General features: G+C 38.6%; 1 protein-coding gene and 1 non-coding gene across 3 annotated transcripts; both read right to left on the bottom strand.

Moving 5' to 3' along the window:
• Positions 1–22,288: 22,288 nt before the first annotated feature.
• On the bottom strand, positions 22,289–51,895 carry LOC148029420 (uncharacterized). 2 transcript variants are annotated; one of them, XM_087688238.1, is made up of 7 exons: positions 51,720–51,895; positions 51,530–51,597; positions 34,038–34,103; positions 32,056–32,185; positions 24,540–24,657; positions 23,115–24,384; positions 22,289–22,885 (listed from the first exon to the last, which is right to left on the bottom strand). In XM_087688238.1, the coding sequence occupies exons 2-7, from the start codon at positions 51,594–51,596 to the stop codon at positions 22,659–22,661; spliced, it is 1,878 nt and encodes a 625-aa protein (XP_087544364.1). In that variant the 5' UTR covers position 51,597; positions 51,720–51,895; the 3' UTR covers positions 22,289–22,658. The 2 variants fall into 2 exon arrangements, with proteins under 2 accessions (XP_087544364.1, XP_087544365.1); XM_087688239.1 differs by having other exon boundaries at positions 51,530–51,645; positions 51,720–51,872.
• LOC148029421 (U6 spliceosomal RNA) lies at positions 43,327–43,434 on the bottom strand. The gene has a single exon (XR_015692531.1). It is a non-coding gene; the product is annotated as a U6 spliceosomal RNA (small nuclear RNA).
• Positions 51,896–72,089: the final 20,194 nt, after the last annotated feature.

The raw sequence follows: 72,089 nt of genomic DNA, 5'->3' as shown, positions 1-72,089 counted from the left end.
TTGATTTTGGAGGTAGAAAGTGCTGAGAACTCATCATAGATTCCAAGCAAATGAGCCATAGATTGGTGATTAGCTTCAACAATAGAAGCGTTGTCATATGCAAAAAATTGAATTACATCTTGAGAGCCATCAGGGAGGGGAAGGCCTCTAATAGTATCTTTTTGTATCGCATTGTCCACCTTTCAAAGAAGTGGGTCAATGATCAGTGCAAACAGCAAAGGGGCTAATAGATCAAAGGCAGGGGTAAAGACTCCATTAATGTTAATAACTACTGAAGCATTCTTGAACAATGAAGCCACCATACTACAAAAGATTAGTCCAAACTTCATGGCTTCCAAGACACTCAATACAAAAGTCCAGCTCACTCTATCATAGGCTTTGTCCCAATCCCTGTTGATTAGGACAAAGTCAGTTTGTATACTCAACGCATAGTCCATAGAAAATATCAGGTTCAGCACAGCATCATGGATTTTTCTCCCAGAAACAAAACCATAGAAAATATCAGGTTCAGCTGTTGATTGCAGGCTTTTCTGGAAGATGCCACAACAATAGGCTCTTGAGGAAGTGATGAAGACTGGAAAGATGACCTCCCTGTATCTCAGCTGAATGAGGTGTAGGTCTAAGGTTTCCAACTGGAGGCCTCTAAAGCATTAGCTATGAGGGTTAAGCACCTATTTTCCAAGACCATATATGTTTTTATACCTTTCTTGAGAGTGAGAGTTCCTAATCCAAAATAGTATAATTGGCAGGGAACAATCGTGAAGATAATATTGGCGTAATGGGAAGATATTTTGAGGGCCTATGAATCAGACGTTGTAGGGCAAGGATCTTGGTCTATTCATAGCTATTGGCAGCCCTTAAGGTAAAGCAATATGCTTGGGAGGATTGCGTGATGGGTGGCCTTTCGAGGAGGTCTCTATATCCGTTACTACAGAGGCATCATAGCTAGTTGGTGAGTTCAAAAAAGCTCAACCCGAGTTCATAAGATCATGGAGTCGCCGTTAGTAAGATCACAACAACAAGTTCTCAGTAAATACTTACGGGGAGCATAGGAGGCTCGTAGCATTTAGAGACTCAGCGAGTAAAGCTATTCGAGCAAGCATAGCCTGCAACTATTATACACCGAGGGGGCCTAGCAGTATACTGGGAAGGAGCACTGGAGGCCCGCAGTGTTTAGAGGGTCGTTCACAGATTAACATCGCTATATGTCGAGGGCATATACAAAATAGAATATATACATGATACCATATCAATGCAATGTATATGCGCAGACTGCAAGTAAAATTGACATCATATTATTACATTTACGGGGGTGCTACAGTATTGGAGAAAGCATTGTAGCTTAGTGGCTGGGTGGCTCAAGAGCCAGTCCGAAATGCAGACCATAATACCAAAACGACACTATGGTGCCATATGCAAGGGGCACCTCACATTAACAACTGCAAGGCGTCCTAAAATGTATCATGACCCATCCTATTGCAAGCCTTAAACCCTCGAGGGAGCCACCAAAAATAACTTCTTTCACAGCGGTGCACAAATCGGATGGTAGATGCATACGTAGCGAGTGTTGAAAGGTCCCCAAGAACAAAAGAACTCTACTAAAGCTCATGAAACAAGAAGGAAGATTTGCACGGCATGAAGAAAATAGACAAATTGAGTAGTCTCCCCCCATGTCTTGTGTGACCACTCCACAAGGCATGTATTTATAAATTTATTCATCTCAAAGCTCAAAAATAGCCCAATTTTACAATTAGCATGCTTTAGCTTTTGTGTTTGTTTTTGTCCAAATAAAGAATAAATCGGTTGGTCATCCAAAAAGTCGAGTTGTGCCCAAATACAATATCCAATAATGAAATATTTAAATCGAGCGTCTATGCACATACAAAATAATAAATATTTGCCAAGTGCTTCAATAAATAAGTGCACCTAAATAAATATTAGAGCCATGCCTTTAATGATGAGGCACGCGCCCATCAAAAATGATAATTTCTTCTTCTAACAAAGGAGGGTTTTCATAGACAGGGTGAACAAGTAATTGACCTCTAAAAGGTCGTAAAAAACTTATATAAAAAGTATTATGAATTTTTTAGTATTGGGGTAGTTCTAATTTAAATGCATTGTCATTGATTTTGTGAATGATTATGAAAGGTATATAAAATCTAGGGGCTAACTTAACAACAGGGTGTTTCTTAACACTTTGCAATCTTCTCTTTTCAATATGTAACCAAACATAATCATCAACTTTAAATTTCATGGATTTTATTTTCTTGTTAGCTTGTTTATTGTGTGATTGCAGGGCTTTCGCAATCATATCTTTAACTTCAATGATTTCAAAATGTGCTTTATGTATAGCTATATGTGGTGTATTATTGTATGAAAATTAAAGTAAATGTAAGTGTGTATCCCATGTTTGTGGTTTTGAAATTGTGTATGCACGTAAAAGATCTAATATTGTACTATTAGTAGCTTATGTTTGCCCATTGGTTTCAGGATGAAATGCAGATGAGAAATCAATCTTAGTACCTAAATTAGCAAACAATGTAGTCCAAAAATTATTGCAAAATCTAGAATCACGATTTGAAATAATAACTTTTTGCAAACCATGGTCAGTGAAAACAGTCTTCAAAAATAATTGTGCATCTTGAGATGCAGTTAATGTTTTCTTGCATGATGGAAGGAAATATGCTTGTTTGCTAAATCGATCTACGAAAGTCCAAATCATATCATGATTAGCTTGTGTGTTAGGCAAACCAGTTATAAAATCCATTGAAATATGTTCCCATGGTCATTCAGGAATTGGTAAAGGCATTAATAAGTCATATTGCTTACCATGGTGTCGCTTGACTCATTGAAAAATTAAACATTCAGAAACAAAGTTAGAAACATCAAATTCCATTTCTGGCCAGTAAAAAACTTCAACCAATGTACATAAAGTAGAAATAATACCTCTATGGCCTTGATATGGGGGACAATGAATTTCGTACAACACAAATGATCTAAATGAAACAGTTACACACAATTTTTTCTCATAAAACATAAATCCATCGGAATAAGATAAAGAATCAATTGGAATCCAGTTATTAGCAACTAATTTATTCAATCAGCTTGAAAACTAGGATCTTGGTCATAAGTATCTTTCATATGGATAAGGGAATCAAAAGATATAACGGAGATATTATGGATACTTGGTCTTCTACTCAATGCATCAGCAATAGCATTCTCTTTTCTGGGTTGATATTGGATAAGTGGATGGAAACTTTGAATGAAAGCAGCCCATTTAATATGACAGTCAGAAATTTGTGGCTAACTAAGCAGATGTTTGATACTTTGTTGGTCAGTTTTAATCATGAATTCAGATCCCATTAGATAGTGTTTCCATTGACGTAACGCTTGTGGCTGACTAAGGAGATGTTTGATACTTTGTTGGTCATTTTTTATCATGAATTCAAATCCCATTAGATATGTTTCCATTGACGTAAAGCTTGCATTACAGCTAATAAATCCTTATCGTAGGTAGAATACTTCAATTCAGAGGGTTTAAGTTTGCAACTAGAATAGGCTATGGGATGTGAATCTTGCATAAGGACAGCTCCTATTCTAGATCCGCTAGCATCAGTGACTACTAGAAAGAATGGTCTATTAAAGTCATGTAATTGCAAAACGGGGATATGTGTTAAAGCATATTTCAGTAAATCAAAAGACTTTTACTGATTATAAGACCAATGATATGCAATACCTTTCTTTAATAATTTCGTCAAAGGCAATGCAAGTAATGAAAATTTTCTCACAAATTTTCTATAAAAGCTAGCAAGACCTAAGAAAGAACGTAATTCATACACATTTCTAAGAATCGGCCAATTCAAAATCACTTCTATCTTTTTAGAATCAACTTGAATGCCATCAGATGAGACAATATGTCCTTAAAGTATTCAATGTGGGTTTGGAAAATTTCACTCTTTTCAAGGTTAGCATATAACCGATTCTCTTTCAACAATTTAAAAACCAAATATAAATGTTCATAATGTTCGTTCTCATTCTTACTAAAAACCAATATGTCATCAAAGAAAACAATTACACAATGGTGATACTTCAAAAATATTCAATTCATCATACGACTGAATGTGGCCAGTGCATTAGTCAAACCCAAAGACATAACAAGGAATTCAAAATGACCAAATTAAGTTCTAAATGCAGTTTTGAAAATGTCAAGTGTATCCAATCGTACTTGATGATATCCAGATTTGAAATCTATTTTGCTAAAAATAGTGGCTCCTTGTAGTTTATCCATGAGGTCGTCTACCCTAGGGATCAGATATCTATTCTTGATAGTGATCTTATTTAGGGTACGATAATCAATGCACATCCTATATGTATTATTTTTCTTCTTAACTAATAGGACAAGTGCACCAAAAGGAGAACTACTGGCCTAATGAGTTCTCGAGTTAACAATTCTTCAACTTGGGCTTGGATTTCTTTCTGTTCAATTTGATTGTGTCTATAAGGTGCTTTACATGGTGGTTGAGAACCATGAATTAAATCTATTTTATGATCTTCGGGTTGTGTAGGTGGTAAACCAAGTGGTAAGTCAATAGCAAAACAATCTTTAAATTGTGAAAGAAATTGTGCATGCCTAGGATGCATCTAATTTTCCTTAGCTTCAATTTCATTCACCCATACTAAGTATGATTTGGTACCTTTTCTCAATGCACATTTAGCCTATGTGTGACTAAGCAATGGAAAGTTATCTAAGGTGTGCGTACCGTGTAATGTAATTTGTTTTCCATTAGAATGAATTTTCATTAAATGTGTGGAATAATCTATATCGAGATTATATTTGTGACGCCAAGGCATTCCTAAAATAATGTCACTAGCTTACAAAGGCACAACCAAGAAATTTCTGCACTCAACATAATCACCAATTTTAATTTCTAAATCATGAACTTCTTGTGTATGATTGTATCTAGTGCCTCTAAGAATGCAGCTTTTATACAATAATGAGTTGGAACAGTATGTAAATTCAATTCTTTTACCAATTTTACAGAAATAAAATCATGTGTGCTCCCATATCATGCAAAACAATCTTTTCTTTACCGTGCACAAGACATTTCATTGTTAATAATGAATGAGAATTTGGCATACCTAGTAAAGTATTTGAAGTAATACTAATATCATCATTATCTTTTGTTAAATCTGGCATTTCTTCATGGTCTTCATCTTCAGTCACTCCCAAGTAATTGATGTGAACAGTTGGCTTTTTGATTGACAGTTCACTGCTAGGTGTCGAGGTTGGTGGTACTTGTAGCAAACTATAGACTTGGCTTTGGAAACATTATTGGTAATGGTTGGGAGTTTAGGTAGGTTGGGGTTTGGCTGAAAAGATGACTTAGGATTTGAATTTGTGTTTGATGGTAAAGCAGGAGTCGTGTCCAAGATTTACGGAAAGAAAAAGAAACAAAGTGATTTTGATTGAATCTTTGAAAGTTAGAATTGAATTGATTTGTACCAAAGTTACCATTAGTTGGAAATTGTTGTGATCGCTTTTCTCGTCTATGAATTTTGTCTTCAACATCATGGGCCAAAGAAATCACATCTTCCAAAGACTTTGGCTTGAACATATTCACTTCCGCATAGAAGTAACCAAGCAAACCACACATATACTTGTGCTTGTGGATCGCCTCAGGTACATCTTCAAGCATTCGAAGTTGCAATAAGGCGTTCCAGAAACACTCAGTGTATTGCAAAATAGGCTCACGATCTCTTTGTTGATCCCACTGTTTGATTGATTTTTCATGGAATTGAGGTGGAAGAAAATTCTGCAAAAATTTATTTGTGAAAAACCTCCCAAGTAGTAGGACAATCAATACTCTTGTAGACAACAGTCCACCATAACGATGCTCTGTCCACTAAATGGTTAGTGACACATTTGAGTTTATCTTTTTCGACATATTGTTCTTCATGGAAGTAATCATCAAACTGGCTTATAAAAGTGAGAATAGTTTTTCTGTCACGTAGCCCATTAAAAGTGCGGAATTTGAAATTTATTTTACTTATCTTGGCTTCTTTCCTGATAGATTGTGCTTCGAGTGTCACATCAATGTACGTCATATAACATCTTCGGGTTGTGGTCCATCTTGATCGACAGTGGATTATTGAAGAGTAGCCACTTAAGCTTGCAAAGTTTGGCGTGCTGTTTTTTCCTCTTGAAGTTGCATCATAATTAGGTCCAATTTTTGCTCCATCATTGATTCCGGTAAATCACCTTCGGCCATAAAATCTTCCATGCTTTGATCAGACATTCTGCAAAATCTCAAACAACCTCACATACTCAAAATCTTGTTAGAGAGATGAGCATAGCTCAAGTTTGGGTTTACAAGGCTTCTTCTTTTTTTAATATGCCTTTTTGCGATATTTCTTCTTTGCGGTTACGGTAATTGATGTCGGTCTTCTTCCAAGGGTATACGTCTTCTGTATAGTCTACATATGACAATCTGCTTGCTAGAAATTGGCTCTGTCAGAGTGCAGGCATGAACAGGGGCTTACTGAGGCTTTCGAGAGTAGTTCACGGTAAGCTCGGTGTAAACAGCTATGGGAGGAAATTAAATATTAAAATCTTTAAGCTTTAGTAAGCTTTAAAGCCTTAAGCTTTAGAAAAGCTTAATTGAATTTAACTTAACAATCAAGACAAGAGGACGTCGATGGCGAATTCAGTGCCTGTCAGTTCATGCTGCCACCGTAGACAATGGAATTTGGGGCCTTAGCTCTTTCTTACGCTTTTATTAAGCTTAAAAGCTAATGTTAATGAAGTTTTTCTCTGTGTCTTTTGAAAAAATGTCTTGATATAATATCTTGGGAAGTGGTCCTCCGTCACCAAAGAGTGGTCCTTCATGATTCAATAGCACAGCATGGGGTTCTTCACCGCCAAGAACACGATGGTATTGACAGTTTGTTGACTGTAGAGCCCATTCGTTCTAGGAGCTTCACCTTCGCGCGAGATGGTAAGCAATTGGAAGCCCTCGATCTCAACTTCGCTCTGATACCACTGGTGTGCAAATTGGATGTTGGATGTGTATGTAGCAAGCGCCAGAAGGTCCCCAAGAACAAAAGAACTCTAGTAAAGCTCATGAAACAAGAAGGAAGATTTGCGCGGCATGAAGAAAAGAGACAAATTGAGTACAATCTCCCCCCATGCCTTGTGTGAGCGCTCCACAAGGCATGTATTTATAAATTTATTCATCTCAAAGCTCAAAAATAGCCCAATTTTACAATTAGCATACTTTGGCTTTTGTGTTTGCTTTTGTCCAAATAAAGAATAAAGCGGTTAGGCACCCAAAACATCAGGTTGTGCCTAAATACAATGTCCAATAATGAAATATTTAAATCGAGCGCCTATGCGCATACAAAATAATCAATATTTATCAAGTGCTTCAATAAATAAGCGTGCTTAAATAAATATTAGCCCCACGCCTTTAATGATAAGAGACGTGTCCATCAAAAATGATAATTTCTTCTAGGTAATCTGAATACACACAATCACCTAGTGCTTCTCAATGCTGTCACTGCCTGCTCTACACATCAACTGAAGCATTCACAATTGTTAGAAAATAATAAAATTACACCGACAAAAGTGAATATCTAGTAGTTTTCAGCTACAAAATAAATAAATGGGTTGGAACTCTAGCATAACCTTAATTTAATATGAGTGCACTCTAAACTCATAAGCATCCATTAATTTAAATATGTATTTTGCGGAATCACCGTTATGGAATCACCCACATGCACATTAAATTAACATGATACCTGAAAAGGACATGCGTCCCCGTCAACTTCTTGCACAAGGAATCCACCTTGTGTACGAGCCCTGGCAATAAATATAGTTTTATGAAATCCACCACAAAACCTCACGGAATCCACCATGGAATAAAAAACTCACGGAATCCACCATGGAATGTGCCTCTCGGTATCACACAAGGCACTAGTCCATGAACACCATATTAGAGCATTTGAAAATTTTCCAAGTCTCATTTTTAAATACTTGATAAATATTTAATCACGTGACTAAATCTTGATCCATATTTGAAAGTGGGATTTGAGAAGGTAGAATATATAGTATTTCAGGTAGACTCCATCTTTAAGTAAGACAACAAGATTTGGCCATGTGATCAAATAATAAAGGTATTAGGGGTTCCCAAAAGTGCATAGAAATTTCCAAATTCCCTAATGTAATGTTCATGGTGGAGCTCGTGTAGGCCGTTGGAAGTATCCAAAAGTATGGCGACATGATCTGAGGGAGAAGGCGTGATAGAAACGAGAGGGAGAGAGGAAGAGGAAGAGGTTGTCCATACACGAGATAGGTGGCGGGGGAACATGTGACATGTAGAGGAAGAGTTTGGAGGGCTAAACACATAAAAAAGGCCCTTTATTTATAAATAAGGCTTTAGGTGTCTATGAGAAGGAGAGAAAAGTGAAAAATGTTAAACGATCATGAAGGAATCCTAGGGAAATGAGTTAAGTTGGTAGGCTAGTTCTTTCCTTGGATGAAACACATCATGCAATGAAAGAGAGAAAATATAAGCCATACCATGTAGAGGTATAGCTCCATATAGCAATTAAACATGCCATACAATAAATGAAGGATCCATGGGAGGACTTCATTGGATCCTTAAGAACTATTGCTCGTAATTCTATATTCCTACCTTTTACATGGATAACTATAATCATAAAATCTATAAAGTAAAAAATAGGGAGTGATCGGACAATATATTATAGCATAGTGTCTTATGACAATTAGTATTATGAATTCAATCAACATGGGTACAAATTTTACAAAGTTCGAATTCAAAAATTCATCGTAGGAAATAGTAAATGTGTACTATAATTTCCTTGAGATTATCTCTACTAAACTTCTTACCTACTTTTTTCAAATTCAATTGGTTATATTTATATTTTACTTTTAAACATAAGATAATCAAATTGTGGTAAACTAGTCATATATATAGTCAATACTATGTTTAAAAGCATCTCAATAAGATCGCATATCAATTAAATTTCATGGAGTGCTTTTAACATGTTTGCCTTCTACAACTTCTTATTGTGATTTGACATGACACTATTAGAAAGAATAGTGAGGGTTATGTGTACCTCAATATAAGAAGATGTTATACATGATACTAATGCAAAGTAATTGGTAATGGATTGGGGAAAACGAATGTACATGTCTTGCATGACATAGCCTGACTATCCGAGGCCGCAAGAGCTTGTAGGTGTACCTGTCTATTTATTCATCTTTTCCTTCATCATACTCTTCAACAATATAAAAGGATGTTTCAATGTAGCACTTTGAAAGTTTACAATGGAGATCTAAAGACTTTCCTTAAATTAAGATTTTAATTTAGCTCCATTTCCAACCACTTCTCAATGAAATAAAATTGAAGGTTACTGACCATTCTATCTTGTTATATTTCAAGAGTTCTCCCACATCTTTTAACTCCAATTGTTGTTTAAGTATTAAAAATGTTTACATTGTGATAGTATGCATGTAAATACGCTAACTATTTTCTTTAGACTCTAAAGGCATTGATGCCCCCATTGTCTACTTCTATCTTGTGTTGTTGAAAGACAAATAGTGTTTGTTAAGAAATGTTGTATCATAACATTATAGCATTTGTATATGCCTTGCACATGACAATGTCTACATTGTGTGTTTTCTTAGAATTCCCAATGTTTAATCTAATCCCAAGATTTTACCTGACATTGTAGCTAATATCTTTTTATCTAGCCACATTATCTTTATCTTGTGCATTTCTGATTTCTTGCAAAGAAGCTATAGAAACATGTATTGGAATGATTTATGAAAGTAGGACTCTCTCAAACATTTTTCCAATCTTCATTGAATTTTGAATGTCTTTGGCAACATTGATTTTGAATCCTTATATATTACTTGATAATGCACATCTTTAAATGCCTAAATAGTAATGGAAAAATAAAATTTGTAAAAATACTATGCATTATAAGAGCCATTTCCTTCTTTAATGTTAAAATTGAAGATCCAATCTTCCTAATGTAAGAAGGTAGCATTGTTATGCAATCATTTAATTTGTAAGTTCTTGCATCCACACACCATCCTCCTTTGTGTTACATATAGTACAAGAGAATATAGCATTAGATTGTTGCATAGAAGGTGCCACAGTAAGGAAAGTAAGAAGAACACATTTGTAAAAGATGAAAAGAGAGAGTATGGGAAAGTTTCTTTGCAATACTAAATATTGTTCAAATCTTGGAAAGTCAAGCTTTACATAGTATATCACATTAAATGTACTAAATTTAGAAAAAGGGTGCCAAAAATAGCATGTCAAAATTTTCAAATTTGAGGAATGGATGCCAAAGGATGTCACATCCAAGTACAAAATCTTTTGGTCAATTCAAGAGAAAACTTTTTCCAATATAAGTTTAGAGGTAGTTTATTCTATTTTTTCTAAAACTAGATGGGGTATAAGCCAAATTAGCTCAAAAATAAATATGCCCTTTGACCATGTATAGCAATATCCTATTTATCTATTTCATAATCATGTTATTAAAACTTCGAAATTTGGCACCTTTTTAAGTTTTCTTTTGGCCCTAATACATTAGTTTGAGACTACTACCATGCAAGAAAAAGAAAAGCAAAGAAAAAATAAGGGTTGTTTTAACAAAGGGAAAACTTATCTCATCATTTCTGAAATCAAATGCAAGAAAGGGATCAAGACGGACTCACACCCTCTCTTCTTGTCTTTTTTAAACCCCATAGCAGGATTCCCTTGTATATGTGTATACATAGACCTAACTAGGTTGAGACATGCAGCCAAGTTTAGGTGATGGGCCTTTTCCTCATGATGTGTATCATCATCTACCTTTGGGTAGATAGATGGAGAAGAGGCCCACAAGTCATCATGGATGCCCACAAGGAGGATTTAAACCAAAACTAGATAGTGACTTATGTACCCATGAAAATTTATTTGCAAAAGATTACTAAATATAGTGGTGAGGTTTTTGTTTCAAAGGCCCCTCTCCCTTTAGCAAGGATCCTCAAAAAGGAAGGTATACCTTGTTACTCCAATGGAGAATAGTTGTGCAATAGTGTGACCAGTGGATCCTAAGAGATCTCCTTGGATAGAACCATACACCTTTGAGTAGCCTCATCTACAAATGCACTCCATGGCGAAGTGATAATAGGATACAAGAGGTCATTCTCCTATTTTACACTCATTCCACCTAAAATAGCACAGATATATCGTTCATCTAACTTGTCTACCATAGGATTTACTATTGGGTATGTTAATTGAGTGGTAGAAGGGAAAAAGATTTGCTCCTCTCACTACCATCTCTCCCTCTCTTGTTCTCTTTGGCGAGTAGGCCAAATGGTTCTTTTTTTATTATTCATGAGGACTCTCTTCTACAATATTTGCTATACAATTTTCTCTTGATGGTAGTACTTCCTCGTGTTTGAAGAGGGGGGTATCCCTCCTTGAGAACCCAATATGTCTTTTGTTACATATGATATTACTCTTATTGAATTGAATTTTTTTTTAACCATATCTCAGCAAAATGAAACGTTTGTTTTGTAGTATGAATTAGATGAATAACACGTGCAAGTTTTTGAAGCTAATCAAATTTGGATGGAAACTTGCTATACAGCATGAGACATGTTGATAAAGAGTATCTTGCAAAAGGTGAAACCAAATAGTTACATCATGAGACATGTTGATAAAGAGTACCTTCTTGAAGCACTTGAAACCAAAACCAAAAAGTTACTAGCCAAATTTCAAAATGTGGTGGCTTTCACATTTGACTAATTTTTTTCATTGAGAATTAGCTTATTACTTTGTAAAAGCACAGTAGTAACACAAAAAAACACATAAGCATCCTAAATAAGTAGTGGTAGCACATGTCTCTTTGTTGTTTTATAATGGTGGGAAAAAGCGCCATTCCCCCATCTTTTAAAAAGGCATGCACTTTTTTTTTCTTCACTTTCTTTTAATATTGATTATGACAAAAAGGGAAGAAGGTAGATTCTAACCTAGTGAAAGATTGTACGTATATAGATCGCACTTTTTTTTTTTACTAAAGTAAGCTCTGCAATGATGAGACAAAACTGAATGAGGAAAGTACATTAACTCTTAAGTACAAATACATTACCGAATTAGTTATACTACTATAGTAAGCAATCACAATACTACACAAACTAGTTAACTACTTCATGATATCAATAAAACTATAGTTTACTAACAGTATCATAGAACTATACAAGTATAGAACTAAACTATAGGAATTATATAGTTTAAAGAACTATAGAACTAAACTATGAGAACTATACATTTTATTAAGTACAGAATTATAGAACTAAACTATATATTGTATAGTTTGGTAATGGTTTATTAATAACACAGTAATAATGGCACACGTAGTAATGGTTTATTAATGGCACTAAAACTATAGAGCTAAATTAACATATAGGACTAAACTAACGATGGTACTATATAGTTTACTAAACTAGAGAGTATGTAGTTTATTAACAATTTATTTAAACTACAGAATATATGGTTTATTAAAGGCTTGAGTAAGTTATTCATGAATATATGTGTGCATCATGTGGGTTCAAAATAAGGTATTTTTAAAATACCATTTTTATACATTTTTTACACACACAAGGGTGTAATATAAGGGAGTTATTTACAAATTGAATAGAAAAGGGTTATATTTTATTCATGAAAAATTCACAAATAAGGATATTTATAAATAGGCCTTGAACACACGTGATGTAGAGGATATTCATATAGTAACTTCCCCGAGATTAAAGGTTTGTTACTGGCACTGTGGTGTATCCACCTCTCTCCTCATCACACAAGGTGACAACCTCAAGTCAATGCATCGAGACCTTGAGTTTGGTGGGCCTAAACATGAATCCATCGTCCACATCAAATTTTCAATATGTGATTGTTCAAAGTAGTATAAAGCTTAAAAGTTGGTTTTTTATAAGTTGATTGGTCCATCTCATGATAGCTACATCTTATGAGCCTTCGCAAAATATGCTTGATTCATTTTATTGCCTTGGCCTTCATTTGCTCTGGAGCCAAGATCAATGTGCCAATGTTAATCTAAGACATAGTTGCATTCCTAAGCCTTGATCTATTTTCTAATTTATATTTTGCACTCTTCACTAAGGATGATGTGAAGTGATAAAGAAAATTTTGATTTTTAAACAATTCTAAATAATAAACAAATAAGAAACTAAAGCTACAACTAGAAAAAGAAAAAATTGAAACTATGAATATTTTTGTTATTCTAAATTATTTTGCTATAAATTGGAAAACGCGAAAAAAAAGAGAAAGAAACGACTTCCATTAGCTGCACTTGTGTAATACATTATCATTTGTGTAAATTAAAGGTAATAGTTATTCTAAAATTATATTATGACTATTATAACTAAACTAAATGTAACATTATTAGTAGCTCAACTGATGATCTCTCTCTCTCTCTCTCTCTCTCTCTCTCTCTCTCTCTCTCTCTCTCTCTCTCTCTCTCTCTCTCTCTCTCTCTCTCTCTCTCTCTCTCTCTCTTTGTGTGGCAATGATAGTAGAAGAGAGAAAGCCCTTCGCTTATTATGCCTAAGCCCCTATCTCCATCACCATTGGATGAAGTACTCTTCCCACTCAATCCCAATGTACTATATCCACCATCAACTTTTGCACCCCAAAGGCCTTGAAAGGCTTGTCATTTATGATTCCATAAAGAACACCTCCTTTGATAGGTTACAACCCATCTATCTGACTCCTCTTAGTACTCCCTTGATAGGTGACAACCTAAAGGCCTTCAGCAGCTTCTCATTTATGAGTCCGTAGAGAACACCTCCTTTGATAGGTTACAACCCATCTCTCTAACTCCTCTTAGTACTCCCTTGATAGGTGACAACACATTTTTCCAACTCCTCTTTGTAGTATTTGTGCAAAATACTATCATGCTTGTTGATTAGGAGCATGCTTGTGTATATGCCTTCAAGTTTGCTTGATCGTAGTCATGGAAAGATTCTAAATGAAAAAAAAGAAATGAGACATGTTCATACTTATAAAAGAGGGCCAAAATTTTGAAAGGTAGACACTAATCCCTAAAAAAGTAAGAATTGTTTTTTTAAAACCATTAAATACCAAAAGATAAGCCCTTTTAACCAAAATAGCATCCATTAAGTACCAAAAAAGCAATTGTTGTTATAAGAATGGCAAGTGCTTAGACTTGTGATGTCCCAAATCACTTGTCAATGCACACTCCCCTGACTAATGTCTTCACATCATCACTACTTGCAAATCTTGCTAACGTAATCATTCCATGCATAGAAAGCACAGGCATGCCTTTTTCCTTCAAGCATTGATGAACAAGCTAAAAAGTGTAACCAATGTGCTTGTTGTCTTATATCCACCACATCACATCCATTCTAAACAATTAGAATGATCTACTAAACCCTTCAAATGGACATGGAAGAGTGAACTAAGAGTGTCCACTCTTGCATTCTCTTGGCTTGGTTACAAAATAATATGGGCAACATCACATGGCTTTTATAATTTTTCTAATGTCATGGTTCTCCTTCCATCATCAACTACATTCTCATCACAACCTTGTGAAGATTATATAGCATCACTAAGCACATCTCTCATGAAATTCTTGGCAAGATAGAACCATATGAAGGATAGGTCCACACCAACATTGTAATCCTAAGTGAATAGAAAGCGTACTTTGCAATGCAATACTTGACTCCACCTTTTGCAAAAGACTCCATGGCTTTTGTAACTATTTCATCCTTTTATTCATGCCAAGAGGCATATCTTCTCTTTCAAGATAAGTGAGCATCACTCTTACCTTCATATTTTTATTGGTGGAGAGTCACACAACTTGCTTTGAGATTTTTACAAGTCTTATTTCAACTTATCGCAATTGTCATTCGACGCTCATTCCTCTTGGGAAAGATTACTTGTTTGGACTAATTTTTCATCTATGAACCCATGGAATGCAACTTGATTGCAACTCCCATCAAGATTTGGCATCGATCATTGATGAATATTAACAATAATCTAGGCATCCTTACAAGTCATCTCCAAGAAATAAATGAAGATTGACATATTATGGAATTTGGAGGAAGCCATGTCAATGGCCTTACTAGAGATCATATTCCATCAACACAAAATTTGATATTTCTTCTCCCTCCTTGCGTACTTGGTGAAGAGTCCACTTTCTTCTTGAAGGTGTTGCCAATGTCTCCAAGTGTGGCCATTGGAGTAGGAAGTAACAATATCGATGAGGATACAAGTGTAAAATGGCAAATTTGAATTTCAATAACATTATTTGATTGTAATATGTTTTGAGAAGTTTTTGAAAAGTCAAACTAGGGAAGATATAGACATTCGACAAAAATAATATTTGGGCAATCTAAAAAGTGAGCTACTGACGTGGCATCCCCCTTTTTGAAAAAACTTGCTAATTTTTGTCTTTCCCTTACCATAATAACGCCCAACCCTTCACGAGTCTTGCTTAAAGCCTCTATACTCCATTATCACTAAGCTAATATTCCCCTTCCAATGCCCTTTTTTATTCAAAAGATTTCCTCTGAAGGAATGCTTCAAAAAATGATCAAACACCTCTCATATGATCTTGGAAATGAAAATCTGAAGAGAGACCATAATGACATGATCAAAGACATAATATGAGAGAAAGATGGAGGGATAACATCCAATGAGTTGTTTAATACATGTATACAAATTTAGTAGCAAAGAGCTAGACAATCATCCATCTTATTAGAGATACATTGTTATTAGTACAAATTTGCATTTATTTATAAATCTATACCCTAGGTTTAGGGTGCAAGCAAGAGTCTCTCGCACATTAATATATGATCGTGCTAGTACACATACATGAGACTTTGTAGTTTAAAGCATGGAGTTTCGTGATATTTTTGCTTGGGAATATACATATATAAAGGGGTTTGATCCATAAATGTGTTAGCACAATAAATTTAAAGGTGGATGCTAAACCCATCATGATAAAATGGTATCGCATCAATCAAAATATGCTAAACAAGCAGAGGAAGAAATTGAAATTTTGCCTAGTGTAGGGTTTATCAAGCCGATGAATGAAGTCACTTCGTTGTCGCCTATTGAAGTCGTATCTAAGAATGGGAAAAGTTGACCATCTAAAATTATATACTTTGCTAGAGCATTTTAGTGTCTTGATAATTTACAAAGCTATCCAACAAATTTACTAATTACTTTGTTAAGGTTTTACTAATCCATCACCTTCTTGGGTAAGGTTATTTTGGTCAAATGTATCGTGAGGTAATGCAATTTATTTAGCCACATGCAAAATGTTATGAAATAGTAAACAATGAATGCTTATATGTAAAGGAGTTCTCCATGTTTAATGTTGCAAAGGATGCATTTAACAAGTTTTGCATGCCTACAAAGAAGAGAGAATAAAATCCTGAGCTAAATAAACACTTCAAAATTTGTAGTTTAATAGCATGTGAAAAAAATCATAATGCATAATCTATGTTTTTTAGAGAAAAATAAGTAGCTATAGCATTAATATGCATCATGACTTCTGCCAAATATTTGATAACTTCATCCATCCAAACCTTGTGTTTCACCCCTCATAGGGGGCTTCACTTGTAGGCATGCCCAAGAGAGAATCTCATCATGTCGCTCCCAAAGAGGACATAAAAGGGGACATTCAAATGATATCATCCATCCTCTCTTCAGTGGGGAGCTTGATCGCTAAGACGAGTCGGAGTGGAAAAGGAGGATCAGGCACATTTGGACAAGGGAAAGCTTTTTCCAAGCAATCTAAACCTACAGAAAATGAATGTTAGATGCGCTAGTAAAGCCTTTCCTACTTCCATAGCCAGACTCATCAAGCCTAAGCCTCCATCTACTTTGTCTGCTATATCCCAGGGAATAGAATGCCATCCCTGTCTGCCTTTAGACTGCCAAGGAAAATCACAAAATATTTTTTCAACCTGCTCCCAAAGGTTCCTATTGAAGTGGAGGACCGCAGATAGTAACCAGAGAGAGGAAACCTCTAAGGATGAAGAGCTTCTTAGCCATTGTAGCTGGCACTACATTCCACCTTTCAACTTCGGCGTTGATCCAATCATAGAACCATTGAAACCTTTGTTTCATGGTCAGTCCAACTACCATAAGACACCCTTAGTGGTGAAAACTTCATCACAGTTGATAAAGTGGAATCCAAAGTGCATAAGCCAAGGGAGAGGTTCTTCCTAGCCAAGCACGACTAGTTCAGAGTCATAGATTAACTGATACTAAAGCAAAGAGTTCAGCAAACTTGTTGTATGTTTGCAAAATTATCCCCAAAAAAATCCCCTAGTGTTTTACCTATTCCTTTGTTAACCTTCCACAACAGGAGATCAATGCAATGCAAATAACAGGGGTGCAAGGGCCAGCCTTGCCTTATTCACCTCCTTACCCCTCCTTACCATCAACGGGGTAGATACTCTCCAATTGACACGCACACAAGGAAAAGCATTGGTAAAAAGAGCTCCAATCTTCATAAAAATAGGACCAAAACCCATGGCTTCCAGTGTAGGCATGACAGATGACCAGCTGACCTCATCATATTCCTTGTCAAAATCCATGTTCAACAGGACAAATATGATCCCCTGAGCTCAAAGCTGAATCCGTTGAAAATATCATATACAAGAAAGCATCTTGAATCTTCCTTCCATGAATAAACCCATATTGCCTTTGTACCACCTTGGACAATACAATTTACAAACTTGACTCTCAAAGCCAGCAACTTAGCTGAGATCTTATAAGCAAAATTAAGCATGATGAGTGCACTCCAATGATTGGGCTGCTTCCTCTCAAGAGTTTTAGGGATTAGTATGATTAACCTACTAAACTCTTCCAGCATCATACCTAATTTCCAACAATAGATCACCATGTCAGACATGTCCTTACTGCATGTATCCCATATCTACTGGAAAACCTCTACTAACAGTCCATCAATGCCTAGGGATTTGCCATGTTTCATGGAGTGAACAACCACCTTTACATTCCTCCTCTGTAAATGACCTTTCAAGGCCAAGGGCAAGGTTAGTTGATAGGGGGGAAATAGCACCAGCAAAGAAGGAATTAAATTTACTGTTGATAGGGGAGAGATGGCACCATCAAATTTAAAGGGTTAAGTTTACCATGATAGTCTTTTGGCATCTCATGTTCAGTACCACTCTACACTCAGCTTGAGAGTACCGAGGGCCATTGTGGTTGTAGATACATGTAAGACCTTCCCAAGTGCAGCTGTCAAGTTTTGAAACTCCCCCTCAAGCCAGAGAGGAAGATCAACAAGGTGGATCCACACTAAAAATTCATGCTATGAGACAACTTCGAGGGAGAAGGATGAAGACCACAGGAGGGCATGTACCAAGATTGACCCTGTAGCACACTGCAAAGCCCAAAAGCCAGTCTCTCTTCCCCCTTACATTGAACCAGCACCACATAAAATCCTTTCCTGATGAAGCGGTATTGCACCAAAGTTGCCTTCGCCTAATAGATTGTTGTGAACCAACATTGAAACTCGTCTTCTGTGGGGGCCCGCCGACCATGAAGTAAAGAAAGAAACCAACACTAACAAAACCAGCATATCTTTGTGCAACTCAAGTCAGAGAAATGGATACTGGCACTTTGAAAACTCTCCTGCCAATTGTATCATTTATTCGAGTTTCATTGCATTTGTCTTGATTAGCACGAAGCTGCTTCTCTATTTCCGCCATGTCCACCTGTGGGCCATTTGCAGCTTGCAGAAAATTCATGGCATCACTTCCATCAAGCTGCCACTTCTCTGCCTTCCCCATCTTCGTACCGTAGTCTCTTCCCTACTGTATGCATGCATGCAAGGAAGACGATGCCACATGGCAGTTAGTGGGAATAAATGTGTAGTTAATTGCAATAAAGACCCACTGGCCATGTTGCACACCGCCCCGCCAGATGCGACATTTCCCTCCAACTTGAAAAAGTTGGGTTGCAATCTCAAGTGTGAATTGTTGCACAATCCTATCAGGGCACCAAAAAGTAGGAGCTTCAAGATCCCAAATATCAATCCAGGCCCTCAAGCCTCTGATATGAATGGCTTTTGATAGCTTGGCATTTTCAGACATAGGCATAAAGGGTGGACCATAGGCAAATGGCCCAATCCAAATATTGCATAAAAGAGACCAGTTACCCTCTCTATTTTAGGAGCCCAGCCAAGGGACCTCCTGAAAGACAATCCTCCACGCCTTGACCAGAACTTGAGCAACCTCAGACCAGGGGGCTCTCACATGAAGGTGTTCATTGCCCATTGCATCTTTCCCATGTAGATCAAACCATACACTACCTTTAATAGGTGTCTTAGTTATCCAGTACTTGCAATAAGTCCACCCACAGCTCTACCCTTAATAGGTGTCTTAGTTACCCAGTACTTGCAATAAGTCCACCCATGGCTAATCCTCTTCTAGCCTCTTGTATGGAGAAAACTAGAGAAGCATTTCTCTATCAGCCAACTTCTCAATCCCAAGCTCACCGTCTCTCTTTTCAAAGGGCAGTACTTCCCATAAGGAGGAATGCCATTGTTGTTTGCCATTAAATGACCGCAAAAAGTCTCTGAGCTGTTTCTCAATGCTCTCCTGGGCAGCTTTCCTGAAATTTAAGGGTGCTCCCACAAAGTCTATTGTATATGTGAGTATAGACTTTAGGACAGAGTGTAGACTTAGGACCACTAACTTCTTAGAAAAGTAAGTGGGGCATGGCTCAATTTATATATCTTCATCACAATATCAGCATGGAACCACTCAAAACTTTGACCAATAGTCACACACACACCTTGTGGTCAACCTAGGTATCTGAAACCTCACCTTTCACACCTTTAAAATCATATATAGTAGCCACTGCTCGCTTTCCCTAGCGCAAAAAGATCATCTTTGCCTTGGTTTGGAAGATGACTGAGGCTGAAAGTTCTGCAGAGTCCTCATAAAGTTTGAGGAGTGAATCCACCAAGCTCCTAGAGTTCTCATCAACAGAAAAATGTGCACAAAGGAATGGCCACTTGGGAACCTGATACCCCTTACAACACCACCTTTCACTCTGTTATTCAACATTCTCTAAAGAAGGTAAATGATTAGGGCAAAGAGCAAGGCTACCAGAGGACACCCTTTACGAATTGATCTTCTCAAAGGAAGGGCAAAAGAAACAATGTCATTGAGACTTACACTAGGTAGAGCATTCCAAAATAGAGAAGCCACCATCTATATGAACACTAGACCAAAACCAAGTGCCTTGAGGATTACCAAGATGGAGAACCAGTTGACCCAGTTGCATGCGTCTCAAGTCCATATTGATTAAAGTAAAATCAGCTTGCAAAATTGGTGCATAATCCATGGAAAGGATTAGATTCAAGATGGAAGATGAAGCCATATTATCGAGGGTAAATAACCTTGGCTAGCAAGAATTTCATCCATGAAGCCAACTTTTTTCCAAAATCTTGTCGGAAACATTCAGCACGGTTAGGGGCCACTAGTGTGAGGGCCTCCTTCTATCTGAAGTATTAGGCATCAATTTGATCAAACCCTTCTTAAATTCTTCTAATAAGCATCCAATCTTCCTAGAGTGACTGAGCATGTTGAGCATGTATCTTTAGAGCGAACATCCCATATCTTCTTGAAAGCCTCCACCTAGCAAACTTTACCCCTTCTTCAGAACTGGATGCTCGAAAGCTAGAGCTAATCACCTGGCAAAGGGCTGACAGCATCCACAAAGGTCTGCAATTTCTCCTTGTAGTTAGCTACCTTAGCGGGCTCAGAGCCTACAATAGAGACAACATGACTCTCAAACATCTCTAAAATACCACTGTCCTCCTTCAACAGATTACTCATTTCATCCTCACCAAAAGTGATTGCCTCCCTCTTTCGTTTGCATATTAGTGCATTAAAGCCAACATGACTTCCCAGCTAGCTTTCAAACCAGCATGATAGGCACCAAGAAATTGATCTGTATGCATATACTAAGGATCTTAGCTACCACGTACTAAGAAAATGGATCAAAAACATAAACGAGATGAAATGGAAAAGAAATTAAGCTTTTACTCTCTCAAGTTGCAAGGAAAATGCTGGAACTTGTGCAGCATTCAACAGTCATTGGAGGTGTCCACGTCCATGTTCCATGCTGGAGTATCAGAGACATGGCTGGCTGCCCCCATCAACACCTCACACACAAGAGCTCCATGGCATGACATGGGAAAAAACCCCATAAGAGTGGGAGATATTTCAGTCACATGGGCATATCTTTCACTTGGCATTTTATATGACTGTGTATATACATGTGAAACCATTCTCAGAAATATTACTAATGTGTTGCAGCAGCTTGCTTCCCATTCTTGGCATGTGATGAGAATGTCTTCATGATGAAGTGAGATAGGCCACACAGATAATTGTAGAAACATGCAAAAATCATGGAAGAGGGAAGAGCAATAAGCAGGACAGGACAAACGAGGAAGGGAATGGCCACATGGAGGTTTTTCCCCAAGGGATTTCCTAACTGCTCAGAGGGAGTAGAATATTGCCCCTCCTTGGGAATTCATATTGGTGACTGACACTCTTTAACATTCTGGATGCGTGATTGCTGATAATGCATGCTCACTAAGAATTCTGCAGAAGAATGACTACGGAATGAGGACCAGAATTTGATGACCCAAAATATTGACCATAATGATGGTGGAGTAGGAGAAGGATGGATTTGATCCCTATAATTTAGGCATCAACACTGAAGTACATACCAAAGTTATGTTCTAAGTTATGGACAGGAGGATCTCTTCTATAGCCAATGTGTGTGAGATAGCGAAGAATGAAATTTCGTGGAAAGTGGAGATAGAATCTGGAGATTCATGGAAAGCCGAGGTAGTGAAGGCAGATATAGGAATGCTGAAGTTTCCTCATCTGACGCTTTCCCACACAAGGAAACTCAGTTATAGTAGGCCAATCCCAGAGGAAAGGCCTATTTATAGCTCCATCACAATATCATCATAATATTTTATCTGGCAAATTTCGATCAATAGCTTGTTGCAACTCATGCTCTATGATGAAACCTTGTCTTGTCACTATACATTTTTTAGGCTGATGCATTTTCAGCAAATAACACACCAGGAATAACAAACTCAAAAATTTCAAAAATTATGCATGACTAGGCTGTGAATCTCAGAGAAATCACCTTGCACTGCATAAAAATAACCTTAATGCTTGATAACCCCTGAACATCGTTTTTATTTTTCCAGATCCTTATATAACATTGACCTACTGGTGATAAGACATATTTTTCCACAGCTGAATCTTCCTAGCAAATTATCGAATCTAAGAGGCAAATATGAATAAAATATCGATGGACTTTGATATCTGATACAAGACTCTGAAAGATCATAAGTTGTCAATAATGAGGACTAATTTCAGATGATTCCAAATAATATAAGCAAGCACTGCAATCAACAATTCTTTGAAAGAAACAAAACAGAATCAGCCCATGTGTAGATACTTTTCCCATCACCCTGCCAAAGGCTGCAATGCCTATACCTGAGATCCCTCTTGAGCATATGCACAATGTTTACCACTTGAATTTCTTAAAACTCTTGATCTTGAGCTTCTTTCCCTTCTTCCCCTTCCATTTTCCAAATGACTTCCCTTTTTTATGTTTATGGTGATGTCCAGATCCATGTACCACATAATGGGGATCAACATAACCATGATGTTGAGAATGCCCGTCCTTATGTGGCTTAGAATGTTTTGAGCCGCCTGAGTGGCCCACATATGCTCCAGCAGCATAACCTGTTCCTGCATGATCACATTGCCATCAAGTACTCAGAGATGGCTGAGCAATCAGAGAAACTAAATATACTATTAGTAATGTGATACAACCATAGCTTCCACATTATAGACATTATCTCAGTTCTCAAGCCAAGCCATATTACAGTTCATTAAACACTGAATGTAACAGTCTACCTCCTGTATGTTGTTTTCTGTTGAATATTACTGAGCTAAACACGATCTGCAGCTCTCTTACCAGTATGAACAGCCGTTGAGGGATATCCAGCCGGAGGAGGAGGATGGCCATACAGAGCTGGGGGATATCCTTGTGGAGGATAACCATGGGGAGCTGGAGGATAACCATGTGGAGCTGGAGGGTAGCCCACTGGGGGAGGATAGCCTGCAGTTGGAGGGTAGCCACCAGGAGGATGGCCTGCCGTTGGAGGGTAGCCACCAGGAGGGGGGCCATAACCATATGGAGCTTGACCACCGCCATGTGTTGGAGGATAACCATAAGGTGTATGAGATCCATGGCCCTTATCTTTCTCTTTCTTCTCACCATCACCTTTCCCTTTGGCTGTTGTCAGATCACTCTCTAAGGCTGAAGATGAAGGGTTTGTTAGAGGATATGAAGGAGGGTAGCCACCCTGTTGGGCCAATGGAGGAGGATAACCATATGGTGGAGCACCCTGACCTTTATCTTTTGGAGGATATGGAGGGTAACCACCTTGCTCAGCTGGAGGATATGAAGGAGGGTAGCCATCTTGTTGAGCTGGAGGATATGAAGGAGGGTAGCCACCTTGTTGAGCTGGAGGATAACTATATGGTGGTCCATCTTGACCTTTATCAGGTGGATACGCAGGGTAACCACCTTGTTGAGCTGGAGGATATGAAGGAGGATAGCTGCCACCACCTTGAGCTGGAGGAGGATAGCCACCTTTTTCTGGAGGAGGATAACCATATGGTGGTGCATTTTGACCTTGATATTTATCATCATCAATACCTCTGGTTGATATGGCCACTGGTTGATCTGGGAATGACCATGGTTTCCCTGAATGAGGATAGCTGCCACCACCTTGAGCTGGAGGAGGATAGCCACCTTTTTCTGGAGGAGGATAACCATATGGTGGTGCATTTTGACCTTGATGTTTATCATCATCAATACCTCTGGTTGATATGGCCACTGGTTGATCTGGGAATGACCATGGTTTCCCTGAATGTGGCACTGAGCTTGGATAAGGTGGTGGATATGCACCCACAATTGGAGGATATGATGGGTTCACATCTGAAGATTGATTGTGATATGGATCAGAATAGGAATGCTTTTGAGGAGGATAAGACTCACAGGGAGATGCACCATGAGACAAAGGGGAGTAGTGAGCTTGTTCCATTTTGCTGACTTCAGTGGCACTGTAACTAGCCTGCGTGTATGGAGTCGTATTCCGAGAATAATCATTGAAAGCTAATTTCGCCATGGCATCAGCCACGGAATCAATTTTCTTCTCTGAGCTACCTTTGGTACCTGCCTGTGACAACCATGCAGCCTAGTTCAGAAAACCTGAAAACTTCAGAAGGCCAGCTTTTAATAAATCACCCATCAGAAAAGAAAAACAAAGTGCTTCTGCATGCACTTAACCCACACAGAAACCAGAAGATTTTGTATGAAGGTCAATCAATAAACCTCAGGGGATGCCTTCCACCTCCAAGCAGCCTTTAATTTCCCAGTCTCGCCTTTACTTGGTGAAATTAAAAAACAGAGCGTACCTTCATCTTTTCCTACCACCACGCTGATGGGAATCCTGTGAACAAGTAAACACATCATTAAACTAATAGTAAATACAACAGTGAGCTGATCAAAAACTTCTGTAAAAGAAGTTTACCTTTGAGGTGCTCATGAAAATGAGAATTACGTATAAGACACTTAGACCTTGTATGCCGGTGATGAGCTAAGCAGGACGAATCTATAATTAAATTCATGTGAAGGAGTTTCAAACTAAATCATCTAAGGAAAATGCCCAAAGAGTAATGGTCTTTTACTATTAGCATTGAACTTCCTTGAAATAAAAATCAACCTTAGAAACTTCAGGAGAGCTAGCTGTGTCCTTGTTTTGTCCTATTCCCTTTTGCATGACCAGAAGACAACACAGTAGGTATTCCCCGACTCTTGAGGATTTGTAGCTGCTACTTGGCCTGCACATTTCTCTGGGGGCTGATCTCACACCTCTTCCACACACATGGGTGTGTGGCAAACAGCTCGTTCTAGAGAGAGGACTAAGCATATAAAAGCCTAAAATGATCAAGCTATGTCTACCACCACCAAGGTCCCATAGTTTCCACAGTTTCTCCATCCTTTCAGAGTTGCTACAATTACTCTGTCATGTCATGAATGTTGGGTGTAAAGGCCCTTTACACGCTCTCCAGTGTATATATTACTTCACACATGTGAACCCACCCTAACAGGTGTAAGTGTACCGTACCCTAAGTATAAATACGTTCTTTTATTATTTGTGTGTTCCACATTGGTACAAACCTATCTGTCGACTCACTCTCACTCTATCACTGCCAAACACTGTTCAGTTCTGAGTCATTGAACTCCTTGATTAATGTGCCTGCTTCTCAGCTCTCTTTCTCTATCTGCTTCCCCTTCAACTCTAGAAGTAGGTGCAATGCAGCCCAAGTGCATTCATGATGCTATTCAATATGTTGAAAGGTATAGGCAGAAATATAGAAGAGATTCAATGGGTATTCAGCCTAAAAGTGCAGGGTATTCCTCACCAAATCAGTCTTCTAAGTTTGGAGCTCGTTTCAATCAGCCAAGGGATGTGTATAGACAAGACAGCAAGGGAATTAATATCTATAATAATAATTACAGCACGGTGCCTACTTATCCAATGGTTTATGGGTCAAAACCAAATGTTAGTGGTGGTTCTAGACCAATGGCTGAAGCTAAACAAAACTTTACAAGGGTTGAAAATGCACAAAAAGGATCTCAAAACAACACTTACAGCAAAGTCCTTTCTAATGATCAAATTAGGGACATGCAAGCCAAAGGTTTATGCTTCAAGTGTGGAGAAAAGTGGACACAAGACCATAGGCTGAAATGTAAATCCAAGAATAGCAAGCTTAATTTTGTCATCATCAATGAGCCGGATGAAGATGAAGGTGAAGAGAGAAATGTGTTTCATGTGGATGCAAACCCTATGGTTGAAGACATACATGATGAGGAAGATGGAATTAATGATGAGTTCTATGATATTGTGGACAATTTTCCCTTTGATCCGGGTGGTTCTCTATGTACAATTTCTCATGATGCATGGACTGATTGTAAGGGAGAAAATACCCTTAGACTTGAGGGGTTGATCAATGGGAAAGTGGTTCATCTTTTTATAGACACGAGCAACACCCATAGCTTCATAAATACCAAATATTTGGATGGGCTTAAATTGCTACCTCAACAAATGCAAGTGCCATTGAAGATCCAAGTTGCCAATGGAGCTTATGAGTCAAGCAATGAAGTGTGCCTACACACTCCTATCACCTTATCTCTTTCATGTACCATAGAAGTGGACTTAATTAATTTAGAAATGGGACCTATAGATATTGTCATTGACTACGATTAGTTAATATCCATTGGAAAATTTTCATTAGACTTGGAAAACATGCGAATGGAGTTCAAATGGAATGGACAGCATATAGAATTGAAGGGCATTGGTCAAAAACAGTTGGAACGTATATCCATAAAGAAGATACGGAAAGAAATCAATGCAAGTTCATGTATCTTCACTCTTTTGCTTGCGAAAGTAGATGAAGAGCAGCCATCAAATCAGCCATCTTCTTCTTCTTCAAAGAAAAAAGATCCAAGGTTAGAAAAGCTATTGGAGGAATACAAATATATATTTCAGCCACCATCATCTTTGCCTCCAAAGAGAGAGGTTGATCACCCTATCGACTTGCCACCATCATCTTTGCCTCCAAAGAGAGAGGTTGATCACCCTATCGACTTGCCACCTAATATATATTTCAGCCACCATCATATTTGCCTCCAAAGAGAGAGGTTGATCACCCTATCGACTTGCCACCTAATACAAAACCCATCAACAAACCTCCCTATCGCATGTCAAAGTTTAAAAGGAAAGAGGTGGAGCGACAAGTCAAAGAGTTGTTACAAATGGGTTTAATTCAGTCAAGTCAATCTCCGTTTGCCTCTCCCGTGCTCTTGGTTAAGAAGAAGGATGGATCTTTTCACATGTACATTGATTATATGGAGTTAAACAAGTCCATGGTGAAGAATACATACCCGATTCCACACATTGACGACCTTTTGGATGAGCTCAAAGATGCAAAAGTCTTTACCAAGATTGATCTTCATTCAGGTTATCACCAAATTAGAATGAAGTTTCAGCACCTATCACCAAATTAGAAATCTCTCTTAGTTTCAGTACCTATACTTGTATGCCCGGATTTCTCTAAGGAATTCATTATATGTGTGGATGCTAGTGGGAGAGGAGTTGGGGTTGTTCTATATCAAGACCATAGAGTTATAGCCTACGAAAGTCGCAAGCTTGATGAAAAAGAGAGTCAACTACATATCTATGAATAAGAGATGTTAGCAATTTTACATGCTATTAAAAAGTGGCATCATTATATATATGGCAGCCATTGCAACCAGCCTTCCTTCTTGGAATGGGTGGTGATAACCTGATTTAAGAGTTAATTACAGCAATAAATAAATGCACATAAAATGAAATACACACTTTACCATAACATTCTTCGACAATAAACACCCTGTTGGCTCCAAAATTGGCGCCCCTTGCGGTATTTCTTTAGCTTTCATTCAATTGGAAGGAGTACAACTCAAGATTCTTCAATCTCCTCCTGCTAACCAATTGCTCTTGCTGTCATAAATGACCAGCAAGCCTTTTGGGTCATTTGCCCCTTGATTCACCCAGGACTTATTCTCCAATTTGACCCTTAGCTGGCCAAATGCTGCCCCAAATCAATTTGGGATGGGTTGGCTCCTGAAATCCCTTGATAATCTTCAATTATCAGCTGCTGATTTCAGTCCCTTGAGCATTTAATCTCTGGCACGGATCCCAAGGTGGTTGCTAAACCCTGATTTCTACTATAAATTAGGGTTTACTGCAGAAATTACAAATCAGTCCACCAAAAATGGCTGAGATCTCCTCCGAATGGCTAAGAATTGCTAAGAATGGCTGAGCATAGGCTGAAGGAGATGAGAGAATGTTGTAGAGAGAGAAAATTCCGAGATTTGTCGCGAAGAACTGATCAAAATCAGCTGCTACCTTGCTGTACCAACCCCAACGGATGCACCAACAACAATAGAAGCATCAAAGACTGTAATCTTCAGGAGAAAGTGCATCAGCAGCAATTGCCAGCTTCCCAAGGTCAAGAATATGCAATCTCCATCACCAAAACGATCTCCAATGGCTGGAAATTGGCCCCAAACGCTAGCAGCAGCAATCCAACACCTCTTACTAACAACTCCAAAATGAAAAAACGAGATTTCTCTCTCCCTTCAGCCCTATTTAGCCTTTCCCCCACTTGCATGGGAAAGTTTTGCCAAGTGGCAGCTTTCTTAATCCATTTTCAGTAATTTCCAACCATTTAATTAATTTTCAAAATTAATTAATTCTGAAAATTATTCAGCTCTTAATCCATGCCCAAAAATTTGACCTTGCCCATCCAAAAATTAATTGGCTAGGCCATTTGCAACCCAAAGTGGTCCCATGCATTAATTAACCCCTGGACAAGCATTAATCCATTAATTAATGCCTAGTCCCTAGCGTCACCACTGATACTTAATGGCCAATTAATGATCCTAGGGGCAAACTCACACCAAAATTCACCTAGAATCTAACAAGTGTAACTTGTTACAACTTTTGCCTTTGACACCCATCTTTTTCACAGGGTGCTTCGACCTTTAACTGTGAAAAAGTAGCTTGCACCTCACATGTGCAACACATGTGCATCTTTTAATTGCACATTTGATTAATCCTTTAATTAAATGTCAATTAAACATAAGCAAAGCATCAAATTTTCACGTCCTCGTGACAGCCATCCCAAGGTTAAAAGTGAAACTGTGTGTTGAAACATTTCATTTCCCAACCAAATTTGTCTCCTAAACAAAGGAGGTGGCTAGCTACTCTTCAAAGCTATGATTTTGAAATATCCTGTATGGCTGAAAAAGAGAATATTGTGGTGGATGCTTTATCAAGAATGTAAGTATGTTCCATCTCTAGAATTTCAATCGTGCATAAGGATCGGATACATGATATCCAAGAAGAGTATCTGCTTGATAAGCAAGCATCAAAGATGATGAATGAATTCCAGCAAGGCAAAGGAGAACAGTATCCCAATTTCAAATGGTACAACAAGGCAAAGGAGAACAGTATCCCAATTTCAAATGGTACAACGGTCTTTTATGGTATCATGGTAGAGTCTACTTGACATCACAATCTTCTTTCAAAGGCCATATCTTGCATGAGATGCACTTTTTGCCTTTAGCGAGACACCATGGATTGTTCAAAACATTTGACAATATCCATAAGAGCTTCTATTGGAAGGGCATTTGGAGGGATGTCAAGGATTATGTTATGCAATGTCTTCCGTGTCAACAAAATAAGGACTCCTCTCTTCTACCCAACGGCTTACTTCAGTCACTCCCTATTTCTCAAGGAAAGTGGACTGATATTACTATGGATTTTATTGTGGGATCACCTACAACTAAGCATGGGTGGAATAGCATTTATGTGATGGTAGACCGGTTGACTAAATCAGCTCATTTCATCCCCACCAAGGCTCAATTTACAGCAAAGCAAGTGGCTGAACAATGTATTGAATGTATTTTTAAACTCCATGGTATGCCATTGAAGATCGTAGTTCATGGGAAGTTTTTGGAGGAGCTTGTTCACTTCTATGGGAACAATTTTGACTCCTAGTACGCCACATCACCCCCAAACGGATGGCCAAACGGAGCGTGTCAATAAATGGTTGGAAGTCTATCTTCGACATTTTTGTCATGACACTCAAGTTTCGTGGGATCATTGGCTACATCTTGCTGAATTTTGTTATAATAACACTCATCATATGAGCATTGGCATGTAGCCATTTGAAGCACTTTATGAATACAAAGTGCAAATACTTTCAACTCTCTTTCATGAAGATGTGAATCCACAAGCCAAGGCAAAAGTTGAGAAAATGGAAGCTCTTTTACATCAATGCAAAGAAAACATTAGAAATGCACAAGATATTATGAAGGCTTATGCTGATGAAAAGAGGAGGCCTTTGGAGTTTGAACAAGGAGATTGGAAATTTCTCAAAGTACCTAAATCTAGGTATGCTTCTCTCAAAAGGCGATCGTAATAAGTTGGCTCATCATTACTACGGACCTTATCAAATCCTCAAACAAGTTGGCGAGCTTGCATACAAGCTTAATTTGCCTTCTTCAACAAGGATTCATTCTACCTTCCATGTTTCCCAACTTAAGAAATATGTGGGTCCAGCCATAAAGGTTTTAGAGGAGTTACCTCCCATAGATGAAGATGGTCTCATCCTTTATGAGCTTGAAAAGATTATTGGCAAAAGAGAAAAGGTTTTAAGGAACCATTCACTACTGGAATACCTTATTAAATGGCGAGATTTGCCCATGGAAGAGTCTACTTGAAAGCCATCATCATACCTTGATTCTTTTCCATGGATTTTGCAAGAAACAAAGTAAAATTTAAATAGGACAGCTTGCTATATTAAAATTCTATCATAAAAATAATTGCTCTATGGTAATCAAAATTGAATTTTTATGGCATGGCTGGATACTAGGAATTATCCTCTACATTTCTATAGCTCATACATGGTGATTGGACATTTCTTCTTCAAGTTACTGCCATTCTTGTGCAGCAGCTTGTTTTAGATAGTTTTCAGCAATATACTCAGATTTCATATCTGTACTTCATTGACATATGAGATCTTCTTCAACTTGGAGCATTTCAACATGGATCTATTGCTTACAAAGCTATCCTTGTAATCTTTCCTTGTAAATTGTCCTAATTCCATCTTTGAGAACAAAGCTCTTTTAGGCCGGGATGGCTTGTAATAAAGTATAAATGCCTTAGTCTAGGGTAGGCTAGGGTTAAGTATAAAAAGTGGAGATGTAACATGTGAAGGATCTTTTGCCATTTTGAAGAATACATGTTTTGAGGTTTCCTTCCTCCCACCATCTAAGAGGGTGCATACTCTTAGCCACCAAGATCATGGGGTGCATACCATGTCCCACCTTGGCATGAGGTGAGTATTCATGTTGCAGCATTCATCTACGATTCTCAACCTTCCATGGCAAAATAATTTCATGCCTAGCCACCTTGGCTATGGTTTCTTGGCACATATGGTGTATTTCTTGTATTTCCAGTTATTTTGCTTGCTGTGAGAATTAGCTATTTTACATTATGAAGGGATCACCAATCTGCTGGGCATAATGATCAATCCAAAGACTTCACTGCTGATGATTCTCCCACTCTACAAGTGACTATTAAGTTGGCATTAACCAGCTACTCCTTTATCCATTAAATTTCTTTCATCTGCCAAGTTTCCACGACTTGCATGCAACAAGCTTTGTTTGAATAATCCTGTAGAACTTGCATTTTAACTGTGAGATGACCTCAAACACTCTTCAGCAAACAAATAACACTTCTGCTGAAGTTTAACATCACCCCTGTTTGTTTGTCAAGCCAGCCAACAAAACTTCCTCCACAAAAAGAACAAACTGGAATGAGGGAAAGTTAACCTTTTGCTGTGGTCAGAAGACCATGGAAAAAGAACCAACTGATCACTACATTGGTAAATAACACCTCTTGTTGGTGTAATCAGGCCCTAACTGCCAACAACTTGGACAGTATAAGATCTCAGTCTGCTATTCAATTGCCATTGTAGAAAGACGAATAATAGTACTGTACAGTCATTCCTTAACACCTACTACAGGCATGTTAATGCATTAGGGTACTCTAATGATGCATTGATTTGCAGGTACAAAGGCACTACAGCTTGAAATGCATGTTGTTAGTCCTTCCTCATAAAAAGCTAATTTTGAGTCCATGGGTCTTTAAAATTTGGCTTTTAAATGTCAGCCAGGAAAAAGTAGCTTGACACAATAAATGCTGAAAAAGGTCTCAACATTAATTTCTGACCTTGCAAGACCTAGCAGCTCATCTACATTGAAGTTTACACCAAAAACCTGTACAAGAACATCTGAATATTCATCTTGTTCTTGAATGTCAAATGTGAAGGTTTCATTCCATATGGGCAGCCTTCCTTCATCTGCATGCAGGGAAACAATCAATAACATGGCTGACATGAATGTATTAATACATGATTCAGAATTATTTTTTAGCCTGAGCAATGAACAATGATTCTAGAATAAAGAATTGCCTCTTAGTCCGAAATACAGAACATAAGACTCTAGAATAAATTTGGCATTGTGCTGAGTTTTATCCAAAGAAGCACCATTTGAAAGATAAACTTTTAGGCGAATCTACATGCAGACATGCATACAAATTATGTGCAGAGGTAGCCTTTGTTCATCTGCATGCAGGGAAACAACCAATAACATGGCTGGTATGAATGTGTCAATAGATTGCTCAGAATTGACTTTTAGGCTGAATACAGAACACTGATTCTAGAATACAGAATTGCCTCTTAGTCCAAATACAGAACATTGACCTAGAATCCATTCGCCATTGTGCTGCATTGTATCTGAAGAAGCACATGAAGAATGATAAATTTTCATACAAACATACATGCGCGCATGCATACAAAAATACATGCACAGGTACCCTTCCTTCATCTGCATGCAGGGAAGTAACCAATAGCATGGCTGACATGAATGTGTCAATATATCATTCAGAATTTCCTTTTATTCTGAATACAGAACTTTAACTCTAAAATGTAGAATTGCCTTTTAGTCTAAATACAGAAATTTAACTCTAAAATATAGAATTGTCTTTTAGTTCAAATACATGACATTGGCTCTAGAATCTAATTGGCATTATGCTACATTTTATTTGAAGAAGCGATTTCAATGCTAACTTTTTAGGCAAGCGTACATGCACATGCATACAAACATACTTGTATGTAATATATATGGGAAACAATTAATAGCATAGCTAACATGAATATGTCAAGACATTGTTCAGGATTGTCCTTCAGTCTGACTACAGAATGCTGACTCTGGAATCCATTTGCCAGTACACTATACTTTTTCCATTTGATGAAGCACAATATGAAAAGTTCTTTTAGGTGTACACATGTACACATTCATGCACAGGTTCCCCCCCCCCCCCCCGGCCCACCCCCGCACCCCAAAAAAAAAAAACCAAAACTGTGGGTGTACTTCGTCTATTATCACAATAATGTAAAGAAGAACAGACTACATGACAAAGTTTTTTTATTATTATTATTTAAATAAACCAAACAGTGGTAACATCATCCATAGATGTGTCCATATCATCAACATGGCAGCTAGCATACAAAGGTTGTTGCAGCAAGTGTCAAAAGTAATTGTAGGACTGGAATAACTGAACCCTCTGCAGTTGATCACCGTCTTGCATGCAGCAGCTCAGAGACAGCACATTTCTTTACTGCCTCAAGTACCAAGGAGGGCTAGTCAACGGCTAAAGTTTTACCTCCCTTTCAAAACTGATAGCGCTGCCAGAATTGTTATTAAAGTTACAATTTGGAAGGTGCAGCAGGGATGATAGAGAGAGAGTTTACAGCTGACCACATTGGAGAAGAGCAACCAGTGAAATTGAAGAAGTTCGTGCTACATGGTAAACATGGAGAAACATGGATTTCTTACATTTTGAAATGCCAACTCATACTTTCATATGTGAAAGACATATGTGACTATGCATGTTCTGTCATACAAACAATAAAGCTGCAAAATTCTAGAATAGAATAATAAACCAACATTTAGTACAAGAAACAAAGAGAGGAGGCAGAAGCAACAGCCGCTCAACAACCAGAAATGTCAAAAAATTAACTTCAGAGACAAGATGGGATGGAGCAAGACAATAGATTTCACTATGAATAAATAAACCTAACCCATCCATGAGTCATTAGATTCAACACCCTGCCAGATAGAGCAGTTTTAAGAAACATGGAAACAGCTTACCTTTGGCAGTTTTAGTGGAACGCTGTTCCTTACCACATTTTACAGTGGCATAACAATCTTTAAGCTCTGCATACAATCACATAAACAATAGTAAATACAACTAGCTTGACATGCCTCCGAAATTCGACTTTATCAAAATCGCCCAGCATTGCACTATAACCATTGAAATTCTGTACAATTCATATCTTCAGATGAAATATGTGAGTATGACATAAAAATTAGTTTAATAAAGGCCTATGTGCCAAGACTGGAAGTCTTCAGCATTGTTTCTGACAGCCATTTTCTTCCACATGGATTTATATTTCTATATTTTTCCCAGCCTTTGGATTTAGGTCCAAAGCTTCTAGTTTCAAATGAATGTGTACGCATGGCTACAGCATTTGAGTGAACAACTCAAACTTGTACTTAATTTTGATGTTGGATCATAGGTCTATTAGGTGAAAGATTGTACACATAAAAAGAAATTTCTATTAATAAGAATGTTAAAAGTTGGTCATGTAAGAGCGCTAAAATAGCACATTAAGTCATTGTTTTTGTCATTTCCAACAAGTTCTCTTTGCATCAACTAAAGATTTGTGGTGTCACTTGTTAGAATTTGCCAATCTATGGGCAGTGCCCAATGTTTTAGTTTGTTTGTTTGTAGTGTGAACACAACTACATTAATAAGTTGTGTCACCACTTCTAGAGTTAGTTCTAGAGTTAAATCAACTCTAGTTGAGTAAAGGATAGGTCTTTTTCGAAAATTTTCAACTTCTCACACTGTGCCAAGAAATTTGGGGATTTGTAGCTGACTTTCCCAATTTCTAAAAATTTTTGAAATTTCTTGGAGGAAAGTTACGGCTTTTGCCTAATTCGAGTTCCAATGCATGAATCTCCACCAAAATTGCCAACATTGCGCAACTTCTTCAACATTGGTGCGAGAAATGTGTGCCTTTTCAGTTTTTTTGCTCTAGCACGCATCATGAGGTGGATTCCAGCTGCTGATTACTGTTGGCGTGTGGCCCGAGGCAACATTTCTGCAGAAATTCAAACTATAATATAAATTTCTTCAATTTCTTTGAAATTTTGCAAAGAAATTTGGGGCCTTTGCCCTGCATGCATTCCAAGGCAGGAAATCAATGGTACAGCAGCATTTAATTGCTGCTACAATCAAATTGAGCAGTAAATTTTGGGAAAATTCAAAAATTTTGGTAGGCACGTGTATTATAGTAGTATACAACAATGCATTGCTTTATTTCTTGTGGCTAAGTACTAATTCAGGTGACATTGTGCACACTATGGCATTTGTGTGACAATTTAGCACTTGTTTGATAATCCCAAAGGAATTCTGGTACTTTGAGGAGTATACACACTATACTTCAATATCAAAGTATTTGGCTGCAGAGTTTTGTCTATTACCGACAGCATGGCACATCAAGCGAATAATGATCAAAGCAACTAAAACCAACCTTCCTCCCTGGATAAGGTGGTAAATAACCTGATTAAGCACTATTTACAACAATTAACAAATTCACAAAACCGAAATGCACACTTTTCCATATAATCTCGAACATTGGACACCCTATTGGTCCCAAAACCGACACCCCTTTCGGTATTTATTTAACTTAATCAAAGAAGAAGTTGATGTACAATGGGATTCTCCCAATCCCTTTCAGTATTCCAACTTCCCTTGCTGTCCAAAATGACCAACAAATCTTCAATCTGATTTGCCTCTTGATTCATGCAATCAATTCGCCTTCATCTATTTTGATGGAAATGGAAAATGCCCCAAACTCATTGATTTGCTAGTCCCTCCATCTGAATTTGACTAAAAACAGCTTCAGCTCTGTTGAATTTAAGTCTTGGAGCTTCCAATTTTTGGCACACTTCCTGAGGCTACTGCTAAACCTAATTTCTGATACGAATTAGGGTTTACAACAAAGAAATCTGAAATTTCTCAGCCTTAGTAATCTCAATGTTGTAATCTTCAAAGCAAGGCTGTAGAAAGGCTGGGAGATGAGAGAGAATGCTGAGGAGAGAGAAAATTCAGACTTTCTTCGTGAAGAATTGAAGAAAATCTGTCATTTACCACTGCTGCCCTGTCTCAACAGCTTGTAGATGCAAAAAACTGAAGAAAATCAATCATTTTTTGTTGCTGCCCTATCTCAACAACCTCTGTAGATACTATCACTTGCTGTTGATTGGTCTTCTCCTGCCCTTGGCTGCCTCAGAAGGTCCTCCAATTGCTGCAAATCAAACCAATAGCATCTTCTCCCTCTCTCTTACAAGCTGAAATACACTCAAATGCCTCTCTCCAGCCTCTAAAGACGTTTTTCAATCTTGCATGGGCATTTTTTACAAGTAGCAACCTTCCTAAATGGTTTTTTCAGCATTCTCCATAATTAAATATTAATTTTCAATCTTTACATACTAAAAATTAATCTAATAATTATTTCAGTGCCCTGAAAAATAATCTAACTCGCCAATAATTAAATTGGCTAGGCAACTTCCATTCCCGAGTATCTCCGCACCATCTTTCACCATCAGATTGGTATTAGGTACCATTAAATGCCACTTCTCTACTGTCACCAACTAACACTTCGTATCTTGGCTGGGAAGATAGGATTCTTGCAGTTGGGTATAAGATGAAGTTCAAAGGTTACTCCACTGTCCACAAACTGCTTGAGATGTGGAGGACGCAGCTTAGATCGTTGGACTAGTAGGAAGGCAGCTCAAGAAAGGGCGACACAGCGTTGTTGCAGTTCATTTGGACTTGTCCCTATGCCTACAAAAACAAGGAAATCCCAGAGGGGATCACAGATAGAACAAAGAAGGCTTTAACCTCTAAAGGTGTGGCTAGATGGAAACACATCTGAAACTAGCAAGAGTGCAAATTCATGGACAAGAAGGACATACAGCTGAAGTTCAGTCTCACCCAAGATGAGTCTGATTTGCTCCAGCACATGATTAATGAAGTTAAAGACTACTGGCTGACAGGCGCTAAAGTTGGCCCCAAAAAGGCTCTGATGTGTCTTGGTAATCATAAAGGAAAACCAACCTGGAAGATGAGGAAAAGAAGGAATTTTGTCAAAGCTAACAGAACCATTGCCTCTAAGGTTGCGAAGGAGTGGAAAGATCAATATCCCAACACCCATCCCCAAGTGTGGAAGTTCAGATTGAAGAGGGCTCTAAAGGCCTCTCCTAGTAGAAGACTGAACTTACTATTGTGGAGGGTTGTTACAAAGAAACTCCCTACAAGAGATAAAGTGGTTAAATTCAAGGATTGCAGTTCATTGTGTGCTCTATGCTACACTCATACCGAGATGAACAACCATCTTTTCTAGTTCTGCAGAGCCGCCAAAGGGGCCTGGAAAAGCATGAAAGAATGGATGAAGCTAGCACAGTTTAACGAGGGTATAGGAATGAGAGCTGCGCTCCTAGGCAATCAAGGGAAAATTGATGAAGAGACTATTAAAGTGTGGAATATCATAAGGACTATTGTTCTTTCCACACTTTGGAAGAATAGAAACAAAGTAGTGGTGAAGACGGAAGGGCCTCTTAGCAAAGAAGATCTAGTCAATATGTGTAAAGAGGATATGCTTGCTCAACTAGGTAGACTTAGGAAAAAAGGACATGTGTACAAGTTAGCCTTTCATAGGCTCACTAAATGTAGATAAGCATGTGGCAGTGCCTATCCATCCCTAGATGCCTTTCTTTTACTCAATAAATAAATTGCGCATTATTTTTTTTTTAAATGAATGACCTAAGCCAACAATTGGCACCAGATACCATCAAGTACCTGTGCAGTATAGCTTATAGCAACTTTTGCCTTTGACATCCCGTGATTTTCTCGGGTCTCGGACTACCCTAACCCTAGTTACATCTCACATGTACAACATTCACTTAACCATGTGATTAAAAATTAATCCACATGTTAAGTGAGGCTTCAAAAATACATGTCCTCATAACAGCAACATTCTTGGTGTCCTCACTCAAGAGAACAAACTCAATAGCATGAACTACCTGTTGTGGAGTTTTATGGTCCGCAACCTTCTATGGCAAAGAATTTGTGGGACTATGTTACAGGCGACTTGCAACGACCTAGGGATCTAACACCTCAAATATCTTAGCATAACACTTGAGGATAAGTTGCTAGTGTTGTTGATATTGCTGCCCCTTCTCCCCCTTCTACGGAGGATTAGAGGAAATGGGATTCGAAGGATGTAGAGGAACTTTCTTTGATTGCCTTGTCTATAAAAAGAACAATTATTCCGCACATTCAGTCTTGTGAGACCTCAAAATCAGCATGGGACATACTCGAGCATATATTTGTAGCCCGTAATGAGGCTAGGATCTCCTAACTTTGCAGAGAGTTAGCCAATGTGAATATGGATGAGAGTGATAGCATAACAGATCATCTTACTCGCGTACAGAATTTGCGTGAGCAACTACTCAACATTGATGAGGTTATTGAGGATGCTAAATTGGTAAGCATCACACTGGACTCTCTTCCACAGCCATGTCTTGATTTCCACACCTCTTTGATGTTGTCTTTGAGGGGGGCAATAACCCCTTACATTTGTGGAGTTGGAAGGCCTCTTGTTACAAGAGGAATAGACTCAGAAGAATGTTGCATTGCATTCGGGTGATGTAGCTAAATGCAAAAAATCAACAAAAGGGTGATGCTTGACAACCATCAAGTAAGGTTGTACAAGACTCAGAAAAGTCTAAAAAGAAGGAAAAATGCCATTATTACAAGAAGCCCGATCACTATATTGATAAATGTAAAAAGAGATTGGCCAAAGAGAAAACAAAAGACTTCGATTTGGCTATCCAAAAGACATCAGCGAGCAAATCAACTAATGGCGATGCTTCAGCCAACTTTGTGGAGGAGAATTATGCATTTCTCACATGTAATTATGATTTTTCTATGGCTGATTCAGCATTTAATGCTGCAATGCAACAAACATGGTATTTTGATAACAAAGTATCAAACAATATAACTTCCAAGAAGTGTTTGTTTATCTCTTTGCATTCAACCCTTGTTGGGAAACATGTCACATGTGCAAATAGCAACAATTATGATGTATGTGGCATTGGGACAGTCAATATTACTATTACAAATGGTTTGGATTTCGTGCTTCTAGATGTCTTGTTTGTGCCTAGCATTACAAAGAACTTGTTGTCTATCTCTTCCTTCAATAAGCATGGCTTTTAGGTCATCTTTGAGGATGATAAATGCATTGTCAAAGACAAAGAGATAGATTATACACTCGGCCTGTCCAACACCCTATACAAGGGTCTATTCTTGTTAGATACATATGATAGACAATCTCACGATGCTCTAGCAATCACTACTCTTTCGTCCGTTATACATAATGCAGAGCTATGGTATGTCTACTATGAACATATGAGTTTTGGGAGTTTGATGACCCTTTAGAAATGTCATATGTTACATGCATTGCCTCCGGTGGAGACTCCACCTCCTCATGCATGTGAGGGATGTATTTTGGGAAAGATGCACAGGTTTGCCTTCAAAAAGGATAGTGCAATGTGTGTTGTCTGAAAAATGCAACTCATCAACGGTTTGTGGTCCTATGAAGACACATGCACTTTGGGGTCATCTTTACTTTAATACATTTATAGGTGACTACTCGTGGTATATATGGGTGTATGGGCTGAAGGCCAAATCTGATGTGTTCATGCATTTTAAACATCTTGTTGCAAAGCTTGAGATTGAAACTAGCTTAAAAGTGCAAACACTTAGCAAAGATAGAGGGAGTATGTCTCATGTTTTTGAGACATATTTGCTTAATCATTGCATTACGCATCAAGCCACTCTTAGAATGGCTCCTCAACAAAATGGAGTTACTGAAAGGAAGAATCACACTCTTATGGAAATGACTCGTATGTTGTTGAAAAGCAAGGGACTGCCCCATAGATTTTGGCTAGAAGGCCTTTAATGCACAAATCATGTGTTGAATCGTGCACCTTCTAAGGCATTGAAGTCAAACACATCATTCGAAGCTTGGCATGGTAAGAAACCCAAAATTGACTACTTTCGAGTGTTTGGTTGCATGGCCTATGCACATATTCCGAAATAGCTTTGTGGGAAGCTTGATGACAAGGCTGTAAAATGCATATTTATTGGCTACAGTTCGGAGAGCAAGGGCTATCACTTATATGACCCACACACAAAGAAAGTTTTTGTAGGGATGTCATATTTATTGAGAATGCTGCATTTTCGTATGACCAGTTTCAAATGCCAGCCACCCATGACATTGATGATATCTTTGAGGGTCTTTTGCCACTTTCCCTGAAGTCTGTGCATGCTGTAAATGGCAACACACACTTAATACAGCAAGCTATTGCTGCACCATATGCTCCCAAACAACAAGGTATAGATGATGGTTTGTCACATGCAGTGGAAGAAGCAATACATCATGAAAGGGCTACTGTAAATGCAGCCAAAACAGACTCGAGATGGTTGTTACAAAGCTCTTCAAGAGAACAAATTCGATGCTCCTTTACCTCAACGCACTAGAAGGCCTACTACACATGCACTGTTTATGAGCTCACTATTGGATTATGATGAGCCTACTTCCTTAGACAAAGCTCAACAAGATGTACAGTGGATGCAAGCCATGCAAGAAAAGTTAGAGTCCATTGCCATTAACTCTACATGGAATCTTGTGGATCTATCACCTAGCAAGAAGGCCATTGGCACTAAGTGGGTTTTCAAACTCATACGTAAAGCTATACAATTGACAGGTACAAGGCACGGTTAATAGCAAAAGGCTATCCACAAAAGAAATGCATAAATTATGAGGAAACTTTTGCTCCTACATCCCATATGAGTATGGCGAGATGTGTGATTGCGATGGCTACATATTATGGTTGAAAAGTACATCAGTAGACATTAAGAGAACATTCTTAAATGGGGATTTGCATGAGGATGTTTGTGTCACAACCTCCAGGATGTGTGGTTAAAGGAAAAGAGCACATGGTATGCAAGATTCATATGGCTCTTTATGGTCTCAAACAGGCTCCTTGTGCATGATACTCTAAAATTGATACTTATTTGGCCAGCAAAGGGTTGAAACATAGTCCAATTGTTCCCACTCTATACAGTAAGAATAAAGGGGAGGGACTTTCTAATTATCATTCTCTATGTAGATGACATACTGCTCATTGGACCTACACAAGGAAAATTCGCAGATTTTAAAGTTGAATTAAACATGCATTTGCTATGTTAGATATGTAAAGAAAAATACCCTAACACAGAAGCATAAAGAGAAACCGTACGACAAAGCACAGACTGATAAAAGAACATAGGGTTAGGATAACTCAAAGACAATGAACACAGTGAATAAATGAAATGATATGACTACTAATAATACAATGCTCATGCAGCAAACACACTATGCAGTGAATGAATATTGTACCTCAAACTCCTGTATCTCAAGGATCAGGGCAAGGGTAATGAGCTGGAGAGTGTATCGTACTCCGAACAGATCCCAAATCGCAGCAAGGCAGCCTCCGGATGTCAAACACCAACAAACACAGCAATGAGAAGCTGGATCTGATGCAGACAGCAGTGAGGAGAGAGAAAGACCAAAAACGGAGCCTACAGGAGAGAGAAAGACTAAAAACGCAAACAGGACAGCTTGCAGAAGAGAGAAATACTAAAAACGGAGCCTGCAGAAGAGAGAAATACTGAAAACGCAAGCAGGACAACTTGCAAGAGAGAAAAAGACTAAAAACGACTGTGGGCAGGTAAGAGAAAGACTACAATAGGAGAGAGAAAACTGTCAGGGCGGCAGCTGGAGCATGCAAACACAGCAGTTTTTGCTGGCGTGGAAGGCTGTACGACAGCAGTGCAGATGAACAGCAGTCAGTCGCCAGGCAGAAACAGCAGCAATCAGCGTGTGGAGGGCTACAAACAGGCGCCAGACTGTAGGGAACAATGATGGACAGCAAGGGCTGAGATGTCCTCCATGATCGGGGTGTGGGCAACAAGCTGGTAACGCCTGAAACCTGCAAAAACGAGATTGTAAAAGAGTGGAGGGTTGGCTGCCAATTTATAGAAAATTAGGGTTCTAGATCCTCTCCCACTTAACTTTCTCGATCCACTCTCCGTTTTAGGGTTTTGGCTAAAATAAGCCTAAAATAAGCATTTTTTGGGGCTCTTCAAGTGGCTAAGTGCATTTCTTAGCACAACAAGATATGGACTATCTATATTATTATTTGGAGATTCACCCGAAATAAACATGGTATCATCATGTCGCAGTCACAATATGTGGATAAGCTCTTACATAGGTTTAATATGCAAGATTGCAAAAACTATATACACTCCCATAAAGCCAATCTTAAAGCTGTCTATGCATGATGGTGCAGAGATGTCTGATGTTGCAATTTACAATCAATAAGCTGTTGGCTATATTATTTACCTTTGCAACACACATCCTAACATTTAGTATACAATATCTAAGGTGAGTAGGTATATGCCCAAGGGAAGACTTGCGCTTACAAGCCTACAATGATTCAGATTGGGCTAGTGACGCAAACACAGGCAATCTACTAGTGGACATTGTTTCTTTCTAGGTCATTCATGCATTTCATAGCTAAGCAAGAAACAAGTTACATTGGCTACCTCGTTTTGTGAGGCTAAGTACAGAGCAACCTTCACCACAACTATGGAATGTCACATGTGTATACCTACGTAGATTGTTAGCTAATCTACGGATTTCTTTGAAGGTCCTACACCCATTCTTTCTGATAGTTACAGTGCTATTGCAGTGGCACAAAATCTTGTGTTTTATGCTCGCATGAAACACATTGAGGTACATTACCATTATATCAAAGAGAGATGTTATGCAAGAGAGATCAATTTGATGTATATCCCTACATAGGAGAATGTTGCTAATATTTTCACCAACGTACTTCATCATGAGAAGTTTGAGGCTTTTTGAAAGTCCTTGAATTTGCTACCCTTTGGTGATTGACCTTCCTATACTTCTACCACATTGGCATTGCAAGGGGGTGCTAGAATTTTCCAATTCTATGGACAATGCCCAATGTTTTAGTTAGTTGGTTTGTAGTGTGAACACAACTACATTTATAAGTTGTGCCACCACTTCTATAGTTAGTTCTAGAGTTAAATTAAAAATTCTAGTTGAGTTAGGGATAGGTCTAACTTACTTAAGACCTACTGTACTTTCATTCTACTATTCTAACACTTGCATCTTTTGAGTGCGGAACTACTACCCACTCTTGCTCATTGTCTTGTGTTCTCTCTCTCTTTTTTTTCGTAAATGTGCTCTCTCTTTTCTCGATTTGTGCGTGTCATCCTTGCGCAGGGGCCATGCTAATCTTCTCTGTATCGTTCCAATTTTTTCGTAAATGTGCTCTCTCTCTCTCTCTCTCTCTCTCTCTCTCTCTCTCTCTCTCTCTCTCTCTCTCTCCATTTTCCAATCTCTCTTTTGTTAGAGATTTATTCATCCCTTGGACAGGCATTGGCAGTCTACTATTGTACAATTAGTACTCTTAGGCATAGTTACACATTTCCTATTTTCAAGTTGGACAGTTCTATGTAGTCTACAAGTCAATTCCAGCATTTTCAGGCTATCGGGCAGGCCAGATAGGCTGTGTAGACTGCCACACGGCAGTCACGTTTATTGCGCAGCATTTTATACATTATTTTATTCAGCAATTGCTCTTTTGCAGCAATCGACCAGTTACCTGATTATTTCATGCATTTTTCTTGCCTATTTATAGGCAGCCTGCCCCATAAATCATCCACTTGGTTTTTCAGGTGGAGAGAGAGATCGGCTTGCAGAGATACATTCGACAACCTGTATGCACATCTACCTTCTTCATTTCAGCATTCATCTACTGCAGATTCTGCATTCTGCTGTCTCTTCTCTCTCAACCTTCTCTTGTGTCCATTTTCTTTCAATCCAATCATATGCTTCCTCATTCAGTACACTTTGGCATGGTATCAAAGCAGCATTTAAGGGCTAATTGATAATGAGCAGACCAAAACGGGAGATTTCAGCAAGACAAAACTTTATGTTTTTAACATTAGAACTTAGAAGGCTGAGGTGAACAGATGCAGCATAGGATAGGAGCGAAGTTGCCAATTTTTGCTGTTTTTTGCTGTTTGTGAAGGAGAAAAGGCTGTATTTTCAGCCTTTTGGAGCAGATTTTGAGTTTTCATCACCTCTACTAGTTGAAACAAGTTAGGGATGAGTGGAGGAAGCCCTAGCATGCACCGTTTGCAAAGCCAAAGGGGGCTGCCCTTGTTTTTGTGCAAGCTTTTCAGGTGAAATGTCTTCCAAGCACGATGTGGAGTTTCAAGCTATTATGGACCGTAAGGTCCCCAAGTTACCGGCTCTTCCTTCTAATCCATAGCTCGATGAGAACTACATTTGGTGGGTAATGACGCTTACCATCCTAGAGTCGTATGATTTGGTAGAGCTTGTGATGGAGGCTATAGACCATCCTACAACTCATGATGCCTCCAAGCTTTCTGCCAATGAGAAAGCTCAATTAGTCAAGGTGCAGGCACATTGGGATAAACTAAATGCCCACATCCACTCTTTCCTCTTTCTCTCTTGCACTCCAACTATTATACCTCACATCAAGCATTTGACAATTGCTCGAGAGATATGGCTAGACAAATACCCTGAAGTGGGAGGAGTTGGTTCCAATGGTAATGGACTAGGAGGAACAACTGAAAACGTCTAAACACTCCCAAGTCGAAGGCGTTGATAGGATAGTCTTCCCAACAAAAGGGGAACAACAACAACAACAACAACAACAACAAGGATGAGAAGGCCAAGCAAGATAAAGCCAAGGAGTCTACTTGTCACATTCGTGGCAAGACAGGTCGTTGGAAGAAGAATTGCTCCAATAGGACACCAAGAAAGAGAAAACTACAAAGGACTCAAGAGCAGTCATTGCCCCTTCATCAACTGCTTTGCTCCATTTGGAGCTTCTTAAGGATGCTCCTCCACATGCAATAACATTGGCCCCCCAGTCTTGTAAGTGGATTTTGGATTGTGGCACTTCCCACCACATGACTCCTTCACATGATATTACCCGTATGTGTCCGATGCATGGGCAAATTCTCATAGGTGAGAACTCTTAAGTTCCTACCAAAGGCAAAGGTGATATGCAACTAATTCCAAATGGGCAAGGTAGTTCCCACGCATCAGAAGTCCTCTATGTGCTACCTTTGGGATATCATCTTCTTTCAATGAGCAAGATTTGTGCTCTTGGTCTTATGGTCGATTCTCATAAGGACTCTTTTTGAGTTCTTGATGGAGATTCCTGACAAGTTCTTTGTGGAGGTCATGAAGGAAGAGTCTACAAGATGCGGAGTTCATCAACCTTTACTTCCCTTCTTCTCTCTTCTCAAACTCAAACCGAGCAATGGCATCCTTGGTTTGGCCACCTCAATTACAAGTATCCTTCGAAAGGCAACTCGTGGTTAGCTTGTGTGTGGATTACCAAAGATTGGGGGAGCTGTGACGAAATTGCTAGGATTTGCACTAAGAAAAATAAAGTGTATGACCACAACAAAAACACAAAACACAAGTAGTGACGTGCAAAACTCGAACCCTAAACACAAAACTCAAAACTCAAAAACACACAAACACAAACACAAACAAAGAGAGAAGGAGAACTGTGAAGTGAATGAATCAATGCAATAAATGAATGCAAGAATGTACAAAATGCTCAAGGGAAAAGCGATGAGTGTCAAAATGTGACATCCACTAAAGAGGGATCGCGAGTGCTATAACCACCAATCGAAGTGTGTCAAAGGGTGTAAAAGACCAAAACACAAATCACCAAAGCAGTAGGATGCCTAGAGACAGCAATGGAGATACATGAGAATATTGACCACTGTTGAAACCACCAAACACAGCAAGATAGGTGTCGATTGGGGCTAGCAATGGTTGTCTAAGACCAAATGTAGCACTGGCAGAAGCGCTAGGCAACAAGCGGCAGTTGAAAGGGTGGTCATAAGGGCCTCGAGCAGCAAATGGAGTGATGGCAGTAGTCATAAAGGCTGGAAAACCACATGCAGGAAGGTTGATGGCGAAGATCTTCACATAAACGCGAAAAACCTACATAGAATAGACGAAGACTAAATGCGGGAACCTATCTATTTATAGTGGATGGACCCTCCCAAATTAGGGTTTCATAGAAACTCTCTCAAACCATGCACCAATTTTGCATTTTTCATTAAATAAGCATGTTCTAAGGTTGTTTAAGAGGTTAATCAGCATGGAATGCATTTCTTAGCTCAACACCCTCTCTCAAGCCTCTCTCAAGCCTAAAACACAGCTAGAAAGAAAGGCCAACAACCTAGGTTTACCCAAGGCTTCCCACCCCAAAGCAACCAAGGCATTGGACAAAGGATACACAGTGGCTGCCCAATGGCCTGCCAAGGCAACATAAGCAATGGATATCTTACCAAAGGAGTCCAAGTAGTCACCCCAGAGAGGACAAGGCATCAAACAAAGGATGTTGCTGCCCAGCGGCCTTCCAAGTCTTGCAAAGGCGTATAGAACCACAATGAACTGTGTGGCTTTTTGTTTGAATAAATAAATATAGAGGTGTTTGGATAGATGGTTGGCAGTCAATTAAGTAATTGTGGTGGTAGCAGTCATAAAGGCTAGAGAGCCACATGAAGGAAGGTTGATGGAGAATATATTCATGTGAACGTGAAAAACTTGCATAGAAGGGATGAAGACTGAATGGGGGCAGCCTATCTATTTATAGATGTGGACGAACCCTCCTAAATTAGGGTTTCACAAAAACTCTCTTGAATCGCGTACCAATTTTGTGTTTTTCATTAAATAAGCATGTGTTAGGACTATTTAAGAGGCTAATCAGCATGCAACGCATTTCTTATCTCAATATCCCCCCTCAAGCCCAAAACATGGCTAGAAAGGAAGATTAATCCAAGTTTACCCGAGGCATCCCTAAGGCATCCCACCCCAACCAGCCAGGGGTGCACAGTGGCTACCCAGTGGCCCACCAAGACTACAAAGACAATGGATATCTTACCAAGGGAGTCCAAGTAGCCACCCCATAGAGGACACGGCATCAGACAAAGGATACTCGTCAGCTACCCATTGGCCTACCAAGTCTTACAAAGGCAAATCGAACCACAATGAACTATGGTTTTTTTTCTAATAAATGAATATGAAGGTGTTTGGATCGATTAAGTAACTATACAATAGGGGAGAACGAGATGGGATGGTTAGGTTCAACCCATCACAAAACAAATAAGCTATCCATCCACTCAAGGGTGTCGATGACAAGGAAAGGGCTGATAAAGGAGTAGTGGTGCAGTGTAAGAACCTCTGGTGAAGATAGCTCAAAATCCATCCAAGGGCACTCTGCACAATGAGATACAAAGGATGCAGAACAAGATAGAAGTCATTGCCATAATAGCATCAAGAGGGATGTTGTACAAGCTACCTCAAGAGGGGAAGCCTCCATGCTGATAGAAGAGCAAAACTCCTAGCATAATGAAACCATGAATGAAACAACGTACATCCCAAGTCTCCAGCCCAGGTAGGACTAGTACACACCTGCATGTTAGCCCTACACTAAAAACAAAAACCTGCAAAAGAGATGAAGATCTACAAGCACAGAGGTCAATAGTGAGATGCTCCAAAAAAACAAAACGAAACTGAAATGAAAAGCTAATTGAATGAATAATGTAGTGATGCAAATGTATATGTGTACATGAGTAATGTTAGCAGAGTATTTGTCAACTCATGTGTGAGTCTGAGCTTGATCTGTGCTGGGTATTTTTATTGGGTATTTTAGGTATTTTCTAGTGTGGCATTTTATGCCAGTGGAGCATTTTATGCACCAGTCGGCCAGCATTAATGTTGTCCGACCAGCATTATTGCTCCCCACTTTTTCAACCTATTTATACTCAGTGCTCCTCCTCAGTCAGTATCATCATCATCTTTACCATCTGCAGACTCTGTGGAGAGAGGAGCCAGAGCCAGTGCCAGTGCCCACGCAGCCAGGGACTCACTGTTGTATGCGACTATCTCGTATTCAGATATATGGATTCCATTTCCCGTGTATACATCTAAGTTCTCATCTGTATCGTGTTCTTTCTTTCTTTTCTTTTTGTCTTGTGTTTCAGCAGTTTATTTCAGCACATGTTTATGCTTCCACCGCTGCTCCACTTCTGACAAGTAAATGCAATGGAAGACTTAGAATGAAAATCTAAGGATAAAATCCTAGAGGCCTGACTCAATAGCCTAAAGACCTAAGAGTGTGAATATGGAGCGAATCTAAGGATGTGGCCACCGTCACGTGCACCTACTAGCGAGACTCTACCAATGAAATGCCTGATAAGGTGGTAAGGTTGTCCTAGATGGAGGTGAATGTAAAGTGGATGCATAAAGTGCAATGATATTAGTATTGGCAAACCAATCAACTAATCCTTCAGAAGTAGTGAAAGATATAGGCTACTGAGGCTATCCACATGCCACATATCCAATAGCCACTTGGGCAATGGAGTAGATGGTGCGGCAGCAAGAGGTGTAGCCCCACTGGACTAGCCAGCCGGAGTGAAGAAAATCACAACAATCTGCGTCATTTTCTAGGTGGAAGACCCAAGGCCTTGGTATGACACTCCTCATCCACATGGCCCGACCTTTGGTAGTGTGTGCAAAACCTATTTTTCTTAGCGAGTTGTTGGCAAATGGGTTTTGTTTCTTAGTTCTATCTGAGGAAGAGGTGCCACCCTTTGATTGGCTTACCTTCACATCTTGCGAGTTCTTGCACTGTTGGTTTCCCTTCCTGAAGAAGAGGCAACCAACCCCCTTTGCTCAAGGTAGGGCTATGTGGAGGCTTTCTTGTGGACTTCATCATGCAATCCCGTGTAAGACAAGAATCGACACTCAAAACTCATAGAAGGTCGGCAATCTAGGTAGAGAGATAATGTGCTAGATAAAATGGAAGTATGTGTCAAGCAACTTATTCAAGAAGAACATGACCTATTCATCATCTAACTTCAGGGAGCCAATAGCGACAAACTTGGCGAGAAACCGCTCATATTCAGCCAACTTGACTTTCAAATCATCCCTTTCCTTAATAGAAAACTTCTGAAGCTCAAAATTGAGATTGATACGTTCAAGTACGATCTCACACCGAATAGTGGTCAATGAGATGACTCCAACACTTAGAATACAAATACACAAACAGTGACGTGCAAATTGGTAAATGCTAAACGCAAAATGCAAAACTCAAAAACACAAAAACACAAACATAAATGGAGAAAGAAGGAGAACTCTGAAGTGAATGAATCGATACAATAGATTCAGCAAGTTTCCCTATGTCAAAAGAGCTAGAGTAAATTATTAATAGGAAAACTTTAATCTAGGCCACATAAATCTTGTTAGTACTCCCCAGAACTGTGGCAACAACAACAACAACAATAACAACATGAATTGGAATAATGAGCTGTGTTGCTTTAAATGCAACCAACCAAGCCACTTCCGTGCTTAGTGTTCCAACAAGGGATGAACACCTACATTAATACTTCTCAAAATCCTCCCAATGAAGAAAAGTTAAGCAGCCCTTGGAGCTTGTATTGACAAACTTACGTGGATTGATGCAAACAGAGTCCCTTGAGGGGAGTTTTTTACTTTATGACAATTGTGTGAGAGTACGCAGCAGAAGAGAATCACAAACACAGAGAGAAAAGGAGAGAAGAAGAGAAAGCAAGAAGAGAAGAATGATCTACACAAAACAACAAATAAGACTAAATACAAACACGGAGTGCACAACAGAAGAGAATCACAAACACGGTGAGAAAAGGAGAGAAGAAGAGAAAGCAAGAAGAGAAGAATGATTTGCACTGAACAAAGAAGAAGACTGAATACAATGAGAACTGATCAGTCCCTACACAAATCCAAGGCATCTGTAAGGGCATTGGATCAGGCTGAATAATAATGACGGCACCTTCAATGGTGATGGAGGCCGTGGCATGGTGATAGAGATGGTGACGGTGACGGAGATAGAGAGTGTACGGCCTGTTATCCAGGAGGGAAACAAAGAAGGCTGCAATCACCTAAGGAAGAACCTAGAAGATAGAAAAGTGAATGAATCTGCCCTAGCCAAGTGGTCAATCATAAATAGTTGAATCCAACCAAATTTGGCCAACTGCAACAATAGGCCAACTTGCACCTACACTAGTGAGTAGGCGCAAATTGCCAAGGAGGCTAGGCATTGTCTAACAATGCCAGCACAAGCTGGAATATGGCTGGGAAATGCAAGAAATGCACACAAAACTCGGTCGGAGCTCCTTTGTCTTTGTCAAACTTTGGCAAAGCTCACAACTAGGAGATGACAAACTAATGGAATGAAAATAGGTAGGCTAACACCCCCTCTCACATCCTAGAAGAGTCTCAAGACCCAACAATCTCTTGTGATGAAGCATAGAAGCCTTGGGCAAAGGCTTCATGAAGAGATCCGCCGCATTGCCTACTGTAGAATAGTAGACCACCGCTAACTCAAAATCCACAATCCACTCCCGTATATAATGATATTGAACCTGTATGCGCTTTGTGTGAGCATGAAATATAGGGTTCTTAGCCAGAGGTAAGGCACTCTGATTATCCATGTGCGGTTGAGTGGGACCTATCTATGGAAAGCCAATCTCCGCAAACATCCGACAAAGCCAAACTACCTCCATAGATGTGGAACAAGGGCACGGTACTCAGCCTCTTTATAGAAGAAAGTGCCATAGTCAACAAGAAGCTACTTCTTACTACTCCATGAGATGGCTCCTAATCCTATGGAGAAAGCATAACCTCTAGTGAATCATCTCAAATCCACATCACCTATTCAGTCTGAGTCACTATGAAACATCCCCCTAGGATTCAACTTGCATACGAGATATGACATAAGCCTAACTCACAATAAAAGGGATTGGACATCAAACTCGCCTACCAACCATAAAGCTAAACGGGCTCACCCCTGAGCCTGGGAGCTAGCAGTACTCCAAGCGATAACCACATCCCAAGGGATCACATCCCATACCGGCAAGCCACACCAACCTAGTGTACGGATGCATGGGCCAACAGGCTGAGAGTACAAGAGTGGTGATCATAATGAATAAATAGGACTTGGCTGCCATCCTGAAGTGCCCTTGGTGCATTTATACTAAGTCACTTCATGACCACTGTGATCAATGCTACTAGAGCCAATCTAAATATTAGCATTGCAATTGTGGCCACAGTTGGAACATCAATCAATCTCCATATGTCCAGAAGAAACATTTTGGTCATTGTACGCACAGAGGTAACATTTGTTATCCCTAAGATTAGCATTGTACTTGTGGCCACAGTTGCACACCAATCAATCTATTGACCGAGAAGAAATAGTCGACCGATGTCTAAGATCATTCCTGACGATTCCTCGAAATGAAACTCCCAAACAGGAGAAAAATGGGAGCGAGAGAGTACCAAATCCGAAGGCAACATGAGGATGGATTGTTGCAGAGATAAGCGTCAGATCGAGTGTCCCGGGCATCCTTGTAACACGATCGGTCGGACGCGCATGCGGGAGAGGTAACAAGATACTGTGTGAAGTACAGTAAGGTACAACTCTCTCTCTCTCTCTCTCTCTCTCTCTCTCTCTCTCTCTCTCTTCTACCTGCTGCTGTTTCTTCTTCTGCTGCTTCTACCTTGCTGCTGCTGCTTCTCCTTCTTCTTGTTCGTCTTTGGGGAAACCGTGTGTTGACTCAAAGACACGCGGTAATTGGTGGATCTTGCGCTCCTCGTGGTAGAGGACTTCCACGAAACATAGGCTATATAGTATATTGTAGCTTTGTTACCTGTACAAGTGTAAAGGTCCGGACCCAGCCTTACCTAGCGTGCAAGACAACCTTTCCATGGGATCCCTCGAACCAGTTAGACTCACCTTTAACTTTTAAGATGTCCAGTTGAATTTTCAACTAGGTTGACACGCGTAATCAGGTTTAGGTAGTGGCATTGTGTTTCTTTTTTGTCCAAGTCCATATTTGGAAGAGTGTGACTTGCTATAGATCGGTTGAAAATTAAAGTTAACCATAACACGTATTTTTGAATTTGTGAGTGGTCTATTGAACAAATAAAATTGAATGAAGGTAGCATCTTTGATCCAGGATCTATATGGAGTACATTACTGTTTTATATTCTATTAGCATAAGAATTTATGTTTATTCATGATATTAGTGCCATTGAATGATTAAACATGATTTTACAACTTAATCTCTAAAATTGAAAAACCTAGATTATTTTTCAAAATGTATGGATTGATTTTAGTTACTTACAAGTTTTTAAAGCCAATCAAATTTGACTAAAAGCTTGCTATATAGCACGAGATGTCGTGTTGATGAAGAGTACCTTGTAAAACATAAAAACAAAAAAGCAAGTTGCTTGGTCAATGTTTAAGATGTGGTAGCTTTCATATTTCATTGATTCTTTTGTTTAAGTATTAAGCTACAAATACTTTATAAAAGTATAGTAATTACACAAGAAAACATATATGAATATGCTAGACAAGTAGCATACTAAATAGCTACCATAGGTCTCTTCCTTGTTATACAATTATGGAGGAATGTATCATTCCCCTATCACTTGAGAAGATATGTACTTTCCTTTGTTTTTCTTTACTTTCCTTACTATTCATTATGACAAAAAGAAAAAAGAATAAATTTAAAACCTTATCAAAGATTAGACATATAAAAATTGCATTTTCCTCTGCTAAAGCGAAGCTTGCAATGATTAGGCATAACTAAATGAGCAAACTATTTTAATTCTAAGTGTAACAATTATTTTGTTCAACGATTCTCTCTCTCTCTCTCTCTCTCTCTCTCTCTCTCTCTCTCTCTCTCTCTCTCTCTCTCTCTCTCTCTCTCTCTCTCTCTCTCTCTCTCTCTCTCTCTCTCTCTCTCTCTCTCTCTCTCTCTCTCTCTCTCTCTCTCTCTCTCTCTCTCTCTCTCTCTCTCTCTCTCTCGCAATTGAAACAGACTTGACTTGAGATCATAGGAATGGTAGTTTGGTATTCGTTTAGGGTTCCAATCCTAGATGACACCATCCATGCTACTCATAAGCATGCAGACTTAGGCAACTAGATGTTCCCTAGGTCTACCTCACAAGCAAAGCATCTACCTCATTCCACAAGGATTGACTTGCAAGTTCCTAGTGACACAACTATAGTCTTTAGTAGCATTCTAGCATTAATCTAGCTAATAGGGTCTACTCAACCATAGGACAATTTCGTTGGATAGACCGACCACCCACTTCCCATTTTTTGACGTGGTATATTTTACGTATTAAAGAAAACATGCTAATCTCATGCTGTGAAACATATAAAGACAACTTCCTTAATTAATCTTTACATAATTACAACTACTCTAAGGAGCAAAACCAACCCAAAATTGGGTTGCTAATATATCTTTTCATCCTGGGCCTTCCAATCCTAAACCACGTCGGACTCGTACAACTTTTCTTCCCTCTCAAAGGAACAATTATGAGATTATAACCTCTAACCGTAGCCCTATTAGTTCTCATCCCCGTTATAAGAGATAACCTTCATATATGGATGACCATACATATCCAAACGGTGGTCAACTATCTTAGACAATTTATTACAACTCTAAGTGAATAGATTTTAAGGTAACTTTACCAATGGGATCCCAATAATTTCCATTCAGTTAATAATCAACTTACGACTTGAGTTTAGTCTATATGCACATGAATGCACATATTTAAATACTAAAAATTTGATTAATTTATAATTTACTTTAAAAATAACTAAATGATTTACTTACTATATTCAACTAAATTTTGAATAAGATGATTGAAACACACATTATTCATAAATGAAGTACTTTTCTAAATAATTCATATACTAGTGTCTAAAAACTAATATTACTTCACTATTTTAACAATAGTTTAAATAAAAAGTATTTTTAAGAGTCTAACAATCCCAATATAATTTTTAATTTTTTGATAAATTTATAAAAGTAATTATTTTTTTTATTTTCTTGAGATTTCTTCCCTAATTAAGCTAATATTTTAATATATTTAAGCTTTAACTTTTAATTTTATTTATTTATGAATAATTTTATTTATATATTATTTTATTTACACTTTATTTGTTTATTTTTAAGTATAGCAAATTAGGTAAGCTAAATCTAAAATTTCAACTCTAAATTATTAGAATTCGATAAAATTTAACATTAATAAAAATTTGATAGATAAAAGATAAGTTTATTTGTAATTTGCAAGAAATTTTAAGCTTAAAATTTTATATAATTATTTAATATTTTTTTAGCACTAGGAGTGGATGAAAGTGTCACGACGTTGATACGCTTACATGGGGCCATGATAAATGAAGAAGGATGCTAGAATGACAATGCTCACAAGAAGAATGACAACATACAAATGATCACTATCTCTTCGTTATGTAATTTCACTCCACTCTTTTTTTCTCTCTCCTTTACTTTCATTTTCACTCTCTCCCTCTCACTATCAAGAGCATTCTCTCCTCCGAAGTGAGTTGAATTTGTGAAAGGGAAGAGGGGGGGGGGGGGATTGTATAAGGACTTTGTAGGTATACCATGGTGTTGCCTATAATTGCACTTATATAGTAATTAGTAGTGACTCTAAGCCCTACTTGGTTTCCACTCTACATGTGATTCCCTATACCTAATGGTGAACCCTCACTTATGCGGTGTCACAAGGGTGTAGTCATGGAGTGTGCCTATGTTGTACTTTAAGTTATACAGAGTATATCTTACTCTCACATATCATGTTACCTTTGTGTGTCATGTCAAATGGGTGATTGTGTGCAGGTGCATTACACTTGGTATCAAAGCAACTCTTGCTTGGATTCTAAGAGTGCTCACAAAAGTAGGAGAGAAGATCTAGTGCCTTAAAGTTGTTTTGTGACAACCCACATCATGACACCCCATGCCATGACATACCATTTGAAGGTGAGGCATGGTTTTCCATGATATAACTACCACCTAAATGCAAAACATGGCTTTTCCATGTCGATGACAACCCAAGAGCCAAGGCATGGCTTCCAGCAACACCATAGGAGACAATGTAGTGAATGCATCCAACCCTACTACTGGGATTGGAGAGAAAAAGAAGAAGAGTGGAGAATGGAGAGAAGCTCACGAAGAGAAAATAGTTGGATTGGAGAGGCAATTAGAAGGCATGTTATGCCTATTGGATTCCATTTGGAGGAGCATACAATAGAAGGATGAAGAGGAGAGAAGAAGGAAGGTTGAAGAAGAGCAAGGGTTTAAAGAGTGGATGAAACAATGAGAAGAGACATAGACTACAAAAGAGATAGAGAGGTTAGCAGGAGGATGAGCTCTAGAGGAAGCAGCTAGAAAATAGAGAGAGAGAGAGAGAGAGAGAGAGAGAGAGAGAGAGAGAGAGAGAGAGAGAGAGAGAGAGAGAGAGAGAGAGAGAGAGAGAGAGAGAGAGAGAAGTTGAAGTAGTAGGCTAGAAGGATGACAAGGAGAAGGCAACCAAAGCATCCCACTGAAAGAAAGGCAGCACATTATGAATGATGGAGAGGAGAGTGAGAGTTCAGGAAACAACTATGGGAAGTTCAAGATGCCATAATCCACTAAGTATAAGGGAGAGTGAGAGAGCTGGATTGACCTTAAAGAAGTGGATCAAGAGGTAGATAGGTGCTTGAAGTATGCCAAGATAACTAAAGAAAGGAAGGGAGAAGTAGCAACCATATATCTCTATGAGGACGTGCCTAGTTGGTACTTGGAACAAGAGCAAGGCCGTACCATCTTCTCATGGAAAGAACTACATGAGGAGCTAAAGGACTATTTCATCCCAAAGATGGAGAAATTCAAGGTTAGAGATGAGTGGAGAAACCTCAAACAAGCACAAGGGAAGGTGCGGAGTATATCAACAAGTATAGGTAGTTGATGCTTCAACTCCCAAACATGGATATTGACACCAAGTTACATGGATTCCTGATCGACATATAGGAGTGGGCAAGAAGAGATGTAGAGGGACAAGAGCATGAGAGTTTAGCCAAGGCTATGAAAATGACTAAGAGGTTGGTGGAATTGGAAGGAAGGAGGACAACCCAAGGGAACTAAACTAGATTTAATACAAACCTCACCACCAACACTTGGACACCGAGACCAAAGCCCTTGAGAAGACCCGTCTCTAAAACTAGAAGTAAAATCTCAAGAGTAAACCCAGCCACATCACAATATGCCTTAGTACAAAGAGGAGCATTCGGCAAGTGGGGAAACAATCAGTATCATGATTGAGAATCCAATTCTCAACCACATGAGTTAGATGTTTCAAGTGCAGGGCTCCACAATATCATAATAGATGCCCCATGGAGGACATAACATCAAGTGGATCCAAAGTAGTAGCTACAAGTGCATATGGAGGGGATGATCCACAACCCCATGCGTTCAAGAGATTCCAAATGGGAGTGAGGAGAACCTAGATCAACCAAGAGTGGAAATAATGAGTGCATGCCACCAATGCATGGTAGTATCAGTAGAAACAATGTGCCACCCATATCTAAAGGAAAGAGTAAGTGAGAGGGGCCCGTCTTCGAAACTAGAAGTCAAATCTTAGGAGTAACCCTAGCCACATCACAATATGCATACCAAGGGGGGGGAGCATTCAGAAGTTGGGGAAACAATCACTATATACCAACTCCAAGTGCATCCTATGGATCAACATGGTCAATTGTATCATGGTGGAGAATCCAAATTCTCAACCACATGAGTTAGATGTTTCAAGTGTGGGGCTCCATAATATCATAATAGATGCCCCATGGAGGACACAACATCAAGTGAATCCAAAGTAGCAGCTACAAGTGCATATGGATGGGATGAGCCACAACCCCATGCATTCAAGAGATTCTAAATGGGATTGAGGAGAACCTAGATCAACCAAGAGTTGAAATAATTAGTGCATGCCACCAATGCATGGTGGCATTTGTAGAAACAATGTGCCACCCATATCTAAAGGAAAGAGTAAGTGAGAGGGGCCCGTCTTCGAAACTAGAAGTCAAATCTCAGGAGTAACCCTAGCCACATCACAATCTTCCTTAATACCAAGGGGAGCATTTAGAAGGTGGGGAAACAATCGCTATGGACCAACTCCAAGTGCATTCTATGGGTTAGCAGAGTCAAGTGCATCATGATGGAGACCCCAAGCCTTAGCCATGCAACTTAGATGTTTCAAGTGTTGTGCTCCACACAGTATCAAAATAGATGCCCCATGGAGACCACAACATCGAGTGGATCTAGAGTGGCAACTACAAGTGCACACGGGGGAGATGAGCCACTATAGAAGGGTCCCATATAAAGGGGTTACTTACAAATCGAATAGAAAAGGGTTATGTTATATTAAGAAAAATTTTAAAAATAAGGATATTTATAAATAGGCCTTGAATGCATGTGATATAGAGGGTATACATATAGTGAACTACCCGAGGTAAAAATAGATTAGAGTGTTACTGCAAGTTTCTATGCCCAATACAAATAGACAGTTTGATCATAGACACATTGAGAGAGAGAGAGAGAGAGAGAGAGAGAGAGAGAGAGAGAGAGCTATTGGGAGTAGTGCATCACTTGTATATGAATGGAAGAGTAAGATAGAGGGATCAAGCAATCATAGTGGACACATGAGTAGCTCACAACTTCATCACTCCAGAGTGTGAAGCAAAGCCTGGACTAAGATTGGCCAAGGCACCAAAAGGATTAATAATGATATTTGTGCAAGGAGGATCAAAATAAGTGAAACAAGTATTCACAGTTCAAGTGGATGCAGGAAAATGGAAGGCCAAGGTCAACTTTATAGTGATACATGTGGATGACTTTGAAGTCATTTCAGGAAAGAGTTTTATGACAAGTATGCTATTGCAATGTTTGGAAAAGAAATCAAGCAGATATTACTAGATATGCAAGGAGAAGGAGTAAGAGTCCCATGTGAGAGAATGGAACTCCCAAACAAATCACTGATCAAAGTACAAATGAAGGAAAGCAAGCCATGGCCTCTTGCCAAGCCATAAAGTCAAGACCCAATAACACAAGAGCTCCAACTTAGTCCACCCAAGAACTTGTCACAAGTGTTAGGCATCACATCATGACATGTAGTGCCAAACAAGTGGAGAAGTCAATGAAGTAAGGGGATATGGTGTACCTATGTATGATACGACCTATGGAGAATGAGTCAAACAAAATACCAAAACTATAGGTTAGCAAACAAAGAAGTAAAGGAAGTGCTCAAGGAATATGCAAACGTGATACCCTAGAACTAAAGGGAGAAGGTCGAGTGGAAGCATTAGTAAGCAGAAGAAAGAGAGATGCAAGAAAGTTGACCAAAGAACTAACAAATTTCTAAGCAAAGGAAGCTAGCTTAAGGTACAAGCATATGTGTATACATTTGTAATCTCACAATAGTAGGAGCTCTATAGAAAAACAATCTATACAAATTCCTTGATTCCACCTTATAGAACATGTAAGATACCACATGAGTTCAAAAGAAAGGGTATATTTATTCTATTGACTTATAATTTTCTAAAAAATTAGAAGGTTTTTATAAATGTGCTCAATGTAAATCCACATTATGGGTTTTTTAATTAGAAAATTCTTAGAGGCACAATGGGGGGGCAAGGGGGGGAGGGGGGATGTGTTTGTTTGAGAGCCCCAAAGAAAAGCCTAGTCTCCTTTACCACAACTTTTGTCTTGGTATACAAAATGTTGGGTTATGTTCAAATCACTAGCTTGTTTGCTTGGGATCTCCCTACTTCACAAGGAGCCTATGCCTCTTTCGACATCCACTCTTAGCTATTAGTTTGTAACTTCCTAATTCAAACTAAAATCATATGGTCTATAAGGAAAAAACTAATGCTTTCTCTTTGTAAACTGCTTAATAGCAACCCTCAAACAACATTGTACGTTGCCTCCACAAAAAGACAAAAGAGAAAGCTATGCTTGCAAAACCCTATCATATGATTTTGTTGAAATAGTCATCACTTTTACCAATGGTTAGGTGCTTCCTCTTCTAACCAACGTCTCATCCTCTACATGCTAAGATCACTTGCTTCAACCTAAGTGGATACACCCTCCTCCATGATCTCTATGTACAAGGATCAAATCGAAGATTGAGACCCAATATCCTCCTTATAGAGCCTAGGCATGGGAGGGGTACAATTGCATCTCAAGCCCCCCTCAAGTCTTTAGGTTCTTGCTTTATCTTTTGATCTCATGCACATGTGGAATATCAAAAGCATGCTTGAGATATGAACTTCATGCTCAACTAGAATTTTTAGAAGAATACAATATTTTAAAAGAAAAGAATTAATCAAACACTCTTATGTTAGGCCACCAAATATGGATGCAATGAAAAAATTTAGATAACTTGGTCGTGTGTGTCATGAGTGTCATGAATGGTACACAATACATACACTTCATTGATTGAATTTTATCTTAAAGCACTCCTCTCACCCCTAATGAAAAAAAGAACAATCTTCACTCTATCATGTGTTCCAAACTCTTTGGCTTGGCCTCTTCTACTTCTATTATGCCCACCATTGTCATTGCCAGGTTGTAGGTAGTTGTGATTGGTATATGCCACGGATAGGGTAGGAACTAGATTGGCCTAGAGAGTCATCCAATGATCGGAGTTCTTTGCTCTGGTCTCTTGCCATTCTTTGAGTCAGGCCATCTAGTACCTACTAGTACTCAGTGTTGGCATGGCCATGTTGCAAATGTTGCACTATCTTTGTTTCAAGCCACATTCAACTTGGACATGTCCAAGATTGTTGCATTGTGTGCACTAAATATTTTTTACCTCATTCTTCTTGGTTTTTTCAAATGTTTTCTTTAATTTTTCCTTCTTCTTACTCTTATATTGCTTTCTTTCTTCCTCGTTATTGAAATCAGACTCTATACTACTAGATTTTGCTTGTAGGTCAGAAGTCAATTCACTACTATCATCATTTTGATGTTTTGTGACAAACTTGCCACATTTTACCTTTTTCTTGACTTTTCTTTTGACAGGAATTGCTCTAACCTGAGAGCTTTCTTATAAAATGGGTCAATGGTGTTACCGGATAGATAATTGAAAGTGAATTCTTTCTAAATAGGTTTAATGGAACCTTGAACATATAGGGTATTCAATATTATCTTTTGGTTGCACATTCGGATCAATGTGTCTGTTCAATATTGTGAACTTGGTGGTGTATGCATGGACTAATTTGTCACCTCACTTTAGATGGCAAAGTCTTTCAAGTTTTTGTGCATTCATTTTGGTCTAGTTGAAACTTGATACATAAGGCATTAGTGCTTCATTCCATGATGAACCGAGCCATGTTCTCCTAGCTACTAGCCAAGTTGCAATCCTTTGACTTTGGGTGAGGGGGCATTACATGCATGACGTAATGGGGTAGTCTAGGCAAATTGATATTTTCATATTAGATACAAAGGATTTATGAGGACGAGTTCACATGTGCTTATGGTCCATGACTTTTGTGAGTCATGAATGTACATATTGATTTTGACTGGTTGTCTGACCATTCACACATATAAGAACTAGGGGGTTTCTTGTTTTGAAGAATCAAAAGAATTCAATCATGTTAAGTTTTTCAAGGATCTCAACTCTCTTTATGCCATTCTCAATATGTCTTACTTTCTTAGCATTCAACAAGTAATTCCCATCTTGCAATTTTCAACTATCAGCTTTGATTTTTTTACCATTCCAAATCCAAGGATAGCCTTGAAGATAAGTAACACAACATTGCATTGAAATTGATTCACAAGCCACAATATACATTGCTTGAAACACCTCTTGGCTCAAATGTTGATTAAAGAAGCTCTTTAAAAAATCCCCTTAGAAAAAATTCAAGTTTTAGCCAACTATCCATAAGAACTTAATTTCAAGTTAATGTGATTATTTATATTGCAAAATTAATAGTTGCTAATCTAAAATAGTTTTCATCTTTAGATAATACTAGAATTTATGATTTGATATCATGTGTGAAAAATATTCAACCCAAGATTGTAGGTAGGGTAGTTTGGTAGTCCAATCCTAGCTATCACCATCCATGCTACTCATGAGTATGTGGACTTAGCAACTAAGTGTTCCCCAGGTCTACCTCACAAGTGAAGCATTTGGTCAGATTCCATGTGGATCAACCTACAAGTTCCTAATGATACAAGTATGGTCTCTAGTAGCATTCGAGCATCAATATAAGACCGTCACTATTGTATGAGATATCAAAGACTTGAGGCAAGCAAGCATTGTCTTGGTTCAATGAGAGTGAGAAATGAGGGGGAATAGAGCATGTTAACCCCTTTTTGCATAAGGTGCATAATCTCACATCAGCCTCTTAAAACTGTCCTAAATTGGTTCTAGCATCAATCTAAGACCGTCACTATTGTATGAGATATCAAAGACTTGAGGCAAGCAAGCATTGACTTGGCTCAATGAGAGTGAGAAATGAGGGGGAAATAGAGCATGTTAACCCCGTTTTGCATAAGGCGCATAATCTCACATCAACCTCTTAAAACTGTGCTAAATTGGTTCTAGGACTCGATTCTAGGATGGCCATGATTTATGGCCATCCTAATTTTTGGGAGAAGCGACTTGGCAAACTGGTCCAACCAACCATAGGATGGTTTTATCAAGAAGAATATCCACTCACTTTCTATTTTTAGATGTGGTATTTTTTCATTTTCTAAGCAAATGTATTACTCATGCTATGTGTGAGGTGCCCGCCCATCGGCTCTGTCCAGGCAAGCTTTTAGCGATCTATCGAGAAACGAATCTAAGCGCCATTGCCTGGCACTCCCATGGAATGTTCCAAGTTTTGTCGCCTAGGGTTTCCGGAATTCGCCTCGCAACGGAACGTTCACGACTGAACCCACTAGGATTGACCTGAAATTTGGGCTCCTAGTGGCCAAGGTCTCCTAATAGTATTCTAGCATCAGATCCTGGATATCCTACTTTACACAGAGATACCCAAAGCCAAAGCAGACCCATGCTGCACTTGGTTCAAAGAGAATGGGAAACGAGAGGGATGCACCGCTCAACCTCTCTGCCCATAGGGCATAGTCCCATTTCGGTCCCCTAAAACAACATGAATCGAGGTTCTATCCTAACAATTTCTAAGGTCGAAGACGGTAAACCTTATGAGAAGCCTCCCAGTTCTCTGGGACCACCCTGCCATAGGACGGACCCGTCGGGGGTTCTGCCCACCCGCTTCCCTTAATAGCTTTAATTTTCTAAGTAGGTCCTACCACATTTATGTGTGACACTTAAAGCTAGCTTCATTAATTAAGCCTTTTAGGGAACATGGTTCGTTCACATAACTTATAGCACAGACACAAAAATAGAGCAAGCAATATATTGACAAACAAGTTCAAATAAGTTCCTTAACTTATCTTCAAGTTAATCTTTGTCTCCCGCCCATATAGGAGAAATTATGTATCCCTTCTGTCCAACAGAAGTGTCTCTTTTGCCCTGCAGAAGTAACTGGTCCAAATCACATGGCACCACAAATTCAATCCTTTATCTAGAATAGGATCTCCCAACATGCCCAGACATTGGGGGCCACGGAGGTCCAACTCCATTCTAGACCTAGCAAGGGGTGTCCAGAGCTCCAATTGACCCGCAAGCTATCTAGGAGCGAAACATCATTCCCGTGGTTGGCCTTTTCACCACTCGACCTTCGGCCCATGAATCGAGCAGTGCCCTCTTTGGGTTAATCCGCGGTGTGATATCACATGGAGGTGATCCACCCGTGCAAAATATCCTTCCTTAATTAAATCCTTTAAGAATCAAGCACAAACAAGGCATTCAGCCCTAATATCATTTTCTAGGAAAATATTCATTTATCCCCATGACAACTTGTCATCACCATCCCTTGCCATGCATTTAGCATAAATCACAAGCAATTGGAACAATCATCCAGATAACAAACTAACAACCAATTGAATGTAAAAGCATTTAGGACGTTGTTAGATCAACCAACAGAAAAACCAATTGTATTCTTGCCAAACGCTGCAAGAATAGTCGTGATAACATTACCATCGCATATATGTTCTTTCCCTTGGGATCAAAGAGCGATTCTATGTAAAATTTACTTAGCACTTGTATGCATAATTTTTAATGTCATGATCATGCCATTTATAACCCTTGACCAATTCCTCCTTGTAATTGCTCTATCAGCGAACAAGCCATATGCAACTAGGTGCAATTAACTTTCCTTAATACATGCACTTTGCAAGCTTGATCTTTTGAATACATGAGATAAAATTTATCCTTTTCGATGACCTATACTCGTGCATCATAATATGGGGCCTAACATATCTCATACGAGAATCAACATAAGCATTCATCAATTTGGAAATACATTACTTATGATCGGAACCGTAGTTGGATTGACAGTGATGCCTTTGCCCGAAGCTTCGTTGGTTGTGGGATTGCCATCCACATGCAACATTCTTTGCTTGTAGGCCATCGTCCGCAAGTAGATTCAAGAGAGAAAGAAATCACAATAGATTTGAGATGGGAGAGTGTAAGAGAAGATGGTTAAGTCGAGGATCGAGATAGAGGGAATTGTGCAGACTTTCGGGGTAACTACTATCTCTCTCTCTCTCTCTCTCTCTCTCTCTCTCTCTCTCTCTCTCTCATTCAAGCTCTCTCTCACAATCTCTTGGAGAGTATCCTTCTCTCTACCTCTCTCTCGCATCCTCTCGGGGTCTCCTTATGCTTTCTTATGCCTCCCCATGCCTCATATTTATAGTGAATTAGAGAAGAGGGCTTGTGGCTGAGAAGTGGAGCTCTTTGTGGAGGGGGGGATCTTGGAAAGATCACTGATCTGATGCTCAGATCATAAATCTGATGGTTCCATTGGCTCCGAAAGGGGGGTAAAACACCAAGACACTTGATTAGAAAGCTCTTAGTTCACTCCTTCTTCTTTTCTCTGTTTGAATGCTGTCTACTGCCTGTAGACTGCAATCGCGGGGCTGCGCGTGATTTTGCTAGTCATTTTTCTTTATTTTTCTTTATTTTTCTTTTTATAAAATCTCCAAAACTAATTAAAACATCACTTGTCTTTTTTTTAAAATGACATCCAGTTTTAGAAATCTCTATATCTTTTTAGGATAATATCTAAAATATCTAAAATATACTAGTTTTGCCCAAAATCTAATATTTTTGGACCATCCAACTATACACATTAATACTAGTGATTAATATAGCTCATAAGTCTCGTTCCCGTTGTAACTTACGTAAAGGATGGCTACAGTCCTTGTCAATCCAAGAAAAAATATCGGATTTACGACTCTCAATTTTTTTAAATAAAATATTTTTAATTAAATAAAAATTATTAGTTATTAATGTTAGTTAGTTTTTACCTTAGTTAGTCTTTAGTTAGTAATCTTACTAACTTATTAATTGACTAACTAACTTTCGAACTAACCAACTAACTTTTAATTGCATGGAAATATTACACTATGAAACACATAAAGATAGCTTTCTTAATTAATCTTTATATATGGTTAATTAACACATTCTTGAGCATGAATATAAAAGCATTCCTTTGGAAAACAAGGTATTTACATCAACTCCAAATAGTAAACCAACCCAAAATCCAGGTTGCTACCCTACCCTATCCACCTTAGGTCTACTAACATTAAACCACATTGGGCTTTATATTCTTCCATATCAAAGAACCTTTCTATACCAATGACCATATATACCTAAGTGGTGGTTAGTCACCTGAGGTAGCAACTCTAGGTAAAGATTTTTTGGGCCTGACCTCGGGGATGGCATGGCACCTCCATATTGTCCAGTTTTTGTTATCAAAAACATATATGTTACTAGAATCATATTTAAGTTTTTGCATCAATCAAAATCAATCAAGCAAAATAGTTGAATAAAATAGTTCTTTCGAGAGATAGTTCTAAGAAAACTTTTCCAATGAAATCCCAATAATTTTCATTCGATTAATAATCAACTCATGACTTGAGTTTAGTCTAGTATATGAATATGAATGCATATATCTAAATACTAATGTATTTTGATTAAAGTTTTATTTACATAAGAAATAAAAAAAGAGGAACTAAACAATTTATTGCAACTAGACTTCATTAAATAACTTGTTAGCCACATGTTCCTTTATGTAATTTGTGCACTAACACGGAAATAGCTCAGACAAGTTCCTTGAAAGTAAAATTTATATTACATTTCAGTTGAGATACAAGTTTCACCCATAGGAAGTTTCCCACAATCCATAAGGATGTGTCTTATTTTCCTCTAAGTTTTGCCCTTGCACTAGTAATAGGGCCTTGAGATTCCATCTCAAGCTCACATAGATCATTTGAGTAGGACCCAGAGGTAGGGAATTTACAGGCCAGAGTCCCCCTACCATCCAAGCATCCTCCTACATTCAAACTAATCCATAGAGAGACCTCTCGTGGCGGGTTTGGTCCATATTCTCATCACGGTTATTTAGGACCCCCTTGGATAGGGTTGGTGGCCAGCTGGGGTAATTTATGCATTGATACGAAAATAGATTAGACAAGTTCCTTGAAAGTAAACTTTATATTACATTTCAACTAAGATACAAGTTCCATCCATAGGGCATTTCCCACGATTCGTAAGGATGCGTCTTATTTTCCTCCAAGTTTCTGCCCTTGTACTAGTAAGAGGGCCTCAAGATTCCATCTCGAGTTCTCGTAGATCATTTGAGTATGAACCGAAGGCAAGGAATTTACAGGTCAAAGCCCCCTTGGCATCCAAGTATCCTCCTATGTTCAAACTAATCCACGGAGAAACCTCTCATGGCGGGTTCGGTCCATATTCTCATCATGGTTATTTAGAACCCCCTTAGATAGGGTTGGCGGCCAGCTGGGGGTGGTTTGGTGCACCCTCCATGAATTTAACCTATTTCATTATGTCGGTTTCTTATTAGATCTAATTGGTTCAATCAATCCTTTCACATATAATGCTCCTAGAATTACACACACAAACAATAATGTGACGAGTGCTTAGAACAACTGCTAAGGTGGAGTTTTCTTTTTGAATGCTTAGCATTCAATTGGGGATTTTTCTTACCTTGGTGTCAACTGTAATGGCCTTCTGAGGGGGAAGGGAATATTCTTGTTCCGTCCCTTGTTCTTAGTGATAGGGACGAGGATTTACACAATTGGGTTTATATCCTGGATGGTAATTGCCCTAATTTGTCAACATTTAGATCAGGGTTCCTCGATTTGAGATCACAAGATCTAGATGATTCAATCTAGGATCCAAATTGGTCATTCGGTAACCATTTTCCTCCATAGATTAGGGTTCATTTCTCTCACAAGCCAAGAGTAAGCTAGGTTCTTTGCAATCCTTGAATAGTTGTGAGCATCGAACGTCACATGGTGAATTGTCTTTCTTCCATGTGGATACAATATTCAAGTTTTCTCACATCGACATCAAGTTATATCATGGTTTAAAATGATACCTCTAAGAGTATTATTGGACTTGTTACGGCTAGTTGCTAGGCTAGAGGTCTAAGACCGTATTGATTTGATTCTAAGTCAATCTATGATCATAGCATTAATTTGACTTATTTACAATTAGACCCTAGTCTTAATTACCATCTAGGGATTCACTTGTTGAATTGCCTCTTGCAACTTACGTTTAACAATTTGTATGGACATCTTGAATCTATCTTTTAAGATGAATTTCTGTAGTGTAGTGCAATCGAATTTACCTACGATGCCTTGCAAATTGAGATACTGATTTTCCTTGATTTCATAACACAATGTAAGACTTCCATTCCTTGAGAATTAATTTCAATGAACTTATGCAAGTCATAAATTGCAACTTATGTTTTTAAGTGCGAGGTACACGAATTCATCATGCTTAATGTAAATGCAAGCTAATTCTCTTTAATGGATTATAGAATGCAATTGTCTTGCATGCTCTTGTATATTTATTTATATTGGCAATCTAAGATGCACTCGTAAAATTTGTGCCTACTAATAAATTTAGTATTGCAGACAACCCATAAATGCTTAATCAACTTGTAGCTATCATGACAACATGAATTTGATCCAAACCTATGCATCTACCTTTCAAGTTATACAAATTACATGATGCAAAAGTATGATCCCTTTCTATGATAATTATGATCTACCATTCCGTTCATAGGACAAGACACCGTAATGGTACCTAGTTTTGGAGTGATGAATTGAAAATTATACCCGATAACCCATTCATGTTAGTGGTGGCATTTTTGCCCGCTCCTCCTTCCATGGTTACGGCCTTTCCAATTGCTTGGGAGAATTTGCGCTTTGGGGCCATTCCGGAGGTTGGGATGCGGCCTTCTCTTCTCTTAGAGCACTCCTTCTTGCAAGTGTTTCCTACAAGCCACTTGAGTGTAGACACTTCTTGTGGAAATAGCGAGGAGGGGAGGGTTTCCACAGATTGGAAGTAGGGGGGAGAAAGAAAATAACATGCTATCCTTCCTTTAAGGGGGGGTTTATGGGGGGGGGGGGGGGAGAGGAAGGTATAATTGGGGGGAGGCATGATGGAGGTTCTCTCCTCTACTTCCATCTGGGCGGCCAGATGAGCCCGCCACCATGCACCCTGCTTTTGGGGGGGGAGAGAGAGATAGTGGGGGGTGGAGGTGGCACATGTGTGTCCCTCCTCCCCATCATCGTTTTCGTCATCATCCTCATCTTCATTGACATCCATGTCATCATCATTGTCCTCATCATTTCGTCATCCTCGATGCCATCGCCTCTAGCTCCTCGTCATCTCGTACTTCATCTCCCCCTCCCTTCGCCAACTGTCAGTGTTGACAAGGGGAGAGTAAAAAAAAATTTGATTAATTTTTTATGATTAAAAAGGGGGGGGTCCTATGAGCTATGGGGAATATTATACTTCTTTTGTAATAAGAAGAGACACATAGAAAAGAACTACTACAAGTGGAAAAACAAGCAAAAGGGCAAATAGATAAATGAGGATGATGACAAAAAGGAAGAGAAAAGCAAGGCAATAGAGGAGATAAATGCATGCAGCAATGATGATGGTGATGTTTTATATGTATCCTCTTTGGTTGATGCTCTCTTGGTTGCCATGGATAATGGCATGTCTTAGAATTGGCTTCTAGATTTTGGAGCATTGTTTCATATTACTCCACATAGAGAGTGGTTATCTACTTATGATACTAGAAAGAGAGGGTGTATCTATCTTGGGAATGACTATGGATGTAGTACTATTGGTATTAAGGCTATAAACTATTCATTGTGCTCCCACTTCTTCCTGGCTTGTTGTTGAGGCTTGTTATAGGGGTAGAAAGGAGCTTCCTCATAATTATTTGAGGCTCGGCATTGAGCAACAAAACCAATGAGTAGGACAGCCAGTTCAACATGATTTGCACTTGGCTGTCTAGCTCCCTTTCCTAACTTGCAGTAGTCACTTCCAACTCCTCGACACCCTCTAACATTGTGCAAACATTTTGGCACTTCCCCGTCATCATTAGATTCCATCTATTAGTCATTTATTGTGGTACAACCTTTGTCATTGTTGTTATATACATCAAACCTATCTAAAACCCTTTTGTTTCAGAGTTTGAAGCCCATGTATGCTCCTACTAATACTTAATTGTTACCCAGATCTTTGGTGGATGTCATGAGGATATATTAAGGTCTTTATTGGCTTCATTTGAGCTCAAATAGATCAATTTATGTAGGATTTTATTGATGTATAGTGTTTGGGTAGCGAACATTTAATTGAAAAGATTATGTCCATTGAGGCTTGATGCTATTTGAGTATGCCACTTGAATCCATTAATGTCTAGCATTGATACTTAGACCTGGATATGATTATGGAATGCTTGGGACCTAGGTTTTGATTGCCTTTGATGTCTTGGAGCTTTGGCTACTTGCTTCAATGATTGACATTATATGTTTGTAGACTTGAGTTTTATGTCTTGAATGTATTGGCTGATGTCTATGGGCATCTGGATGTCATGTACTTGATGTATTGTGCCTTGCATTGCTCTTTCACACTCTGGATACACTTCAATGGATGTGATTTTTAAATATTTTCATTTACTTGGATATTTTGTATTAGAGCTTTGGATATTTTATGCAATTGAGCTTGGTTTACTGAGACAGTGAGACTCTTGCCTTATGCACATGCTCTTTTGGATATTCTTGGATGTAGTTACACCTATTAGTGGGCTAATTTGATTTACATGCTTTGGACATTGGCGCTTACCTCTATCAATAGGATTTAGTGACGTACACATGCTTCTTAGTTATGTCTTGAGCTTCATTACTTAGTTAATTGTGTGTTTGATGGTGTTTCATGAGTGGTGAGTGAAGATAATCCTCTCACACAACTCGAAAACAAGATGGCAGTGAGTGTTGATAATGTGAAAGACTTTGTTTTAAGAACAAAACTCAATAGGAGAAATTTAAAAACAAGAGATAAACCAACAACACTTCTTCCTCAAGTAGTTGGAGAAGACATACACACAAAGAAGAAACAACCAGCATAGAAATAAAGATCATACATTATTACTCATGGATCCACAATATATATTATTTGCACAATGCTTGAAACTTGCATGGACCAAGATCTACAAAAAAGCATTTAGATTATTTTTCCAATTTAACTTGGGTGTGACCCTTCCTCTCTTCATCACAATAGCAACTAGAGCAAAATAAGAGAAGGGCCCCTCCTTCAAGTCTTAGAGGATTTATATAGTTTTTCTTTTTCCCACAAACGCTACAAAACCCTTATGCTTTTGTGTTTATGAAAAACATAAGCTTTTCTTTATTTTCTTCTCTTTTTTTAAACACACAAGACCCTTATGCTTTTGTGCTTCTGAAAAGCATTGAGATTTTCTTTATTTTCTTATCTTTTTTTTGAACCCACAAGAAATAATTGATATAAAGGTAATGGGGTATATGAGTATGCTTTCTTGTCTCACACTGAAAAGTCCACAACTTAAAATTTAAAATTTAAGAACCATCGTCGACTAAGCATTGTTTGTCAATGGTGTTATCTTCTTCTTTTTCATCTTAAAGTGAACATCCCATTTGTCTCAATCAAAATAACTCACTGCCTTTAAATCGGTCAAGATGCTAGTCCTTCAATCACGTCCACAATGCTAACTAACTATTGTTAGCCATGCAACCACAATGAGTCCTCTCTTCTACCAACTTGCATGAAAAGCATGATGCTTCAGTCTCACCAAAAACTAGGAAGGCTAGTGGCCACCTAAGTCTCTTCCTGCAATGATGCCACCTATAATCGCTATTACCATAGCACCAGCAATGGCAGTTTCACCAAGCAACATGGAGATACTCTGTAACACTTTAGTTATACCTGCATGATCAGATCAAATCTTGAAAAATTCCTACTCTAATTTGGTGCTCTAGCTTCATTGATTTAGCAACTCATTTCTTCTCTTGCATGGTCAGGCGATTATGTCACCTCTAGTTGTTCTCAACTACTTTTTGTCAATTGCAATAGTCATGTCTGCTCATGCGACTAATGGCTCTAAGACATGTCCTCATCTCAAGGCACAATCAGAAATAGTCACTAAAGCTGAGAAGCTAATACCCTCTCCTTCTCTATATCACTGTAATGAATTGGCTTGATAACACTTAATAGTAATCCACACAGTCAATGGGTGGTGATTCTTCATATCACAAGTGAGGTGGAGGGGAAATGAGTTGAATAATCATTAAGGCAATTGGTTTTTAGTTCACTTTCAATTTGCATGATAACACTTACACACTAGACTCTTTCTAATGTCATGCAACTTCTTACGATTTGGTTGTAATTAGCAATGCAATTCCCAAGGCCCAAGAAAGTCATTATTGGCTTTTGCACTTTTGCAAAAAAGTAATGTGACTGGTGTAATTCAAGTTATTCAAATGTTCATATGCGCTCAATCAGGTTTTTTGATTTTGAAAACAATTTGTGGTTTTAAAAGTAAGCAATCAAGTTTCAGTTTGCTTTCAATTTGCACAACATGTACACACAAGACTCTTTCTAACATCATGCAACTTCTTATGATTTGGTTGTAATAGCAAGGTTCAAAATGCAATTCCCAAGGCCTAAGAAAGTCATTATTGGCTATATATAGACAAGTGGGATAGTTGTTGTGTCCTCAATTGACAAGTTTTTTGTGTCTTAATGAGATTGTGTTGATGGATTGATGTGTTAATGAGTTGACACTTGATGAGTTTATGTATCAATGAGATGAGGTATAAACAACTTGACAGGTTGACAATGGACAAGTTGATAATTGATCATGGATGAGTTGATAGATTAACAATCAATAAGTTTAAGGTCTGTTAAATGTAGCAAGAGCTATGTTGTTAGTGGGACATCTTGACAAAGAATATCGAGAAGAAGCAATTGCCACTGCAACTTATCTACAAAATAGGTCGTACTCTACTTCTCTTCACAATCACACTCCTTATGAATCATGATTCTGCTAGCCCTCCTAGCTTATCATCTTAAGATATTTGGATGCACATCCTTTCTAGCCAACATCGACCACAAATTGAAAATTTCACCTAGAGACACACAGATTGTCTTCACTGTATATGGTGAGCCTTATGGCCACAAAGCCTATAGATTTTTTTATCTTGATAGTAAAGTCTTCATCTATGGTCGAAGTAATCTCTTACCCTCTATCGAGTCACACCCCTCAAATCCACCACATCTCCATTCTCATCCATTGATCACCACACTTTAAATACTTGGTCTTGCACATTCTCTTCTAATTTTAGTATTTCATCCACTCCCAATACACTTATCACATATGACAAACCTCTGACACATGCCCAATAAATAATGCCTTCTCTTGAAAGGTTTAGCAAGGGGGAAAATGAGAGTGGGATTTTAAGCCAAGCAAAGGGCTGAAAGTGCACCAAAATTTGTCATTTTAAAGCATAAATGTGAGCCGACTTGAAGCAACAGAAAATGAAAATTCAATCAT

This window comes from Lygodium microphyllum, chromosome 11, assembly GCF_053477565.2.
Source record: "Lygodium microphyllum isolate KBCC chromosome 11, Lygodium_microphyllum_v1.1.10, whole genome shotgun sequence".
NCBI lineage: Eukaryota > Viridiplantae > Streptophyta > Polypodiopsida > Schizaeales > Lygodiaceae > Lygodium > Lygodium microphyllum.
Note: the sequence above shows the minus strand (reverse complement) of the source record. Positions and strands in the feature narration are given on the sequence as shown.

Coding starts and splice junctions, on each gene's coding strand:
- LOC148029420 (XM_087688238.1), bottom strand. CDS start 51,596: ATGCCCGGGACACTCGATCTGACGCTTATCTCTGCAACAATCCATCCT. Junction 32,186..34,037: donor TTCCACTAAAACTGCCAAAG/GTAAGCTGTTTC, acceptor CCCTGCATGCAG/ATGAAGGAAGGCTGCCCATA. Junction 22,886..23,114: donor CTCAACGGCTGTTCATACTG/GTAAGAGAGCTG, acceptor GTGATCATGCAG/GAACAGGTTATGCTGCTGGA.